This window comes from Myripristis murdjan, chromosome 11 (assembly GCF_902150065.1).
Source record: "Myripristis murdjan chromosome 11, fMyrMur1.1, whole genome shotgun sequence".
Classification (NCBI taxonomy): Eukaryota; Metazoa; Chordata; class Actinopteri; order Holocentriformes; family Holocentridae; genus Myripristis; species Myripristis murdjan.
Window position 1 is genome coordinate 24,190,420 of NC_043990.1, and position 72,089 is coordinate 24,262,508.

The 72,089-nt window shown below is 43.3% G+C and overlaps 2 protein-coding genes and 3 long non-coding RNA genes across 5 annotated transcripts; 4 read left to right on the forward strand and 1 right to left on the reverse strand.

Moving 5' to 3' along the window:
* Positions 1-17,959: 17,959 nt before the first annotated feature.
* LOC115367263 (uncharacterized) lies at positions 17,960-18,587 on the forward strand. The gene is made up of 2 exons (XR_003928899.1): positions 17,960-18,094; positions 18,142-18,587. It is a non-coding gene; the product is annotated as an uncharacterized LOC115367263 (long non-coding RNA).
* Positions 18,588-18,750: 163 nt separating this feature from the next.
* ube2ql1 (ubiquitin conjugating enzyme E2 QL1) lies at positions 18,751-31,950 on the reverse strand. The gene is made up of 3 exons (XM_030062933.1): positions 31,749-31,950; positions 30,042-31,014; positions 18,751-21,861 (listed from the first exon to the last, which is right to left on the reverse strand). Exons 2-3 carry the CDS (start codon positions 30,798-30,800, stop codon positions 21,730-21,732), a joined length of 891 nt encoding a protein of 296 aa, XP_029918793.1. The 5' UTR covers positions 30,801-31,014; positions 31,749-31,950; the 3' UTR covers positions 18,751-21,729.
* Positions 30,318-34,090, forward strand: LOC115367264 (uncharacterized). Its single transcript, XR_003928900.1, has 2 exons — positions 30,318-30,431; positions 32,902-34,090. It is a non-coding gene; the product is annotated as an uncharacterized LOC115367264 (long non-coding RNA).
* A 247-nt stretch (positions 34,091-34,337) lies between these two features.
* Positions 34,338-37,400, forward strand: med10 (mediator complex subunit 10). The gene is made up of 4 exons (XM_030062934.1): positions 34,338-34,614; positions 34,711-34,794; positions 35,928-36,030; positions 36,488-37,400. Exons 1-4 carry the CDS (start codon positions 34,493-34,495, stop codon positions 36,581-36,583), a joined length of 405 nt encoding a protein of 134 aa, XP_029918794.1. The 5' UTR covers positions 34,338-34,492; the 3' UTR covers positions 36,584-37,400.
* Positions 37,401-55,775: 18,375 nt separating this feature from the next.
* Positions 55,776-58,089, forward strand: LOC115368143 (uncharacterized). Its single transcript, XR_003928987.1, has 2 exons — positions 55,776-55,908; positions 57,726-58,089. It is a non-coding gene; the product is annotated as an uncharacterized LOC115368143 (long non-coding RNA).
* Positions 58,090-72,089: the final 14,000 nt, after the last annotated feature.

A 72,089-nucleotide genomic window follows, 5' to 3' on the forward strand; every position in this document is an offset into this window, starting at 1 on the left:
ATTGGTGGCTTGCAGTGCTTTGTGAAAATCAACCTTTTCTGTCACTGCAGAGTTTATATGACAGAAAAAGATGAAACCAAGTGGCTGATTATTGAATGCGTTGGGGTGGGATGAAGAGAGGCAAGATCAGGGAGAAGAAGAGATGAGACTGGAAGATTAAAAAACTGGCGTGAAAGAGATTGCAGACTGGGGAAAAAAAAAAAAAAAAAAAAAAGAAGCCAAGGCAGGCAGGGAGTTACTGCGGAGTCAGTCGAGGACGGACAAGGGGAGAAACATTTTCACGATTTGAGCTGCAAAGGGGAGAGCGCCTGAAAATGGTGGGAGTAGAAAATGCATAAAAGGCTTGGGAGGATGGAGAGAGCGATGAGGGGGAGGAGAGGGTGGGGATGAATAAATTGAATTGGACAGATAGAGAAAGGTTTTGAGATAAGGCAAAACTTGTTACTGAGTCATAGGCCTGTCTCTGCGTGCATGGGTGTGTTTGAGCCGAGCCTGTGTGTGTGTGTGTGTGTGTGTGCGAGTTATATTTCAGCTAAGCTTGCCTGTGTGTGTGTTGCATCATTGTGAGTGATGCCCTCTGCCTTTTAGCCGCAGCGTTTACTGCCAACTCACTAATACTAGTAATAACATCCACTCCAGACACATAGCTCTCTATCTCCTCGCCTTCCTTCCTTTCCTCACTCCTCCTTTAATCTCCTGCATCTTTCCTGTTTTCTCCTGCTGTCTCTCACCTTCTATTTTCATTTCCATCCAGTCCCTTTCTCTTACTTGAGTGTTCCCACTCACTTCCTCTTTCTATTTTGATAATCACTCTCTCTCTCTCTCCCTCTCTCTCTCTCTCTCCCTCTCACTCTCTCGCTGGCAGGGGTTTTGAAAGCACTCACGGCCTCCCAAAGCTCAGATTCCACAATGTTCCCAAACTGTCATCTCAATTTAAGGCTCAGCTCCTAGTTCTTCCTCAACACACCAGCTTTGTGTATTGGACTACTCTTATTCGGCTCCCATTCATGCTTCTATAATACATTACATTTCACCGTTAAAGTGCATGCGTCTGTGCTCGCCGTGCACCACTCGGGCAGCAACACATGCTTAAAAGTCACTGTGGCAAATGTCATAACTGTTCGATAATGCAACAACTTGTGAAAATGTAACAAAACCTCATTGTTAATGAGCCAAAAATGTAATAAGAGCTGATATTTATTTATTTTAAATGGAAAAATTCCTACATTAACTGGCAATTGCAATTTAAAAAAAAAAAAAAAAAAAAAATCAATCTGAAAATGTATTATCTGGCGATTTTTTTCCATCAACAGGTTTTATTTTATTTATTCTCTTCATTTATTCTTTATGTATGTTGTCGGGACAGTTTGTGATTTAACAAGTTATTGCATTAATGTTATTGGAATAGATGATATACCATATGCCACTGTTCACCTGCAGACAAGCTCACATCACCATGAATGGATTTACATGGATAAATGTGTTTGTGTACAAAGCCATTTCACTGGAGCCTTAATCCAGACATGCATCGTCATTGCAGCACTATTCAGATGCATACTGTCCCTCCTTAGCCTCATTCTTCTCCTCTCCTCTTCTTCCTCCTCCTCCTCCTCTTGCTACCATTCGATGCTCTTGCATGCTTCATGCACTCTAGTGCTCAGCCTCGTGGACATGCATATATGTTTGGGATTATATAATCAAGCTGTTACGCAACGCTGAGAGACTGAGGGAGGCAAATTCGGACACACACACTTAAAGAGAGAGTGACAGAGAGGACGGGTGGTTTTGTGTGTGCGTGTGCGTGTGTGTTTGTGTGTTGGGGGGGTTAAAGCTTGTGTTTCATGTTTGGATTAAACCAAATCCCACTCAGCTCTACACACACACACACACAACTGTTCGCCCTTTTAAAATCCGCTGGTAAATCTCTGGTTATAGATGTTGGCTCTGTCTGAGAGTGTTATTGTGCAAAGCCTGTGTGTGCATGTGCGCACGTGCAAAGTATGTAAATTTTAAACTGGCTCCCACTCCCTTTAACATACGCAGACACAAAAAACCATGCTCGATGTGGATCTCTCTCTGACATGTGCACTGCACTGTAGTGTATGACGGTGCAGATTTCACAGGCTCTGATCCTTTTTCTCATCCTCTGTTCCTGACTCAAGCCAAATGTGTGTGTGTGTGTGTGTGTGTGTGTGTGTGTGTGTGTACGTCCACACATGCATGCGTCTCATGTGGCAGCATTAGCACCGACTGTGCTGTCTCCAAGGCTGGATTGGGGGTTTCAAGCTTGAATTCACCTTTTAAAGTGTTGCACAACCGAGTCCCACAGGTGAGCAATCCACCCACTCCTGCACTGGTCCAATTTACAGCCTCGAGAGGCACACTTCAGTCCTATTCACACCACTGCAATCAACAGCTGAGCATCACCCACGTCAGTTAATTTCTACACTCATAGAGCACTAGCAGTGTCCTGAAACTCTCAGTAATAAAGTAAGTTCTAGGGATCTCGGGGTAACATGGATGTATTGGTTGTTATAGATAGATAGATAGATAGATAGATACTTTATTCATCCCACAGGAAATTCGCAGTTTTTCAGCAGTATCCACAGATTACAGATTAAATAAAATTAAAAAAAAAAAAAAAAAGATAAACAAAATAAAGAATAAGATCTAAGTACAACAGAATAAGATCTGAGTACCCAACCCAGTGTGCAAAAAGCAATGTGCATCAAAAAAAAAAAAAAATGTGCATGTTATATGCCATTTATTAAAATAGAATATCTTCCAGGTTGTTTCATCTGCTTCTGAAATGCTATGATGTGTTTGTTTGACTATATAGAGTATGTGACTGTACTCCACTGATTGTGGGGCAGACACTGTACCTATCGTAATTCAGTATTTTGATAGGATTTGACACAAGGTGTGTAAATGTTTCATGATTATCATTAGTTTTAGTGAGTCACGATGGTCAAAATGCTCTGAGGGAGTGATGAAAGCTGAGAGGTCAAATTTCTCCCCAGTTCATACTATGTAGGGGAGAGTGGGGTAATTTGTGCCAAGGGGCAAGTAGGGCCACCCCTGTTATCTAGAAAACCATAGAAGAAGTTGGTCATGTGACCACATATTTTTGAAGAGGCATCCATTTCACTCATCCTGCAAAGAAGGGAGACACATGGCTTGAGAGGTAAGCACATTTCAGTTCAAAAAACATTTTTTTGCCCTCCAAAGTAAAATTTCTATGATCAAGGTTTTTTGATTGCTGTGTTTGAACAATTATAGAAAACTTTGAAAACAGTTCACACAGGTTTTAGTACTTTAGTAAGCTACACCATGAGTCTATACAGTTAGCATGATGTTAGCTCAAAACAGCTGGGGGATGCATTTTTTTCAAAATGGTGGGCTTCGGGTAATTTGTGCCAGTGGCACAACTTGTGATTATATACTATATATTACTTTATTGTATTTTATTGTTATTGTACATTGTCTTCTTACCTTTGATCACTAAAACTATTCAGATTCAGATGAAGATGATTTGCAGGTGCTCATTTTGGAATTTTTATTTTGTTCTGGGTATGTGTTCATGTGGCACTAGGCCTTGTTATAGAAAAGTGGCCTGTGATCTTGTTAAAATAATAAATAAATGTTAAATAAATAATTTTGTATTGAATTTGTTTTGCTTTTATATAGCATTATCATTTGTGAGATTAAAATGATCTGTTTTACTTCAGTTATCAATGGCACAGTTTACCCCAGTGTATTCTCTCTAATGGCACAATTTACCCCGCACCGGGGGCAAGTTGTGCCACAAAACCACTTTTTTTTTCGAAAGCTATATTTCTCAAACACTTTATATAAGATCCAAAGTGATTGTTCCCAGGGATGCGCAACATCCTAAACTATATGTGCATATTTTAGTTGGAGGCATTACTGTAATCCCCTCGCCTTAAAGGCACTTTAAGTAAAAATTGGCACTATTTACCCCACTCTCCCCTACTACTGAGGCTAAGTAAGCTGCAGCGGCCTAGGTTGGGATCTGGCCCAGACCCTTTGCTGCATGTCATCTCCTCTCTCTGCCACATCTTTCCCGCCTCTCTCCACTGTGCCTGTCTAATAAAGCAGAAATACCAACAAAAATAATGTTAATTTTCTTTCTTTTTTTCGAATATCAGCACAAAATACCAGTTTGCGGACGTGTGAGAGCCATCTCAGTCAGACCTGCGGTGACCGCACTGTGAGGTCAGTGCTTACAAACTGTACTTCTTGCTGCTCTGGCAGGTTGACTAATGTCATGCCTGGTCTGAAGATTTATCCTCCTCAGCAGCATGGAGGGGGAGATGGGGTAGTATGTCAGCGTGACAGTTTGGGGTTACCTTTACCTGCTCACGCCCCTAGTCGCTCTGTCTTTCACTTCTGCCTCATCATCTCTGCCTATCTGTCTCTCTCTCTGTCTCTTTGTCCCCCGTCTATTCGGCCCTGCTCTTGTCTCCGATGATAAATCACCAAAAGGGAAACAATATTCTCAAGGTAAATGCGCCACGGGTTCAGGGCAGAATCCAGGTGAGGGCCAGGGCATCTGTTTGCCTATGCATTAACAGTGTGTGTGCTCATGGGAATCCCCAACAGTGACTTTAAATTACCAACTTGGCAGCAGCATCTCCATTTGAATCCATCTTTTTGTGGCAGAGAGAGAGAGAGAGTTCGGGAGCTTGTGCCACTGAGCTGTCTTGCACTTGAAGCTCGACAAGTGTGCCAGGCCAATTCACTTTTAATTTACATGTTCTATACAGTACAAGGAAATGTCCTCTAGGCTTTTACTATTGCAGAAACCTTTCAAAATGCATTAATTGCTCCAACCTATCTGCATTAAAACAGAAGTAATTCAAAGTGAGTGGATGGAAAGCGCTCCTGGGTTTCCGTGTGTGGAGGCATCTGTTGAAGGCGCTCTTTGGTTTAGCGAAGGTGTTCCAAGGCTCTCTTCAACTTGCAAAAAAGAAAAAAAAATTAAAAGCCTCCTTTTCATTACTCCGTCAAAAGAACAAGTTGTTGACCTACATTTCAAATGGGCTCTCTTTTATGCACATTCTTTTATTCATACATTTTGTTTTGCTTCTTCAGGATGAAAGCGACGTGATGCGAAAATGTGTTGGAATAAGTTTTGTTTGTAGTAATTCAAAAAAACTTTTTAATCTTTTGCTTTAAGTGCCTTGAAACCCGTATATTGTAATCTTCCCGGAGGGTGAAGCACCTGCATGTAGCCACCTGATTCAACTAAGACAGAGATGTGCATGTCTGAATCTCCTGTTGTAGTAAACTTTACAGACTTCGGATGGCCTGTAAGTTGCTGCTGTTGCACTGCAAGACTTTTAATTTCACTGGTTGTGGAAATCGACAACTGTGTAGAAGAAGAAAAAGAAGCACCTGTCTTTTGGAAACAGTGCTGCTACAGCCTCATGAGCAGGTTGACTCTACCAGAAACCATAATATGAGAAAGGGCGCCACCACATGATGTCTGCCCAGTAGCTTATTTACAGAAAACGCAATATGTGAAGTTGGAAGTCCTTGCCTAAAAGAACAAAAGGAGAGGAAGAGATTAGGCCAGCCACACAATGGGCCGTCGGACTGAACTCTTCCTCCGAAACGACCGATTCCAAGATTAAACCAAACAGACGTAAACAAAGCCACAAACTCGTGATCGCCAGTAACTTCCGACCCAAAACAAATTATCAGCTTATATTAGGCAAATAACGGTAACTAAAGGTCATGCTGCTCCAAATGTCTGCTGCCCTTGTTCCTTACCGCTGGCCATGAAGCCAAGCTCTCCCAGATTAGATAATCTATGAGCAGGATGGGGCGGACAGAGAGAGCGAGAGGGAGAAATATGGGGGGAGAGAAAATCCCACAAGATGCCGCTTCCAGTGAAAGTTACCAGCCGAAGTTTGGACCAAAATCTCAAAACGCCCCTCTCGGCCAGTCGCTGGGAAAAGTTTATCAGTGCCGCTGTGACACATGACCAACCCACCCGCCGGGATGCTTTAGGGAACTGCAGCCCTCTTTATGATAAGCCCCTCCCACTGCCATGCCTGCTGAGTCTGATTGGCTCATTTATCATTTCTTTGCTGGGCCATAACCAAACTTCCCTTTAATTTTTTTGTACAAAGCTGTCCAGAACTTTTTGAGTTATCCTGCTGGCTGTGTGTGTGTGTGTGTGTGTGTGTGTGTGTGTGTGTGTGTGTGTGTCTGATCACATAACCCCCTGATGGAGCAGGTAATAGACTTTTCAAATCTCTGCAAGCACATTGCAGTAAGTGGCACAAAACACTGACTAAACCAGCTACTGTTACATTTTACTAATTTCTTTGAGCAAGTTTTTTTTTTTTTCATTTCATTTCATTTCATTTCATGTCCGCTCAGAGACAGAGAGGGAAATGAAGAAAGAGAGGGATAGACCGGGTAACATGGAGAGAAAGTAGGAAAATGATGATATTTCAATTTGCTGAATATCCTCTGAGTGGTAAAATCGCCTAGCTGCTTCCTAATTCATTAAAAAAAGGTTTTATCAACAAGTGTTTTTTCTCTTTATTTTCTCCTCACACACCAAACAATATTAAAATGCAAAGTCACTTGTGTGCTGAGTGGCTTATTTACCAAGTACTTTTTTACTTGTACTTGAGTTGGTTTCTCAAATGGTTATTTTTTTTTATTGGAGAAATAACTTTTACTAAAGTATAATTCCCCCCCCCCTACCCACCCCTGCACATTTCTCTCCAGGTCAAATTGCTTGTGCAGGCATTTGGCCTCGTTGCAAGCGCGCTTAATTGTTGTCGGTGATTTGGTTTCGTTTCCCGCTAAGTCGCTCACAGCGGGCATGCGTGTAAGCAACGCTGAGCGAGTTTTCACTTGTTGAGCATTAAAAGAACTTCACGCGCCGCAGTGGGCCCTTTAATCTGATTCACATTTATTTTGTTCCATTTCACAAGCGATTGTGTCCTCGGAGTCATTACGGCTGAATGTGGAACCGGCACCCTATCCAGAGCAGCCTCCTTCATCTGTGTATGGTGGCGACAAGGGAGGACGGATGGAGGAAGGATACAATGTGTGGGGGAAAGTAATTGGTGGTGGGACGATTGAGCGATGGGTAAAGGTCCAGGAGGTTGAAGGAATGAGAGGGTGAATAAGCGAGGGACAGATGGATGAGGTAGAGAGAAAGAGAGCGAGCGAGATGGAAGCAGAGGAGGGAGGGTTGAATGGTGGGTACAAGGCTTTATTTAGTGCATGCCTGCAGGTGTTGCCTAGTAACAGAGAGGAAACAGATCGAGGGAAGAGAGCTGGAGAGCACATCTCCCTTTATCTTTTTCACTCTTTCTTTTCGCTCCTGGCCTTACCCTCTTCCAAAATCCCATTGCACGCATGCTCGCAAACAAACAAATACACACACTTGCTCTCTCTTTCACACACACACACTCACACACACACACATACACAAATCCACATAGCAAAAGCCCTGCTTCTCATTAGCAGTCAGAATGGCTGCTGTCCTCCTGTCAGGAAGAAGAGGAGAAAAGGAGGGCAAGGAGAGGCAGGAGAGGAGAGATGAATTAGGGAGAGGAGCTGCATGGAGGAGGAGGGAAACGCGTTGAAATCCCGTTGTAAAAATATCAGCCAAGGTTGTTGCCATAGCATTTGTTGCTCCCCTTATACTTTCCCGTCGTTGCACTGTGCATAAGACCTGCTGTATGGCTTCGGCGACTCACTGCCTTTGTTTGATCCCCCCCCCTCCCTGGAACGAGAGAAATTCACTCACATCCATCCAACATTATGGCCTTTATCTCATTCTCCCTCCGATTAGCATTTCATCTGCAGTATCACAGTGGACAGCTGTAACTGTATAAGCGAGCCGAGCAGCCCAACAAACCATACATCATGCATTTAATCACGGACATTTATAGCAGTGATGAAGGTTAGACTGAGGGCACTCGTAGGTGTACGTGCATTCGGTGTATGCGCCTGCTTGTGTTGTGCACGTGATCGACCCAGTTACCTGCAGCCTTGTTTAAAAATACAGAAGCTTAACAGATCAGGTGTAACACACACCACATTCCACTCAGGAGCACCTGACAGGGAGACGGAGAGAGGAGGAGGAGAGATGTTCATGTTGTTGTTTTTCCTGCACAAATAACCCCCATATTGACTGCTGATTCAGTGATAGATAGATAGATAGATAGATAGATAGATAGATAGATAGATACTTTATTCATCCCGAAGGAAATTCAGTTTTCAGCAGTATCCACAGATTACAAGATTAAAAAAATAAAAAATAAAGAATAAAAGATGACACTAGAGATCTAAATATCTAAGTACCCAATGTGCAAAAAAAAAAAAAAAAAAAAACATTGTGCAAAAAACCGTGTGCATAGATGTATACAATGTGCATAGATGTGGGCAATGTGCAAATTTACAGTATAAACAGATGATAAATAGCAGCAAGCAATATATACACTATAAACAAGGAATATATAAGATATAGAAATCTAGTGATGGAGGAACTGATCAGGGATCTAATTCCTCCACTGTCCAGGCACAAATACAAACACACATATAAGCACAGCAAGGATACGGGTTTTTATGCTTTTGTATTCTTTTTTTTTTTAATGCCATTAAAGCACAGGAACTGCATTGAGGCAGACGGATCAAATGAAAGGGGATCAAACGGCATCGCTGATGTGGTTGATGTTCAAAACCTGGATTAGTAATGAGCATGTGTGCCAAGTGTATGTGTGTTCTCTGTCTGCTTTTTCATCTGGTCGCATGCAAAAGGTTCTATATCTTGCACTGTCCAAAAAAGAAAAAAAAAATCCAGCCCGCTGTTTACAGCCTTGCCACTGTCAATGTGTGAGCACTGCCTGCCGCCCGTGCTCACACATGCATGTCCTGGTGGCAGAGGGAGGGGGTGTGCTTTGCATTTCAACATCCTGCGCCTCGCCACCAGCGTCTGCAACGGCTGTCGCTCCCCTTTCTGCGCTTTAATTTTCCCTGCACGCTCTCGGTCCACCGTTCCCCTCTCGCCGTCGAGCCCTATCAGCGTCCCAGCCTTTATGAGAGTTCGTCTGTCTCTGCCTCTCTCTTTTGGGACGGGGAGATGGGAGGGATCACCTTGAGGAAGAGCCATAATGCACTTAGGAGACACACATCTTTCTATCTAGTTTAATTTAGCTCGCATACGCTTAGGCTTGCACATGCAGGTCAAGGTTAGGGTCAGTCTGTCGTCATTTCAACCAATTCCTTATTGAACTGAGCTTTTATTCCTTGCAAGGTTTATAGATCCTTCCTTGAATGAAGTAACTGGGAATGAATGTTGTATCAGTTGCTAGTGGGCAGCAGTTTGAATTGATTGAATTAAGTGTATTGACTACAAGCCCCGACACACATGTGTGTACACATGCACATAGACACACATAGTACACACACACACACACAAGACAGGGAGAGAGGCCAATTAATCCACACCTAAAAAGCTGTCTGGCGTCACACAGAGCTGGCTTCTCCTGAAAGCACTGGAAAAGTGTCTAAAAATACATTTTTCCCACATGCACTGTGCCATATAAAATATTTATAGTGAGCCCCAGTCTGTCAAAGACGCTGCTTAGAGAGAGAGAGAGAGGGAGGGAGAGAGAGAGAGAAAGAGAGAGAGAGAGAGAGAGAGAGAGAGAGAGAGAGAGAGAGATGGGCTGCCATAGCCTGCTCCCTCCAGCTCAGCGCCAGAGCTTACATAACAGCACACTGCAGTTTGAAAGAGAACAGGAGCTTCACACTCCCTATCTGTATTTAACACACACACACACGCACACACACACGGACATGAACACATCCACACACTCATATACAGTGAGAGGGACAGATAGGAAGAGAGCCAGCATCGACTGTATGATGCGTTCTTTCTCCAGGAGTCTATATTTATCAGCCCTTTTTACACTTTTACAACTATCAGCGACTACACACGTCCCCGATTTTGCCAAGTTTTTGAATTACTGAGGTGCAGCATAGTAGGCCAAAAGTACCAGTAAAGAGAGATGCATTAAAGAAATGTAATTGAATTTGGACAGCATCAGTACTGTTGATAATTAGGCTGACTAATGGAGGGCTTTTCATGTGACTGGATAGCCTGTTAGAATGAGCTTTTTTCTTTTGCAAAACAGAGAGAAACAGATACAGAGTAACAGGTGGTGATTAAGTAACAACAGCTGGTGAACATGGATAATGCAGAAATCTGTACCAACTGATGTCGGGGGTGTGCATGGTGGTGATGAAGAGATGGATGGGACACTTACAGAGAAACAAATGTACAGTGTAGCTGCCTGGTCGAGAAAGTGAAGTGGGTGTGGTGGATGGGTGCTTTTAGCTGGCTTATGGGAGATATTATCACGTATGTGGCTAATGTTGTAGATGCAGAAGTTAATGCCATTTAAAGCTTGTGTAGGTAACTTTGTATAACGGGCAGAATTGCATGGAAAATTTGAACCCACCCCTCCCACATGAGGCTCCAATCCCTCCTACGATTCTACAATCTTCAATCTTCATGCATGCTTGTGTTTGTGGCTCTGACCGATGGGACTGCCCATTGGTCTGAAGGCCCCATTATTCCAAAAACTCAATGGTCTGAAAAATGTCCACTTCTTAAAGTTGGTTAAGTTTCTGCAGGGGTTTCCTTGGGTTAAGGTTAGGGTAAACAGGGGTGGATGCATTTCTCAGCAGGACAGCAAAACTCGGCATAACACAGACAGTCACTGAGCTCCAACAGCTCCACAGTGTGTATTTTTGTAATAGTAATGGGTGTTTGTTTTCGGGATAACGGCCCGTCACACTAATGGGCTTTCAGTCCAATGGGACATTTTTTGGACTATTGGGGTTTAAGTATAATTGGCCGTCAGACCAATGGCATGGCACCACTCTGATGCTGATGCAATGGGGGAATTGCATTTAGTGAGCTGGCTCCCTTCTCCTCTGTTCTGCGGCAACAGCAAGCGAAGCCAAAGTATCACAGTTATTGTAGGGCATGCACAGCAATAAGGCTAATTTCTGCTCAACATTAAATATGGATACAGATAGACCCTTTATTCAGAGAGCCTTTTGTCCGTACTCTGCATTCATTTCATCTGTACTTGTGCACGGTCTCAGAGAGCCCACGGATGAGGAGAAAATGGAGCAGCACCGCCAGAAATTGTGGGGACACTGTAGCCAATAGTTCAGGCGAGACCAGTTTATGAGCCAGTCATGAAGAAGAAATTAGTCTCATTGGTAATATCACAGATGAGTTCTCCGTCCTCCTGTCGTGGTGTGTTTAATGACCTCACAGGCCACCGCCGTCTACCACGCCGCCTCCGCCTCTGCCTCTCTGTAGCAGCTCCATTATTTCAACCTCCTCCACCGCCACCGTGTTGTCAGAAAATGTTGACTCTGAGCTGCTCTCGTGGATCTACTGCTTAACATCTACGCCAATGTAAAAGACGCATGGATGCATGTGGGCAGTGGTGGTTACGTCGTTGGAAATGGACATATTTTCATATATAAGGGACACATTTTCATATATAAGGGAAGCATAAATGAGCCCTTAGTACACGAAGCATGTTTGCAATGGCACAACTGCACTAAGCCACCTCGTTGGTTAGTGTCTTCATTTGCAACAAATGCATACACAACGACATAGAGCCTTTCATAAATCACCAAGCATGAATTTATTCAACCAAATAACATGATTAACCACTCTTCATTAACTACTATGCATTTCATGGACTCAAATCAAAGTGAAAATTGAAGATATACTGCGGTCTCGGTGCAACATCAGTTTTAACCCAATTTACCATACAATGATATCATTTTTTGGAACTTTGGTGCTTATTTGGTTTATTTATTGTCTTGCTTGAAATTCAATAAAAATAGCTTGATGACCAGTTAGTAGTTGACGGGCTGCTTAGCTAATAAGCAACAGCAGCCATGTGAGCTGAGTCCTGGTTGAGTTAGCTCCTCTTGTAATTACTACAGACACATTCTGGCTGGAGGAGTTTCTGGCTCCATTGTGGCATAAAAATGTTGAGCTGCGGCCACCAGCGACTTGGCAACTATCACCCAGAGTATCTGCCATCCATTTATCAAAACATACTGAGCAAGCCCTGCTTTTGCGACTATTGAGACTCCTTAATGTCAGTTGTGAGTCACATGCACACGCTCTCCGTCCCTCACACGTAAACGCATGCATGCTCATGTGTCCAAATCCCCACACACACGTGCCCGCAGCCCACACTATCCATACATCTGTGTATCAAGAGGGAAAACAAATTCATTATTTAACACCATGTTTCCAAGCCGTAAGGCAGTATGTTGGGCACCGATGCATTATGTATGCGGGCTATAGCCTGAAATCGCATCTCTATTCCACTTTCAAAAATCTGGGATCTTCCAGCGTTCCACTTTCGTGCACAGCAGGCCTCAGGAATCTTCATCTCATTGCTGTAGCGACGCCATCATCTACAATTTCTTTTTCAAATTATTTCTTTTGAAGATAAATGTTTTTTCAGCTCCTACTCAGGCTGAAAGCTCTGCATTACGCTTCTCAAGATAGGATCATTATATATAGTCCCGTGGGAAATGGCATGATCAACAGATAATATATCATCCATAATCCATATCATCAATGCAAAAGCAGCCAGAGCAGTTTACGTGTTATTGAAGAAGGCGATATGCATTGCAGAGTGACTTATGTATGGAGATGGAGGGGGATCAATAATTCAACAGTGGCTTTTTAATGGTTTTCCCCCAGAGATTTCTGGGCCACTGGTTTTTCTTCTGAGACCCTTTTACTGTCTCTTACTGCCTCCAGTGATCCTCTTGACATTAACTCATTCACCTATAGAAGCTTTTCTGAGTGTGTGAGAGGGTGACTTGTGTGCGAGCACGCGCCCGAGAGTGTGTGTGTGTCTGTGTGTGAGCGTCCTTGGCTCAGCTCGGGCCGAGGCTGGGCTCCTATTGAGCATTCTGGGAAATCTCCTCGGCTGTGTGGGTCTGCGAGGATGGAGCCAACAAAACGGGAGACTCACAAATCACATTTTGTCTAATGAAGCTAATACAATTCAGATGGAGAGGAGAAGTGAACTCTCCTCTCTGCGCCGCACGACCTTATCTCGCTATCTGGTTTCCTCGCTCTTGGTCTTCATCAAAATCCTCCTGTGTAGTTGACTGTGCTTTCCTCAGAGAGGGCATTCCTGTATTCCAGTAATGCCTCCAATAATGACATGTAGGACACTTAAACATGTAGAAATCTCCATCTTAGCAAGTCATTTAGTCTCACATTCAATGTTAAAAATCTGTTTTTTTTTTTCTTAAAGGATAAATCAGCCAGTGGGATGAGACAATCCCACTTACTTCTGATGCTAATCCACTTGAATTTTCTTAAATCAAGTGTCATTTTCTTGATCATTCTGTCTTGTTTCAACATATTTGTACTTGTTCCTAGAAGAAAGAAACCCTAAAACAAATGAAACTTCACTGGAAACAAGTGGGGCCATCTCATCCCACTGACCCGTTGTTTTAATTTAAGAAAAGCCAGATTTTATCACTGAATATGAGACTAACTCAGATGGAGATTTTTGTGTAGCTGGGTAATAAAAGCAGGTAAATTGCTCCAATTTATCATTATAAGTCAAACTGCCATTGTAAATAAAATGAATCATAATTAAATAAAAACATTTATTTAAGTGGTCTGATGCTATTGATGATGATAAATATTCTGAATTTCATGTAGTTTTATGTCAGCCCTCAAAAGATGGGAAGATTACTCTGCAAATAAAAAGGGGGATTTGGTTTAGGTGGCTTTACCCTCCACTGTAAACATAATTCCTGAATAAAATACCCCAAATATGACATGGGCCAAATAATACAGCCTATCAGTGCTTTCTCATTCCCATTAAAGTCTCATTTCGAGTAAGCATACCCTCATGGCAACAGGTGACATATGCCGGCATCAGGCGAGTTGCCGTGCCACCGCTTCATCCCAGCAGGCGTGCTTTCACAAATCAGGTAAACCGCTTACTCACAGGGTTCGTCAGCTGGAATAAAAACTATAACCTGAATACATGAGTGCAGTCACGGTCACCGTCTTCCTTGTTTTCTCTCCCTGCCTCCTGTTTTCTCGCTCCCCCCACCCCCCACCCCCGAGCGTCGCCGAGGTTGTTTTGGATGTGTTTGTGTCAAGGTAACCTTCAGGGGATTGAATCGTGTCGTCTCACAATTGAATAATGAATGTATTTTGTCTATGGAGCGGGAGAGAGCACACAAACACGTACGCAAACGCACGCACTCAGGCCCGCACGCGCACACATCGACAAAGAATTTGCTTTGCTGCATGCTCGCCGTGTTGACTAGTCAGGAAATTAAGCTCATTTGCTTACCCCGCGCTGTCCTCAGAGCATGCAGCACGGTGTCATCAATATCTCCCTGACTCTCTCTGATCCATCCAGCGCTCTGTGTCTCTGCCTCCCTAATGAACGGTGGGGAAACGTCAACTAGACAAAAACAAGGGTGCTCGGGGATCAATTAATTGGGATATGCCTGTAATGATGATCGCAAATTGTGAGTGTGTGCGCGTGAGGGTGTGTCTGGGTGCACTTTTTTCTTTCTTTTTTTTTTTTTTTTGTTGCAAATTTGCATAGTTCAGCACACTCATGTGTGGATGGTCATCGAAGCCGCTGTGCTGTCGTTGCTGTCAGCGCCTGCAGAGTAGGTGCTGACTGAGGTTGAACCTTGACCTTAGACTGTGCATCCATCCCACTAAGTTTGAAAAGTACGAAAAGTTTTCAAGGCATATCATGTTTTTTTTTTTTGTTTTTGTTTTTTAAGTATGCACTCAGTGTGTATGAGTTTTTGTTGTTTGGTTTTGTTTTAGTTTTTAATTGAAACAATTGACTTTAAAATTCTTGGCTTCCCCACCTAACATTCAGACCTTGGTTTAGAAATCAAGGACGTTTGAGTTCAGTGCTTCAAACAACGTCTTCTTCAGGGACTATTTCCTGGCAGAGACATGGGCTATATTCTGTTGTGCCGGTTTTCAATTCAAGTGCAACAGGAAGTAATTGTGCATTCATGTGCTGCTGATAGATCGGAAAAACAAATTCCTTACTTAGTTAGCTGGGCTATCATATGATTCTTAAAGCAAGAGCAAGCCAAATCCGTGCCACCCTTCCCACAACGCTCATGTTTGCTTGTCATTTGTCTTCTGGGTTTGATTTTCCAATCAAACAGTGTGCGAATGCAACGCAGGTTTGCCAGCCAGCTTTGAAGTCCTTGATGTCGTCGCTTCCCACCAGCATTGGAATGCATCAGAGGACCTCCAGCCTTTGCGGTGCTTTGCAAGCATCAAAGTGAATTACCTTGCAATGATAAAGTAACTCTGACAAAAACAAAGCTAGGCGGGATGTTCACTGTGATGGATTAGCTATCTCCAATAAGATTCACGTCTCTGCATGTTGATGAATGGCTGCCTGGAGGGTGTGAAAAATGCAGTCACCTAAAACGGTATGATTTGAAAATGGCCAGATGGGCCATAACGTACAAAAACACGAGGATCGTGCTTTGAGCTTTAATAATGTTGGATAATGGCAACTGAAGATTTGAATGGAATGTTTGAATGTTTGAATGTGAGTAACCCTGTGAGCGCCTTTTTTCACAGGTGACTTGTTAAAATATCGATGTTTACCCTATCAATCCATCTTCAAACTTGTTTTCCTTGAAACAACTCTGCAAATACAGAGAAATAATTCTACGTATTCCCAACCACACTGGGTCAGTAGTTATCTTAAATTAAGTGTAATTATCTCCAAATAAGTTGGATCACTCCGGCAAGGCCGTGCCCTGGAATCCTGCAGCCCCATGAAAAGATCCGTGACTAGGCTCCTTAAAACATGCTGTGGTGATTACATTCATATTTTGAGAGATCAAGATGCTTGTTGTTGATGCTGTGCTAACTGAGCGGCTCGGCTTCGCTTCTTATTAAGCAGGAAAAAGGTCTGCACATATTGTCCTGCATTCTTGTTAGAATCCCACTTCAACAGCAAACTGTGGTGGAAACGATGGAAGCAAACTGCTGGGTCGTACAGCTGACCGTCACTAAACTCCATCAGAAGCATCTCTGGGCATTTCCGGATAAAGGCATGTCATGTTTTACTTTCACTCCAAGTTGCAAGTTGGGAGGCCACGTGATTGTGCACTGTATTGTGGGTAATGGTCCCCAGGATTTATGACACGCTCTGTTTATTTACATTAATTTAGCTCTTTAGTTTAGCTTCAGGGATTTTTATCTCTTGTTCTCTGGTGTGTTTTTTTTTTTTCTAACAAAGCCCACAGAGACTTATCTGTGCAAGAGTTACATTTGTTTAATTGTGTTTTTATTGTTTTATCTTGATCTTGAACATTTTGAACTTGAACAGCTGACCTGTGGCTCTGTGGCACGCTTGAGGAGAAAACAGGACCAGAACTGAAATGTCAAAACATTGTTTCGGGGCTTTGTTATGTCATATAAATAAAATGATTCAGAAAACATTATTGCACATAATTTATTATGCAAAATGTGTTCAGAATGTCTAACTCTAGCAACACCTCTCTGTTAGCTCGGCACTGATAAATCACGCTGTCAGCGATCAGCTGCCCGTGTCGGTCGTGACTGCGGTTATGGTCGCTGATAACAGCGAGCTTTGCCATCTCACTGTGGTTTCCAGTTAGATGAATGCTACCACAGCGTCTAGTGCCTACTTGGTTACCTGTTACTTGATCTCCATCACAGCTTAGGTGACACAAAAACCACAATACCTTGCATTTCTAATGTGGGCTCATGATCCTGTTCCCTATTCTTTCTTTCTTTTGGTCAAAATCTACCAAAAAAAAAAGTTTTATCTGCACAGTCCAATCACAAACGAAAGCAATATGACTGATTTGAGAACAGCTAAGGGGCATTGTTAGGCATTACACAGAGCAGAATTGTAATTGAGTGAACTGTAAACACAGTTAGTACTGAGTGTAGCCATCACAGATTCATGAACTATGGTGTTTTGTTTTGTTTTGTTTCAAATGACACACAACACATGGAGACACCTGACTCTCTAGACTTTGTGCGCAGGCTCCAGTGTGACTTCGGGCCCCCTGAATCATTCCCATGTTAAACCACTTTCAGACGGCCTGTAGAATCAAGATGTCCCTTAAGTTCAAACTGACTGCAATAGGTTGATTTGCTGTCAGTGGAGTGGCACAGTTTTCACATTTGTTTGGAGAAAAATAAGATTCACTTGTAGACTAAATGAGCTGGAGGTGGACACTTCCTGCCGTGGAAAACGCATGACATTCTCCAGCTGCCTTTTGAATGGACGATGCGCGGATCAAAGACCATAAATTATCTGATCATGCTATTTCTGGATATTATTCGCAGCGTGCCTCTGTTTAACCTTGAAGACACAACCGCCTCACTGTTCCAGTGCGTTCGGTCCAAGCTCCTCCGCAGTCGCTCACCATGACCCCTGCCTTCTCTTAACACACACACACACACACACACACACACAGCGGATGGCAGCGGCGCCCGTGTCAGATTAGGGAGACTGCTCCGCGCACAACAAGGGAACACGGCGTTCCCATCGAGCTGCAGGAACGTCTGATAAAAGCTCAGGAGCAGGGGAGGGAGGATTACAGACTGTCCTGAGAGCGTTTGAAGCGTTTCGTCGAGCATGACTGCAGGAAACGAAAGTAGGACAATGCAGGGGCCATGGAGAGGACACAGCAGCCTGGAGCGGGTTGTTAACATGTGTAAGTGCAGAGGCGAAGACCGCCGGGAACCAGGAGAGCAGGTGTGCCGCTGACTTCCACAAAAAAAAAAAAAAAAAAAAAAAAAAAAGAGAAACAAATCACAAGTCCAATCGGCAGAGTTTGAATAAGCTGTAACTTTTATTGCACATTCCTGTTTGGTCTTGCAACGACCTTTCACCTTTTGAACTTTACGACCTCGGTCTCGACCAAACACTCAAGTCAGGGGTGGGACGAAGTCACCCGGAGGTGCTGATCGCAGGTCAGATGTGCACATTCCCTCACAACTGTGATCAGAATTATCGGGAGGTCTTACTGACCCTAGATCAGCGCTCGGGCGGCCACTTCAGTCCGGTTCTTTGTGTTGACTGCATTACCCATAAGCCAAATCACTGTCTAGACCAGGACCGATGGGGAAGGGACAGCGGTGACATCACGGAGGGGACTAGGAAGTATTTTCGGGAGCTCGGGGGAATTCACTAAATTCCGCTGCGATGCGCTCCACGGCAGCTCCCAATGAAGGAAATACTCCCTTGATAATCTTGAGGCTTTGCAACACTCGGTCCTTCTTTTGTCCCTGAAATCCCCCCCAAAATAAACACACCTTCCCCCCATCACACAAAGGCTATCATTCTTGGTAAGGATTTTTTTTTTTTTTTTTTCTTCTCGTTTTCTTGTGACAATACCTGCGACATGCTTCAAATCTTCATTTTGGCAAACCACAAATAAATTAAAACACAAACATTCATATAACACAATGTGACATTTTTCTTTTTTTTTTTTTTTAGGACGCTTCGAAAGAAAAAAAAAATATACATACAGAACCCAAAAAAAGAAAAAAAAAAACAAAAAAAAACAAAAAAAAAGAACAAGAGAAGAGAAGCATTTGCTGTTTTGTTTTTCCCCATATTTTTTTTTCTTGCTTTTCTTAAAAAAAAGGTATAGCTAGCTACCAATCACATATCACATGCAGATATAATACAACATAATCAGTTCACCCAGTTAGTGTCTGCAAACTACCGATCTAAACTATATCACAAAATTATTCTCTTGAAACCGGCAAACACTCAAGTTTTGAGATATTTTGTCTTAATAATGAATTCATTTTACAGTTTTCTCCGCGCACAAGCCAAGAGAACACTATACGATCAGACCCTGAAATGACTAGCCAAATTGAAAGAGGACTAACACGCTTTCCACTTCGTACATGATCACATACCAGATGGTGTGTGTTGTTGCTGCTGTTGTTGTTGTTTTTTTTTTCTTTTTTTTAATTTTTTTTCATCTCGGGAGTGTAACGCACATATTTGAACACACTCACGCACACGTGCACTCACACACACACAGACGGGATGTTCGTGATCGTCCGCAAAACGCCGGCCCGGACGCGGCGCACCGGCGGGGCGGCTCGGCCTCGGCCTCGGCTCGGCGGTTCGGCGTCCCGCTCCTGGATTACTGGCACTGAGCTGCCTCTATCCCTACAACCCCACCCCTCCCTCCCACACACACACACACACACACACCCTACTGACGGGGTAGGAAGAGGGGAAATGACAAATGTCAGAGCCGAGCGGGAGGTTTGACATCCTCCATCCCTCTCCCCTCGCTGCTCTTCTGTAATGACGCTCGGCTGAAATGTCAGACCAATTAGCAGCTTTCCCTCTGACATTTAACTGGCAGATAGCAAAACAAACACACGAGGAGCACGCCGGACGGACAGATCGTCTGCAGCTTCTAGGGGCCCCGATCGATCGAGGCTGATGTTTGTGTTCCTACACACACACGCGCCGAGGCCGGCCTTCGACGGAATAATAGATATTTACGGCGTCCTTTTGAGGGCGCGAAGTCGCCGAAGAACGGGTGTGCGTCTGCTTAAACAGCAATCACAGCGGTCGCGGCGAATGCTATCTGTCTTCTGCGAGCCGCCTGACATTTTCGAGGAGCCGTCGGCGGCCGTCAAAGCGCCTAACTCCCCTCTTCCTGCCTCCACCTCTCCTTCTTCTCTCCTCCGTTATCGCCATCCTTCTCCCACTCGGTTACATCAATCGTGAAGGTGCCGAGGCAAAACCCTGCTCTATCCACAGCTCTCGCCTCTGTCCGTCTTCATTTCGGGGCGTTACCGGCACTGTCGAGGCCCGCAGGTGAGCACGCAAGTGTGTGTATGTGTGCGCGTGTGTGTGTGTGTTTGGAGCATCGATAAACGTCCAAAGCATCTCATCTGTTTCTATCATCCATTAGTTCTTAAATGGTTCTGAGACAGAGAGAGAGATGGTCGCTCACCAACACACACATACACACACACACACACACATATATAATAATAATAATAATGATGACATGTACAGTGCAACAATAATCTATCAAAAAACAGCACTCCCTTTAGGCCGTATCCTCATTCACAGTAAATCATGTTTTCCTCTGTTTAAAGGGTCGTCTCCCTCACTCTCGTACACACACACACACACACACGCGCACATAAACGCTCAGTCAACACCACGTGGACACACATACACACTGAGGCCTGGCCATCAGCTGTACCATCTGGTATCTAAATCATGGGTATTACAAGTGTTCTTCCTCTCCTACACACACACCCTAATATGAGAGGAGAGAGAGAGAGAAAGCGAGAGAGGTGACTGCCTGTCATTCTATTTATCATACATAGTCTCTGCATGAAGCCACGTGGGACTCGTTTTTTTCTTCTTCTTCTTTTTTTTTTTTTTTCTCCATTTGAAATCAATATCCATCTACGCAACAGTGAGCTCTAAATTTAGCCACGAGAGAGACGGAGAGAAAAAAAAAATAACAGAGAGAGAGAGAGAGAGAGAGAGAGATAGAGAGAAATAACGTGAGCGAGCGAGCTAGAGAAAGAGTGAGAGATTGAGAGAGAGAGAGAGAGAGAGAGAGAGAGAGCACAGCTCCACGTAAATTACAATCTTTATGTTGCATTGAACTGTGAACAACGGCACAGTCGAAAAAAAAGAAAGGGGGAACGAAAGAGTGAGTGAGCGAGTCGAAACGCCAGAGCGCTGCCCGTCTATTAAACATTAACAGCTTCATTTATATGCAAATGACCCGACAGCCAGGGAGACGATGGGAAGTAATGCCAGTTCAGTGCGGTGTCGTCAGCATATACGGAGAGAGAGAGGGAGGGAAGGAGGGAGGGAGGGGAGGAGACGGGGGGGTGGGAGGAGAGGACGGGATGGAGAGGAAGGACAACGGGGCAATGAGTCTCCTTCATTCAGTAGTCTTCCACATGGGTGGCAACGTCCACGCCGTCCCGTCTTTGTCCCATCGCACGTGCACGGGTGTGCGCCGGAAAAAGAAGAAAAAAAAAAATAAATAAATAAACCCCAATCCACCGCACACACTGCGATGCACGTGCACACACACACGAGCACGCGCACACTCCCCGGCAGATGTCCAAGAGAGTGAGTCACTCCTCCTTTCACACGCACACACACACACACACACACACACACACAGACACACCTCCCTCTCAGGTCTCCCCCGACCGAGAGAGAGCATCTCTTAGCGGCGGGAGAGATGTGAAGCGAGGGAGGAGGAGGAGGAGGGGGCGGGGTGGTGGGGGGGTACGAGAGAGAAAGTGTTGCGTCTTGGAGGACGAGTGACGATGGCGACCGGGTCTCCGCTCTCTTGAGAGTTTCGGTGGAGATGAGAAACAAACGCCCCCCTTCCCCTCCCCCCCCAAAAAATGGGAAAAAAAACAACCAAAAAAAAAGGTCTTGAGTGAAACAAGAAAAAAAAAAAAAAAAAAAAAAAAAGGTGACGTCGAGAGATCGTTGAGTTAGCGTGGTGTGTCGTTTCGCGTGTCGGGGGGGCTAGCGGGGGGTTGCTCCGGCTAGCGCGGGGGACGGCGTGTCGGCGGACGGGCCCTCAGCCGTCGGACACGGGAGGGGACACCCAGCCGTACTTCTCGTGGGTCTTCACCAGGGACTTGAAGGTGGCCTCGGCTTCCTTGCGGCTGAAAGCCTTCTTGGACTTCCCCGCTTTCCTGCAGATGCGGCCCTGAGAGAGACGGAGAGACAGGAGGAGAGGCGGAGGAGTGTAAGGTTACTACCTCTGAGGTTACAGGGAAACACAAAATCAATACAGGCCATAACTTTACAGCACTTGACCGGGGCTTCTGCTCCTTTTAGATACTTTGTTTGCTGTGTGTCCGTCTGCTGCTGTGCTTGAAATTTACTGGACTTCCATGGCCAGGGAACAACTTACTTAGTTGTTCCCTGGCCATGGTGACCTGAAACCTGAGGCGGATCTACGGGTAGGCCCACCCAGATTGACAGCTTGCCCACCCTATCAGATTCAAGACCAAAAAATAACGAACTAAATAAATAAATGTTTTAATGTCCTTTTTCCAACGTGTATTTTATGCTCGTTTACAATCTCTCGGCTCGTTTACCGAGTTTTTTTTTTTCTTTCATCATATCATATTATAGCCTACATGTCTATCTAAAAAAATAAACAAAATGAAATAACAGGCCCATCCAGAATTTTTTAGGCCCACCCATTAGCCATGTTCTGTATCCGCCACTGCCTGAAACAGGTATTTCTACCATTAAATTATCTTTTTTTTTGTTTTTTTTTTTACCCTGACTATGCCCTACCTTAGTGAAAAAAATCATATAAAACATCTTTTTAATTTCTTAGTTGTGATTTAGGGCGATTTTAATTGTGATTTTCAAGTTTTCTCAAGCCTCAGTTTCCAACTTGAAGTCATAACAACATGCTCGCACCATTCATAGTTAAAATAATACATGCTTACACGGTTACACGATAGGCAGGGTTGGATTGTTGGTTAAAAAAGCAATACGTTTGAATTCATTTATCTTTAATATTCACGATTTCCAGATAATTCTATGTTATCAACATCACATACAGACAAACCTTCTACATTCCGAGTTGTAATTACCAGCTTGGATTTCTCTCCCGACTTGTAACTAGTGTTCAAGTCGGAAGATGGTAAATATCATATGACATGTACGTCATGTACCGTAACAGACTCAGAGACTTAATTTCAACTTTGCGTTGTTTGCATCATCACGGAGCCAATTCATCTTTACATTTTCATGATCGATTGAAATTTTTGGGTGTAACAAGTTGGAAAAACCTTTAGTTTTCTATGAGTTGAAACGGAGCCCTGTCATTATCATTATCAATTTTGCTTCCTGCGGCTACCTGAAGGACAAGGTTTATTCTGTGAAAATAACAAAATGGGTGCCATCTGCAGCATTAAATTATTGCTGATACAAAGTTCATTACTGACACAAAGAAACATAATGCTCCGTTTGCAACTCATGGAAGTTGGCGGTGGTCATGTTGAGCTCAGTTGGAGAAAGGCACTGAGTGATTTCTCTATAATTCAAGACTGTTCTGACAACACACTGAAAGGCATAAAGGGAAACACATGCAGATGGATGAAGGGAATGGCGAATGCGCGGCCGCGGGGGGAGATAATGGCCGTGCGAGCGCTCTGAATTCTGGGTGACCAACATGAGATCAATGTTTAAAGACAGGGAGAGGCCTTTTAAGATGTCACGTTCAATCAGATGTGAAAATGTATCTTCCAGCACACTGGGGCAGCAGGGAGACGAGTGGAGACTACAACCAATCGCCTTAGTAAATAATGCCAACACCGTACATATGACAGAAAATAAACACATGAGCATGTGACCCTCTTGTGATCGGTGTGAAAAGCATCTCGTCCGAGGCACTGTGACATCTGAGGGGAAGAGAAGAGATGTCTTCACCCGGCCTGAAAGCCTCTCTTCTTCACACACCGAGGCTAATAATAAACGTGGGATGGCGAGGGGGGGGGGGGGAAAAAAAAAATCGAGGAGAGAGGTGTGAGCACTGCCGGTGATGATAAAGCTGCTCGCCCTGCCATTGGCTGCGGCGCTGAGTCTTCCCTGAAGAAGCCCGTGTGGGAGGATGAATAGAAACAGAAACGACCGTGTTCGCATTGCCATCCGAACGCGGCCGTGACACGGAGCCGTGACAAACGCGTGATTCATGCCGGGGTGTCACTAGATCCCCGATCTGCGTGATTTCACGTTGAAAATCAGCTCGGAAAGCGGCGATCGGAGGCCGGCCGCTCACAAAGAGAAGGTCACGACGGGAAAAGTCACAGGAGCTGACTGTAAACAATCAGTAAATCCCTGTCCAGTGGTCACACTGAAGGGTAACACATGAAATGAAGTGCCTTTCTCATGTCTGCTTCACTGGGTTTGTTCTGTGTCAGACACTGCACCAAACCCCTGCCCCTACCAGGTTTTTCTTTCTTTCTTTTTTTTTTTTTTTTCTTGGCAGGGTAAAATTGCCTCTGAAGCGCGGCTTGGACTGTATGGCATTATGTCTCTCCACTGAAACCAATACTAATGAAATTCTTTCTTTGGGGGGAAAAGCTCCTCTAAACGCTGCAGTGAGTGCACTCCAGATAAATGCGCTCATATTGTTACACCGCAATAGTCAACACCTTAATCCTGCATTTGGCCCTTGGTTTCTGGTGATCAGGCGAAACAAGACTGAAAAAAAAAACAAAAAAACCCTGCAGGTTATCTTATTATAGAGGACCCAGGGGTGAGCCTGTGTTGTGCATTGCTGCTCTGTCCAATGCACAGAGCAGCAATGCCCATTTTCTTAGGTAATTTAATTTTGCACCGAGTCCTGTGAGGTCCTATTTTGTTCTTACGAGAAATGAAAAAGAAAAGTCTGATAATGGGGATGAGACCATTAGAATCACGCTGATTTGTTCTGGAAACAGAGTGATCTCACCCTCACTTGCTCGATTTAATGGCTTGCTCAACCGGGTATTTTTTAGACAGTAAATTGGACATTGTGTTACTATGCAGCACACACAAAAAAAATACCTCCATCTTAACAAGTCCTTTAGACTCATATTCAGTCCTACTTTTCTTAAAAGACGTGAAAAAACCTGCCAGTGTGAAAAACAAGATTTTAACACTGAATATGACACTATATGACTTGTTATGATGGATTTTTTTTTATTTTTTTGCCGACTTACTCCTGATTTGTCTATCATGAGGTAACAGCTCAGTTTATTCAGCGGTTTGGCCTCAAAGCAGGACAGAGGTGCAGTCTATGGCAAAAAAACAAACAAAACAAACAAACAAAAAAAAAAAAAAACAATATGATGTTATTTTTTGTAGTGCACTGCAGCATTTAGAGGAGCATCAACCCACCTGAAACAATCTCATTAGTACTGGTTTTAGTGGAGAGTCTTGGTGCCATCGTGTGTAAAGGCTGCTTCAGTGGCGATTTTTCATTTGAGAAAAAACAAAACAAAACTGGATTTTAGGATTCAGAGCAGATTGGATTTTTTTTTTCTTCTTTTTTTTTGCAGTGCATGCCTCTCAACTCAGCCAAGATTTTTTTTTTTTTTTTTAAACTCTAATTCTCTGCTCCCATGCCATCGTGCTATTTTGTGTCAAAAGTGATACTGGGGATAAAAGGAGATGAGGTGATAACATTGAATGATCTGGAGATTAGGGTTACAGTTTCCATTCCTGTAACAACATTGGCCTCATTTCACCGATACGGCTTAGCAGCACTCAGTTGGTCTCACTCTCCCTCTCTCTCGCTCTCTCTCTCTCTCACGCAGACACACATACACACACACTGAAGAACTTGTCCTGTTATCCCTTCATTTATATTCATCTTAAAGTCATTTGCTGCATCAAATGTCCATCTTAAGAGGTAATATCGTCCCATATTCAGTTTGGCAGACTTGTTTTTCTTAAAACAAGCGGAATATTGCTCCAATTTGAGTGAGATTATCCCATTTTTTTCCAGTGCAGTTTTTTATCTGTTTGAATAATTATTGAAATAGCAGTCTCAATATCATAAAAAAGGCAGAATAAGGCAGATAATTCCACTTATAAAACAAAAATGACTTGATTCTGTAGTTGATTTGCACTGAAAACAAGTCAAACTGTCCTCATAAGGTTTAAAGACTCACTGGCTGATTGAATGGCTCGTATGGCAGGGTTTCTTAGCACTGTTTTACGCTCCACATTGCATTCAGGTGCTCTCTTTCGTGTGTGCAAATGAACAGACCGTCACCCCTTTCCTCCACCAAACCCTGACCTCAAATGGAAACTGAACAGATAGTCTGACACCTAAGCCACTGAACCCTGCCCTGCTCCAGCCTGCGGTTAGAAGCCTGCTAAACAGATCTCACACGCACACACACACACACACACACGGCCGTCTTTGACAACAAACACCGACGATGTCCTGGCCTGCCTGACTGTCACACAGCGCTGGTGAGAAGATTGAATACGCTGTTCTTTTTAATCACTTGCAGCCTCCTTATCTATGCATATCTTCACATCCCGCCATATGGTTGCTGTCACCACCTCAAAATGGCTGCCGCTGCCTTGGATGGGCCTTGTTATGGCAATCAGCCATTGTTAAAGAGGTGCGATTACCACAGTGATCGATGGCAGGGAGGTACGTGGCCCTCAGTCGAACCTTGTACTGTGTTTAAAGGGATCACTGTACTTGTTTATACGCATTATAATGGCAATTTCTCACTGGTTTGTTCACTATGAGGTTGAACGTTGCACAGAAGACTGTGTGTGTGTGAAATGAAGTGGATTTGTGCACTCCAGCAGTGAAAACAGTGTTTGTGACAGTGATAGAGACGTGCTCAATAGGCAGAGATGGAGACAGGGAGAGAGACACACTCATGGATGGACAAAATGATGCACAAGCCCGGACAAAAGCCTGTGACTTCAGCATTAAAACGTTGAAACTGAGCATTAATTAACACCATTGTGCTCGCATCCGCGTACGAGAGCGGCTCGGTATCACACACCCAAGGAGGGATGGAGCGAGCGAGGGAGACGGATGGCGAAAATATGTGCCTGTGTGTTTGTGTGTAAGAGAGAGAAAGAGGGTGAGCAAACAAAAGAGGGTATGCGTGAGTGTGTGAGTGCGTGTGTGTGTGTGTGTGTGTGTGTTTGTGTGCTGTGGTGGAGCTAAGCGAGCGCCTGGGGCCTATACAGTGCCATGTCAGTGTTTATCTATTTCAGCTAAGCGTTCGCTTGTTGAGAGGGACACTCTCGTGTAAAGTAGCTGCTGGGTAATCGTGTGAATGGAGATCAGTCAATGGGCAGGGAAGGCCCCAGTGCATGTTGGGAAGCAGCTTTGGGGCCGGGGATTGCGTAAGGCAGACATGTGCTAAAGGGGTCAGGATAAACAAACAAGGATCGATGGCGCCGTCGTCATCAACCTCATCGTATCACACAGGAGAGCCTCATGGAAGTGAAGGCCACTAACACCAATGTCTTTTTTCTTTTGGTTTAACTTAATGCCAGTGTTTTAAATTACTCCTGGTTTAACACGGTAAAGTTTATCATTTGAACCTAATAAAAAAGTGAATGCTATGTAGTAGTATGTAATTACAGACAGGGAGTGTTGCAAAATGATTCAGGAAAATGTAAACAAGATGTGGCTGTATTAAATGAGCTATAACTCTAAATGACAGCGGTAGTGTCCTTTAATGGGATGTGAGTCTAACACTGCTGTGCAGACAACTGCACAGCAAATAGAGATCAATTAACCAACTGGGTCCATGCCACAGGGAACTTGAGCCAAAATCAAAAGTGAGAGGATGCTGAGTTTGTCCACAATGTGTAACTACGCCGTGTCTAAAATATCGGGCGGTGACATCTGTTCCTGCGACTCCCACTGCACCGTGAGGCCGAATTCACTGGGGGATGACACTCGAAAACTTTTTTAATGTCCCTCTGAAATGACTGTGCAAAGAGCAGAAGTTAAAAGTGTGTGGTGAGCTCCGGATGCTCCTGTTTAATGAGCCATCAGAACTTCTGCCGCTTAGAATCTGTGATAACACACAGACAAAGAGTGTCATCACGTCTAATGTAACTGTACTCTCATCCCAGCCCTTGTGATTGTAAGTGTCAGTGTGTGTGTGTGTGTGTGTGTGTGTGTGTGTGTGTGTGTGTGCGTATGTGCGAGCTCCCTCACATTATGCAGGCGAAGACACAGGTCTGTTGACTTTCAGCTCACCACTTTGTCACCGCATGTATCCTCTCCTTCTAAAAATAGTGGGAGCTTCGAAACAAGCCACATCAGTCCTGTCACAGGGAACCGGCGCCCAAGGACAAATAAATATATTCTGTATATATATAAATATATATATAGACCTGTGTGCTCCGTCATTTCATGATGCATGACAGATGAGTAAATCACCCAGGAAACCAGGACCACTTGCAAGCGCCTAAGTCTACACACACACACACACACACACACACACACACACACACACACACACACACACACACAGGCATAATTAATCAATATTGTTTCCATTAGCAAACTGGAGAAGGAAGACACTGCACCATAATTAGGCAGCACTGCAGAGCTGCTAGCTCATCTCCTCAAGCTGCAAATCAAGATGTACACACACACACACACACACACACACACACACACACACACACATGCACATTTTATGGCTGATTTGAGTGGGTGGCATCAAACTGTAAGCACATATTTATATATTTATATGTACCCTCTCCCTTAAAAAAAAAAAAAAAAAAAAAGGAAAACATGCTGAATTAGAGAACATGTGGGAACGAAGGACCTACTGGCCATGCTTGTTATTAGTTCAGAAAAAATAGTCCACCCCCTACCCCCTCCCACCAACACACATACACACACACACACACATGCTAAAAGACATGAATCCAGGGCCACTGTTTTTGCATGACCTATCTTAGTAACAGATGCATAATGACCCCAAATGACAGAGGAATAATGTTCAGTTATATCATCAATGATAAGATTAAAAAAAAAAAAAAAAAAAAAAAAAAAGCATGGCGGGGGAGCGGATGGGTTCAGTGACAGTTTACATAAGGTTTCCTGCCATTACACTGTCAAAGCACTGACGTCAAAGGACACGGGCTCAGCGCAAAGAACAGGAGCAGATGCTACTGATGAAACGCAATGAAACAGGAAACAAAACTGACTAAACACAACGACACTATTCTGAAAAACAGATCCTGGAAACAGAGAGAGAGAGAGAGAGAGAGAAAAAGATCTATCCAGAGTTAGAAACGATCACAGCCTGGAGTGAGTCTGGAAATTCAGCCTAAACCATCGGAATGGAGGGCTGCTGCTGCTGCTGCTGCAGTGCACGGTGAATGTGAAAAACAGATTTGACAGGATTACATAATGTAGTCAGCCCCAGTCACTGAGGACTGGCTGGTAGGTAGGCAACCTGCTGACTTCATCTATCCATCTGTCTGTGCAGCCCATCAGCAGGCTGTACACATGTTGAGCGACTGTTTTCTCTCCATTGTTCAAAACATGTCACCCGAGTTGAACGTGAAGCTGCATGATAGTCTACAGCGGGGACTTTGTCATGTACTGGTAGCCTTTGTTATCGGGCGATGCTGATTTATGGAGGCGATAAAAGGGGGATGCAAACGGGGACTGCGGAGGAGAGTTGGCATCAAGGAGATACCGAGCGTTGCATTGCATGAAATGGCCGCCGTAATGTCACATTAAGATTAATAATATCCAAGATCACGGTTGCCTAGCAGAGAGGATGAGGAAACCACGGGCCTCTTGTGCTACTGCACAACACAGATCTGGACAAACGATGTCTACATTGTTCTTCTTCAGTAGTGTAACAACTAGTTATTTTTCTTATAAAACGTGAAACATTCTCTTGGTGAGGGTAAGATAAACCCTCTCGCCTCCTACGCAGTTTTTCAGTAGATCTGTTCTTCTGAAATCAGAGAAAAAAAGACCGTATAAACTAAACTCTGTCAGTACTGAAAATAATGGATCAAGTCCATTTGCATTGGAAACAAGTGCAACCATCTCTACTCCACTGCCATTTGTTTCGATTTATGCCTGCATAGGCTATTAACCCAGAAGCCCTGTTAAGATGGGCTATATATATTTTTGCAGTGTATGCGTAAAAGCGGCTCGCGTTAATTACGCATGACGCACGGATGCTTAACGCTGTTGCTCACATCACAGCGCGTGTCATGGTTCAATATATAATTCACTAGAGGTGATTAACATGCTGTATGATTCATGCAGATGATACTCAATGTCAGGACACCTCCCTCCCACACACACACACACACAGATTCTCTCTCTCTCTTTCGCTCTGTTCCTCCCCTCACCTGTCCTTTTACTAGGCTTGCTGCAAACTGCCTCATGACCGCCTCCACCGTGTAGGCGCTTGACCATCCGCGGGGGGTCAACAGCTCCATGCAGATGGCCCCGCCGTCCAGCACGTAGCCGTTCTCCAACCGGGGCGTCAGGACGCGCATGAACGGCGGCGAGAAGGGGAAATTATCGGGGAAGGAGACGTTGAGCAGTATGAACTCGGTGCTCGTCTCCTTCATGTCCTGCCACAGCGCCGAGTCCTTGTCCACCTGGTGCAGCTTGACGTTCCAGTCGTACAGGTTGTCCTCGACCAGCTCCACCGTGATGAAGTTGTCCCCTAACCTCCGGATCTCCTGTAGCTCCTTCATCAGCCTCCGCGTCCGCACCTGGGTGCAGTGTTGCCGGTGAGGCGCCAGCGGTGTTATCGAGGAGGCACTGGTGGCTTTACCGCCGATCACGCCTCCTCCTCCGCCGCCCCCTGTCTGTTGCTGTTGCTGCTGCTGCTGCTGCTGCTGCTGCTGCTGCTTCTCCTTCGCATCCTTGCCCTGCTTATCCTTGCCGGACGGCTTGTCCTTGCCGTGCTGGTCCAGTTTTCTCGCTTTGATCTCCGGGGTGCTCAGGATGTTGGTTTCGTTGGTAGTCTGACAATGCTTGTTGGCGTTGTTTTTCTGGTTCCCTTTGGTTCCCTTTAACGAGCCCTGGTGGTGCTTGGGGTCCTCGGTGTCTCGGTCGTGCAGACGGATCAGACCGATCTTCCGCAGTAGGGTGGCCATAATTTTATAGATCTATATCTTTCCGCCGATCCCCCCACACAGGGGTGAGATTCACCCTTTCGAGCCGGTTCCAGAAAACGGAGACGACCTTTACTGATGTTAATTATTAACCTTGTTGTACCGCAATCCCCCTCCGTTCACTGCAGCCTCAGATGAACACAACCGGGGAGCCTGTGCTGTTTTTGCCTCAGTGCATCATCTCGACACGGTTCGACTGGAAAACAGAGAAAGAAAAAACAAGAACAACGATGAAACAACACATAGATACGTTGTGGAGATGAATATTCAGGGTGCCATTCCCAAACAACAGCCACATAAAATCATTTCGACGAAAACAGATCGATGGAATCCAGCCATTTTTCCCATAGATGACTGTGACTGCAGTTGTTCAATGGCATGACCGACTATTACGCAAAATCTTATAAAATATTTTAAACGGATCATATAACCTACATAATATGTATCACAGTAAAAACCGGTCAGTCCTAATGGAATGCAGAACAGCCTGTCATAGAGCTAGGGTATCATAGGAGGTAAAGAAAAATGTCATGAAGCATCATAACGCTGCTATAATCTCACTGCTGAGTATAATGTTCCAGAGACTCTGGAAGTCCCTATAGAAATATGATATGAATAACCTAATATAGAGGTACTAATAGATTGTAATGCCATACAGCATTGTAGGGAAATAAACTGACGACTCAGGACCACACATACATTATATAAATCTTTACATGAATATTAGAGGAATATATGGTAATGTCATTCGAAAAAACAAATACCACGAAACACGATAAGGTGACTATAAACTCATAACGCAGCCACAAAGACAATATAAATCCATATGTCTGTATTATAGGAATACCACAGACTATTTCTGTTGGAGGGAGCGCAAATCCATCCAGACATAAACCGCCAGCCCTGTTTCAGCCCACAGCCTGTGCCTACCGTAGACGGGTGGAACTCAGGGTGTCTCCGTTATCCGTCCCGTTCCGCAGAGCGGACACCGATCCCGCTGTGTGAGAGGGCAGGAGCGGCTCCAGCATCCAAACGAGCCGCTGTCCGTCCGTCTGCGCTGCACGGAGCACGGAGAGCAGAGCAGAGCCTTTGATGTGTGTGCAGCTGCGGCAGCTCCGGCTTTAATGTCGCCGAGGACGAACCAGCCCCCGGTAATCCTGTTCACCGGTGGAGCGCGCGGGCACCGCCGCGCCCTTCAAAATAAAAGCACCACGTCTATTTTACACAGAAATGCGGCAGCAAAGTGAAATAACACAACAATAAAATGAAATAAAACCAAAATAAATGAACTAAAAACAAATAAAATTAAGACTAGATTTTAAATGTGTCTAGAATATAAATGTAACGGATATAACGTATTGAGGTAGCCTATGAATATAAATAAATATAAACATAAATGAATATAATAAAATAAAATAGTAAACTAACAATAAAAACAATAAATTAAATAAAAATGACAAAAGAAAATAAATAAAAATAAAACTAGAATTTAAATATAACTAGACTATAAATGTAGCAAATTTAAATATATAGGCTAAATGAAATAATTAAATCAAATTAAATAAAAAACTTACAAATAAAAATGAAATAAAAAAGCAAAAATAAAACAAAACAATAACAAATAAAAATAAGAACCAAAATATAAATTCAACCAGAAATAAATTTATAAATATAAATGCAAAAAATACATTAAAATTTAAATTAAAATTAACCAATAACTATACGAATAAACAGGCCTAAAAGAAATTCGAATATGAACATAGCAAACTGGCTAAAAAGTGTAAGACAATCCCACTTATCCTCCTCCTCCTCCTCCTCCTCATCATCATTATTGTTGTTGATGTTTTGTTGTTGTTATTATTGTTATTATTAACGTGTCAAAAAGCTGAAGTGAAAATTAACCCAAAATTATCACAGCATCATAGCGACAGTTTAAATATAAAAAAGACTGGGTTACTTATGTCCCACAGATAAAGAGTATGGGTGGGTTATCCACTGAATGTAGGTGGGGTGACGCTCTGCTATTCCTATATGAACGTAAAGCCTCTGCTAAACACAGCTATTTTACACTTCTATTTTGAAGGCGCTCTCGGCGGAGTTCCGGTGTCCTTGTCTCCCTGTGTGCGGCTTGACGCTCCGGTGCCCACCTGAGCTGGCAGAGCAGAGGGCTGGTCCCAGGCCAGGACACAGGCTGGGAAATGCCAAGAGGAAGTCGGCTGGACTCGAAGGGCCGTTACGTGGCTTCATCACCTTCTTTTTTTAATCAGCCATACAGCCCAAGTCTATTATTACACTTAATAAGCCCTGCAGACAGTTACTTAAAAGCTTGTACTAAACAAAGTCCTCAGCCTTAATTTAGAAGTTAATAGGAAATTACAGGTGTTTTGCCCCCCCTTCCTTACTTCCTGTGAGGTAGTGGAAAATAAAAACGTGGTCCAAAATCTCCAGTTGGTTACAATTATAACAGTAGGCTACAACTAACATAATAAACTGACCCAATTAAAATGCTATGATCTGATTTTCAGGGTTGATTTCTGGGTGACCTTCATACAATAACCCTGTGATGGAAAATGAGAATGTATAGCTGCATTAATGATATGTTTTAGCTAAAAAGGTGAAGGTAAGGGTAAGGCATCTGCTATTTGATTTTATTCACATGCCATATACCTTTGCATGGTTTTCGTGAAGATCAGATATTAAAATTGAATTGAACTGAACACTAATCTATTCACTTTCTGGTTATAAATGTTTTATATGCATATTATAAAAGAGCTCTGCTTATTTCACATTGAGAGATTTTTGACTAAGTCTTCTAGCAGGGGTGCAGGGAAGGGGATCATGTAGGCTGCAGAAATCAGGCACCAAACAGTGGAGAAAACAAACAAATAAATGAATGAATATATGAAAATAAATAAATAAAGGCATACGTGTTTCTCTCAATGTATCCTGGAACTTAAATTAAAGTTCCATGTTAGTTCCATGTAAATTCATCAGCTGTAAACATTGTGCTAGTTCAGTTTTAACACATCAAGTAACGCTGCAGAAATTCCTTTTAGCTCTTGAATAATTTGTATAAGCAATTTTGTGAATGCTCTGTAATTATTTATTAATGCCTTAGTGCAGGTGTTTAGTAGACTACATGTCTTGAAATCCTGATTTCATCTTTATTTTGTAGGCTACACTATATTTTGTATAACACTTTGGCAACATTATTTCTGATTCTCAGTCATGCCAATAAAGTTTCTGTATTAAACTGAGATGAATGAAACTAAGCTGAACTGATTCGATAATATACATTTACAAAGTATACAGTACACATTATAAGATCATTTCACAATGCAGTGTTATTGTATACGGGTTATATGACAATAAAACAAAGGTTACAAGATACTCCTACGACTGTGACAAAGAAGCTGCCTCGCCAACCAGCAGCACGACATTTTACTGCCGTAAGAACCGGAAAACGACACGATCTCATTGGCCGTTACCACGGTAGCCGAACGTTAGCCACAGCTATTGGCTACCATACTGCCGCAAAGCAGTTCGGTGTTGTGGCTTTGGTGTAGGAGCGGAGCCGATGGTAAACAGTGATGATTTGACAAAAGGAATCTGTTAAAATCGAGTAATTTGTGTTTCGTTGACGCGGTTTGGTAAAAAGTAAAGTGTTTTAAAAAATGGCGGAGAAATTCGACAACCTCGAGGAGCATCTGGAGAAATTTGTCGAGAACATTCGGCAGTTGGGAATCATCGTCAGCGACTTCCAGCCGAGCAGCCAAACAGGACTCAACCAAAAACTGTGAGTACCGACGTGCCAAGCCGCTTAAATATCATTATTCAGTCGTTAAACAGCGGACTAAACAGCTCGGTGTTAACTTGGTACACTGAATTTCAGAAACTTCATGATCTCCGGCCTGCAGGACATCGAGAAGTGCCGCCAGCAGCTCCATGAGATCAACGTGCCTCTGGAGGCCTTTGAGTGAGTCTCAGGCTGTATCAATGACAGTGTCCTTTTGTCAGAGAGACACTGTCAGTCCTCCTCTCATCTCTGCTGTGTCCCATCACTGTTGTCTTACTGCTGGACAAATGACCGAGCATCACGCTGCAGGCCGGCTGTGCCAATCCGCTTCCTATGGAGAGGCTCAGGCCATACTCCGTTCAAAAAACCTGACGATTTAATGCGGCATCGCTTGACACCAAAATTTACATACTTCATGGTACATGACTCAGGCCTTCTCTTATGTTAGGAGCCACTCTTAAATTCGGCTAATGTATAATCAATCAAGGAACACATTTTAATAAAAATTTATATTAAAAGAAGGGTCACACTGTGCTCATCGCTGCCTGCCACTGTATTTTGAAACAACTGAAAGTATGGGGGAAACCAGTCGCCTAAGTGCTTTACAACGCAATACCCAGGGCCCTTACAGAGATGCAGAATTACACACAGAACGTATTTATGTAATGTAATCACCCCTCCTGTTACCATCAAATTTACTAACATTTTTTATCAGTTGGGGTCAATTTGACCCCAGTAATGTAAGCCCTAAAGCTTTTTGAAGATTATAACTGGCATGTTGTAGTTCCTCAGCGTCATCGACAACAGCCAAAAATAATGTGTGTAAAATGTTGATAATTCGTGTATGATTTATATTGCTAAAACAACATGGGGGTCAGATTGGCCCCGAAGAAACACTGATGTGTAGCCAAATGTGTCCAGGAGCTTGAAAACCTCATCATGTTAATTTTAACGTTTACCTACTTGTCCCCATTAAATTAAGTCATGAAATATGAAGCAAAAAAACAAAAAAAAAAAACAGTGTTAATTATGTAGGCATCATAGGCTTTAAACACTGACTTGGTCAAATTGACCCTAGGGATAGTGCTGCTTGATGGATTATATGTTTGCCATCTTGAAAATGGCTCTTAATAATTCAGAGGGGGAAAGTGTTGTCACATATTGTGGGGAATGGGCTTTTCTCCAAAACACATTGACAGGTTTTCGAATGGGATTTGGCATGACCTCATCTCCAAGCAAGAGAGAACGACATTTATCCTGGTTGGTATTTTCACCAGGGCTTCCTCAGCTGATGTTATGTCTTGTGTTCTCAGATATATTGACCAAGGTCGAAACCCTCAGCTGTACACCAAGGAGTGTTTGGAGAGAGCCTTGGCAAAAAACGAGCAAGTCAAAGGGAAGATTGATACCATGACGGTAAGAGAGAGAGAGTGCCGGTGTCAATGAGGCTCTCCACTGCTGTTACTGCAGTAGCGACAAGAGTACACACACTATTTCAGATAGAAAATGTTTCCCAAGCACATTTATGGCGTCTCCAAGTAACATGATGTTTTCATTGCTAGACATAAACATATTTCACAAGCATAACACCGTGAGGTTTTCAGCCGTGACGTTAGTTACCACGGTTGAAATACGTTTTGTTATTTGATAATAAATTATATATTCTTAGGAGCACTTTCCTTCAACAAACAGTGTGGGGGCTTTGTGTACTTCATTAGTCTCAGTCTGTTCTTCATAGCTTGGTGCATTTTTATTTTTTGGGTTGCAAGGTCCCAATGGCAGACATACACATTACTGTTTTCTTTTTTTTTCTATGTAAAACTCCTGTAAATGTAGTCATAAACCAACCTAATCTCCCTTGTTTGGGTTTCAGAAATTCAAGAGTCTTCTAATCTCCGAGCTGAGCAAAGTATTTCCAGAGGAGATGGCCAAGTACAAGGCTATACATGGAGATGACCCCCCCTCCTAGTGCCTGCTGTACCACGACCCCAAACCTTCAACCTCTGACCCCTGACATGAAAGCCTGAATGGAGTTTTACCAAGCAGGATCCACTGTGGCTGCCAGCAGAAAACGATGATAAACCAACATTATTTCTTGTACGTTTTGTTAAGTTGTGGCTGCTGCTGAATAATGTCCCAAGGGAGAGGCTTGTGTTTCAGCTCAGCAGCCTGACTCAGCTAATCCTCTTTTGCCCTCTTTTTTTAGTTCACTTATTAATTATAAGTTGCTCAGGTGGTTCAGATGGAAGTGTATTCAGTTTGGTTTTGGAGCGGAAGCTCTTACACACCCTTTGGCTCTCCATTATCACAGGTAGTTAGCAACATTATAAGGGGGAGGATTGAATATTTTCTGCAGTGGGATATGAAAATGTCAGGAGTGACACTCATGTTTAATTGCCGTGTTGATGTCATTTCTGAAAATACTTAGCAGCAGAATGTTTCTTCAACTCACAGCCGTACGGTGTGAAAAGAGTTGCAAGACGCCTTGCTGCTTCTGCATTGAAAAGCCGACTCCACCACTTGTTTGTACATATATTTATACTCTTACACCATACCTTTTATAATGCCTCATAATCATCGTGCAACTTAGCGGGTTTGCACTGCAATTCATAACATTTTGTATCAAGCTCAGGTTTCTAATGGCCATGATAAGTGAATGCAAATGCTATTTCGTGGAAATTTTGTGCCTGACCACCCCACATGGTCAGAAACTAGTCCAGTTCTTGTTTGTTACTTGTTTGTATTATAATTTTTTGTTAATAAACAATCCCCTTGTTGGACTGATATTGTGCTTTGATTGATTCATTACAAAGACATGCTCATGGCTTTATTTGTAAGACACTGAATTAAATAAGTTTCACTCATAATGGTAATATGAGTCTCATTTAGCGTATCAGCTTTCATTAAAAATAATAAATGAAAGCTGTACTAATGAGCACAATAAGGTATACTTTAGTGTTAGTTACTCTAATTCTGGAAAAATAAAGATCATGTCACTCAGCTTAATCAGTGTATGAAGCCTTCGAGAAGTGTTTAATATGTTCTGTTACATATTTTCTTACAGTGATCAGTGTCTTTGCATATCAAAACTGTTTGTTGGTGCTAGAAAAAATTATTGCTAGTGCTCAGTGGTTCCCCCAAATTTCTTGTCAGGGTGGAACAGCCCCTGAAATACCATTTAGACCATGATGGCACACCGAAAATCCCCTGAAAGCCACTTCTGCTGTCATTATTAGCATTACTACTTTTACTGCTGTTACTACACTAACAGTGACAAATACTGATGCATACTTGTGTTGCAACAGTTCAAAGTGTCACACACTCTGATCAAGGATTGCAACATGAGTAAAGCTGTTGGTGGAACACATGCAGTATGCAGTCAGGACTGGACTTGATGACGTTGTTGGTGACGTGTGTGGGCCATTCAGCTCGAGTGTCGCCAGTGTCAAGTGTTTTTGCCTTGTAACCATACTCTGCTTGTACACGCGTCTGTCTGCCTGTCTGTGTGAGAAGGACAGATGCTCTGGAAGCAGGGCCCCATCATCGGGGCAGGTCACGGCCCAACACGCCTCCTCCTGCTGGGGCTTAACCACGGGGACACACCCCTCTGACCCTGGAGGCCAATCCTCTGGGACAGAAGGAGGGAAATGAGCCCTGTTATTGCTTTGTGATCTATCTTCTGTGCTGATGCAGCACAATCATACAGAAAAGCCTTTTTTCTTCGATGACTACTTTCCCTGAGGATTTCAGAGCAATGTCTGGTTTAGTCAGCTGTGGTATAGCAAGGACCCGATATCCAGTGGCTATGCTGGCACAACGTGGAGAACTCTGCACTTTGAGTAGCCTGGTTTTGGGGCGGTGCATGTGCATGTGTCACTTAAATTAATCTTGGCTAAGCTCATATTCTGATTTTTAGAAAACTGGTTGACATGTCTGTCTTACTCCCATGTTAAATGAGTTACTGTGGCAGAGAAACACCTCACAGCTCTCACTTTTTGTTCTCACCACCTGCACAAACACTGTCTTACACAACACAAAACATCCAATCACTAATTTCTGTTATTATAACAACTGGGATAATAATTTCTTTCTCTTGTATTAGAGGTAAGCTGTTTTGCACAGTCAAAGGAGGGATAGTGAGATCTTTTCATATGATTTTTTGCAGGCACACTATTTTTATCTGTTGACAGGAATATGAAATATTGTCAAGTATTGATTTTTTGACATTAGTATAATCATGGTAAAAAAAAAAAAGGGGGGGGGGGGGTCACTGAAAAGAAGGTAGAGCAGGGAGAGGGAAGGCATTTCTAACAGGAAGCAACTGGGTTTATGGGAAATGTACCACACTGATGTCTAACATGTCAAAATATATGCCATTATACAACAGAAATGTTATGTATTCATATATGAGCCAAACAGATATGATATTAAAGCCTTGATGGGCATTAAAAGTGCTTTAAATGAACCAAAGAAAATTCTTCAGTATTTTTCAGTTTTCATATTCAGTTCATCTTATAAAACAGTCATCACAAATTGTAATCATAAAACAGATATTCACAATAACAGCAGCAGCAAAGACAATAAATGCTCCAAAGTACACAGATCAGTACAATCACAGCAAATGCAGGAAAGAAAATTTCAGAATTTGTTTAGGGCATTGCCCAAAAAAGCCCAGTGCCACTGCCATATGCTGCGTGTTCATGTTATTTTTCTTAAGTCTTGCAACAAATGAGTCAGATATTGATGGAAACTAAGTTATGAAGACGTTCAAACACAGTTTGCATACATGTATAACTTATATCTGTGCATAGCCTCCATGACAACAACATATTGCACTCACTGTACTGGGAGGACGCATGTATTGGTAACATATGTTCGACATGCAGCGTATGTCCATAAATGAAATGTGCCAACTTTTAATACAGTTCATTTTTGGGGACATAATACGGACTAATATGCCATATATGAAAGTCCCCTACATATGCATATATTTGCATAAGGGATGGTTTAATTATGAGAAACACCAGCTCTACCAAGACTGGTTGTGTGATTGAGGCTTCTTTAATCTCCACTATAGTCTCTTTTGTTTACAGTAATAATAGCATGCTCATTGTATTAGTTGTATATTCATTAAAATGCTACATATGCCAGGTTTTTTAGTCTTCTAATGCAGGTGGGAGACAGCACCGCCGTGATGCTGTAAGCAGAGGACAACTGCAGGTGGTTGAGGTCACAATCATGAACTAGAACCAATCTCCGCATTGTCTTTCAGTATCAAAACAAGCGCTCCCGTCCCCTTCTTCAGCATCAAGTCCACAGCCTCAACCACTTTTGTCTATCCATCCTTCATTGCTGCTCTCCCTTTACCCCTTGACCTCACTCCTCCGTCTCCAGACGAGGCATTGAGAAAAATCTACATCTCGCTGAGACCCTGCAGCAAGCGATCAAGGACAGCCCTTCAGTGCAACAATGGGCCGGCTCTGAGAAATGAGAAATAAAATAAAATTTCATGTAATTTTAAGTTTGTATTCAGCTCGTTTTTGTGTCTGCGTGGCATTGCATTTCTTTAACAGGGCACGGACACTGACTGTGTCTGTATCTGTGTGTGGGTGGGTGGGTGTGTGCCCTTGACTAACTAGAGAGATAGAGAGAGAGATAGGGAGAGAGAGAGGGAAGGAGAGAGAGAGAGAGAGAGACAGCATTGTACTGTAAGTGTTTGTCTCTGTGAGGTGCTGAGGTGCGTTGTATGACTCATCCAAGGTGACTGGGTCTCTCTCGCTCTCCCTTTTTCTTCTCCTCCCTCCATTCACCTCCTTTTCTTGTGCGCTCAGGCTTGACGCCCCCGAACAAACATCCCTCACCGTTACCTAGGCTACCTTCCTCCCCTCCTTTTCGCGGGCCAAACTCTTATTCTTCCTCTTTGGCGTGCTTCTCTGCTTTCCCCTGAGGAGCGGTGGTATGTCTGAAGAATGCAAGTCCTGTTGATAGAAATAGTTCATGTGGAGGTGGATCCTTTGTTACTGGCTGTTCTCATAGGCTTGAAGGGCATTTTAACACAGGAGGACAGACAAGAGTTTAAATAACACGCTGGGTGGAGTAAATAATTGCTTGATCCTGTGGTATTTTATTTTATCTGGTGGAAGAGACACCCATTTTCCGATTTTATGGTAAACGGGGCGCTCAACAAATTGCTTTCAAACGACCACGACACAAATGCACTGCACCGTTGACTTTATCCTGCAGGCATCGCATTGTGATGGAGTGTTTAGTGTGGTATGCGTTGATCTATTGCCTTTCCAGTCTCTTAATAGTTAACTCTGTCCATGTCTGACAACATGAGTCCAACACTGGTGAGATAATTGCACATAAAAGTAGAAAGATGAACCTCCTCAACTCTGCCAGTGATGTTGGTGTGTTTCATTACAAAGGCACACTGCTTTGTTCAAACCCACAGAATATTATTTCCCAAGATCCCAAGGTTTCCAAAACACCAATATATGTCCTGCTGAATTAGAGGAATAAATCTGTATAAAGTGATGCACAAGACATGTAGGTGTTTTCTGCTTGGTGTGTTGCTGCAGCCATAAAACAATGGCATGTTGGGTTTGAATATTTCACTCAATATGAGTGTGATGGAGCGTCAATGAAGCTGAAACCAGCAGAAAAAAAATATTCTAAATTTAAAGCTTAAGAGCTAAGAGTTAAGAACTTAAAAGCTAAATCTCCTAAAGAGGAATTTTAGGAGAAAATGAGACTTTAAGGGTTAAACGATTGCTCCTACTTCTCTTAAGGCAAAGCGCCATTGATAGAAGCAGGTAATTTACATTTTCCAAGATTCTTTGCAAAACCTCATTTTCATATAAATGCCCTTAGTTTGACACTGCTTATGCACAAATGTTTACCTCAGATTTTAATCAAATTCTATTCTGCCAGCGAGACCTGAGTTTAAAAGCTTCACCCTCCGCTACATCTCTGTCCGACACGGCCGAGGCTTTCCTCTCACAGCCTGTGGTCGTCCGTGAGATGCATCACTTTAAAAAAAAAAAAAAAAAAAAAAGAAAAAAAACATTTTGTAATCTTCATGCAAATGCTTTTGGAGTTTAGGGGCAGGAGCGGCGGCTGAAATGTAAAATCCTCCCGTGCCTTTGGGTTGGCGCAGGAAACACAAAGGCGGGGACTGCTTCCTTTGATGCTATTAGCATAATGTCTTTCTGATGCTAATACTAAGTGCCTCAGACTGACCGCCGAGGCTTAGAGGGCCCACGGTCATGATGGGCTTACATGGCTGCTCTCTCTCTCTCTCTCTCTCTCTCTCTCTCTCCCTCTCTCTCTCTCTCTCTGCTGGCATTGTGTGTGTGGCGTGCCTTGCCTCAGCTTAGTGACAGTCAGTCACCTCCTCAATGAGGGTCAGGAGGCAGACCCCCTTTTCCTTCTGTCGCCCTGGTCACCATGACAACACCCCTCCCAGTCACCATCCACACACCCCACTCCCCTTTTCCCTTTCCTATCTGGACAATGGCCTAGGCTGTATGTGTCTGTGTGTGTGTCGTATGGCGCATGCTAAAAAGTGTATGTGTGTGTGTGTGTGTGTGTTTGTTGAAGTAATAGCCTCAGTCTCATCACGGCTGATTTGTGTTTGGCGATTCTACGGTACTCCAGGTCTCAGATATGAATAGTAAAACACACCACAGTGGGAGCAACACTCCTACATGCTGTTCTGTGAACATCTATTAGCACCACACACACACACACACACACAAACACACACACACTGCAAGTCAAGTCAAGTAGCGCTACTGTGGAGGTGAGGAGGGGCTGATTGCTCTGCAAACAGTAATGAGAACACATTTACACACACACACACACACACACACACACACACACACACACATACAGGCAAACCTGGTAAGAACCAAAGCTATTGTACCTTCTGTACCCACCCAGGGGTGACATTTTCTCTCTCTCTCTCTCTCTCTCTCTCTCTCTCTCTCTCTCTCTCTCTCTCTCTCTCTCTCTCTCTGTGTGTGTGTGTGTGTGTGTGTTGGCCAGTAATGGGATGATAAAGACACTAAATGAAAACTATAAATTAGCCCAATGATGTCTCCTGGCACTTCCTAAATGCATGATGCTCCGCGCACCTGCCACAGCGAAAGCACCGTCTACGGCAGCGATTGAATTATTGCAGCGATAATGCCACAGATGGAAGTTAATAGATGGGAAATATTATTTTCATCTCGGCTTTGCAGCCCAACTGTCTGGATTCGAAACCCAATTTTGGTTTCCCCTGTACACTGCTCCTCTGCTCTCCTCTCTTCTCTCTCCATTCTCTCTCCTCTCTACTCTCTCCAGGTTGGATTGCCATTTTAATCTGCAATCAGGCTGATCTGCTGACAAGCAGTAAGTATGGGAGTGAACGAGACACACACACACACACACACACACGGAGAAAAAGAGAGAGAGAGAGAGAGAGAGAGAGAGAGAGAGAGATAGGGTTGTTATAATTTCCCTCTGGTTTAATTATCTGAGTTTGTAGACAGCCCTACTCCTTCTCACTCGTCATTAAATGTTAGAGGTGAAAATGTGAGTGGTATTTGTGTGCATGAGTGTGTGTGTGTGTGTGTGTGTGTGTATTGTGTTCGAGATGTTCTTTTCTCTGTGTGTTAAAGCACAAGGCACCGGGGCGATGATGAGCAGGGAGCAGCCTCGTTCCGCTGCACTGTTTAAACGCTGCTCATTATGTGAAGCGAGGAAACAGATCAATTTCATCACTGCCGCCGCTGTTTACTCGTCAAAGAGCCGTCACACTCCCGGTGCTGTTACACACTCCTGTAGTGTAACTGTAGGTCACCCTATCCTTCCAGTGCATCGCACTCACACTCGTTTAATTGGAGTTTCTCATGATTCTTCCCGTTTTGAGAGCGAATGGGAAGCCGGTCGCTGGAGATTCTCACACTCTTCCATTCTTTACAATCATCCTGAGGTGTGATATCAGTGATAGCCAGAGGCTGTTTTGGCCCGAGGCACACAGGGTGTTTGTGGGATATCAATACCGGACAAATTATATGAGGATTCCACCTCATTAGGTATGTGGGCTAGTTGGTCTGTTTGATTCAGGGGGTCAATTAATACCAAAATATATCATATAGGCCTATGTCTGATACCATGGCCGTGAGATCCCAAGTCCTTGTTGGCATCTTTGGTGTTGAACGCTCATTGCTGTGGTGTTTCTGCACTGCACTTCCCACAACTAACCTGTAAGTCACTCAGGGATTGAGTTACTTAAGTTTAAATTAAGTTTTATAACTAGAGTTGGGAACAAAGACAAAGTTTTCACATCCTTCCACTAAGAATCCCTTTTCCCTTCTCTCTCCATTGCTTGAATACAGTGGGCTTAATCTAATCAGGTTGCATGTAGAAATGGCAACCTTCACCCAGTCTCCACTCTCCTAGTTCCCCCCTGTCCTTCTGCCACCAGCTGACATCGGTCCATCATCGCACTCCTCCATCCATCCGTCCTTGACCCTGATTTTTCCCCTCATCCCTTCATCTCTCCCTCGAAACCCTCAAGCCATTCCGCCCACAACATCTTGGCTCCCCTCCATCCATATTATTCATGAATCTATTCCAAATCCATATTTTTTGACATGGTCTTGGTTAGTGAGACCCAGTTATGTGTCCCTTCACTGTCTGAAAATGTTGAAAATGTCATCCTACCCGCAGTAACCCGCCTTAAGGGGAAGGATTTCATGGACCAAGCCTGGTGGATGCATCACAGTCGCGTGGAGGAGCAAATATGACCCATTAGGTAAGAACCGGACGTGTCACTGTAATCGTAGCAGATTCCGGTGAGGCAGCGTGAACACTGACAGGAGCCTCTGTCGGAACACAACCTTACACAACACCTGCTCACCCTGCTATTTCCTGTCAAAATGGCTGCTGTGAAAAAGGCTCTGTTCACCGGCACATCAGCGGGATGATGAAACTCTGTTTTTCCTTCTCCAAATTCTGTGGCTCGATTGCCATGGAAACATTGCGCTGTGCAAATCTCATACTTGCCAACCCTCTTGCCAACCCACAATTTGCTCATACAATACTACACTATATATTATCAAAAACTCTCTCTCTCTCAAAAATGTCACACCTGTACCATCACTGTTGTTGCTGAATAAAATAGAATGCACTGCCTCAAAAAATATCGTCTTCATGGTTACCTTGCTGTCGTCTTCTTCTCTGGGCCAACTGCTTCTGTTTTGCTTGTGGTTCTATATATTATTTGACTGAGACAAATCTCAAGGTTGACAAGTATGACACTAGTAGTGATGGGTCGTTCGTGAACGAGTCGATTCTTTTGAACGGCTCTTTGAAGTGAACGAGCCAGTTCCCAATTTCTTTGTTTTTTGCTTTAATTCACTCTATAGAAGAAGTCATAAAGCATGGGACTGCAGTATTATTTCAGAGCTGCCCCTTTTTTTTTTTTTTTTTTTTTACACTTTATTGTTTACAGAAAGTAAGCTAAGTCAAGGAGCTGATCTCCTGTTTTGGTCAAAGCAGCTCAGGTGTACAACATTAGTATTATTATTGTGAGTTTTCAATCCAAAATGTTCTTAAAATTTGCACTGATATTGTTCTATTCTAATATTTGAAGTTGAAATCTTGTTTAGTTTTGTAAAAGTATTGGATAGTGTTACATATTTTTATAAGCTCCTTGTTTTCTCATTTGATACGTGTTATCATGAATTTTAAAGAAAGACTAAAATGTGCACTACATATTGCAAGGTTTGTTCTTGTTCTATTTTGCACTAAAAGTAAAAGCTGTTTTACATGGGAATTCATTGTACCCTGCTTAGCTTTTTTAGGTAAGGGTAAATCCAAAATAGTGATCTTATTGTCAAGGCAGAGGGATGCTGTGGAATGTTTACAAATGTCCACACAGACCATTGCCAAATGAAATTATCATGATTTCAGGATGATTCAAACTCAGATATCCCACCAATAGAATATATATGGGATGTCTAAGTTTGACTGATTCTGATCGAAATATTAACCCACACCTTCTTAGCATCCAGTACAGTCTGATACCACCCTGTTAATCTCATGTGTAATGTTTAGGTCTTTAGGCCAGTCTTTTGAACGGCTCTTTGAAAGGAATGGATCCTCAAGATCCGGCTCCCTTCAAAGAGCCATAAATCCCATCTCTAGACACGAGTACACTGGTGATGTGACTTCACTGGGTTATCAAATTCATGAAACCTTTCAGACCAAATAGGTTAAGGGACATTGCTAGCTATAGTTTCCTTGGAAATGAGACAGACCCCGAGTGTTTAGAGCAGCAAATGTAAAAGCTTTCACGAGCTGAGTGTAGGTTGAATTACCGTTGTGTGATATCAGCCAGGAGTAGCAGTGGGAGTAGGAGTAGTAGTTTTCAAACGCCACCGGTCTGTTGTAAACCCCCACATGGCGATGCTGGGTTAATAGGTAAAGAGTCCCAAATGGTAGAATGAAATGTTAATTTGTTTCTTGAATAATTCCCCCTGTAGTCAGCTGCTACACCTGCCCTCCATTGTCCTCAGGGTGTCTCCTTTACCCCTAGATCCCTGTACACACACACACACACACACACACACACACACACACACACACACACATCAGGCTCCATAAAACTCACAGCCACGCCCTGCCTTTGTTTCGCCATTTGGCCTCAACTTCTGTCGTCTGACGTGACCCCCACAGAGGTCATCACATAAACGCCAAGCTGGCCGTCGCCCCCACCCACCGAACACACAGCACACACAAGGTGACCTGGCCACATGCACATCACACACACTTCCGCCCACACACATCTGACCTCCAGCCAGCTCTGCCTCAAGGGGGGCCGCGGGGAAAACGAGAGAGAGAAAGCGGGGTGGAAAGAGAAAGAACAGGAAGAGGCGTATGCAGATTAACACAGAGACACATACAGTGAGAGTGACACATGGCATGGGAGATTGTGCGGTAAATCCAGGAGAATCCAGGAGAAAAAGAGGGGAGGGTGGGTCTAATCTGTACGCGGGTCATCAGCTCCAGAGTTTCCGAGTTGATTTGAAGGCTTTACTCTTAATGGAGGGGCTGACATTGAGCGGTATCACAGACCTGTAAAGCCCAAATGAGCCAGATCATAACCTGATCAGGAGCACCCAGTCGGTCTTTTCAGAAACAGGATTAAAACAAAAGGCTCCTGTTTGCTGGTTTTAGGCCCAGATTAAAATCATGGAATCAGAAATCAATAGGGTCTTTGCTGTCAGGGCTCCTCCTTGACGTTTGGATTGACTTGCCTTTAAAATTGAGAACACTAACTGTCTTGTTCACTTCTTATAACGCACTTTTTCACTTGTGCTTGAATCATGTTTTTATGGTATTTATGTTGCTTTAATTGCTCTCCTTTTCTCCTCCTGGGGTTCACAGTGCGGTCGGGCTGGGTGGAGGACGCTGCGGTCAGAGGGGAGTCTTTGTGAAAACCTGAATGAAGCACTATGGGAGGTTTTTTTGGGGGGGTGCAGGTTGTGCTAGTCTTGAGGGGTGAGGGATACAAAATGTATAATGGGTATACATATGTGTGTGTGTGTGTCTGCAGGGGTCGTGTGTGTGTGTGCCTCTGGGGTGGAGGTGGGGGTAAAATGAGGTTGCAACTAGCATAATGAGAGCAGGAGTGTGTGTGTGTGTGTGTGTGTGTGTGTGTGTGTGTGTGTGTGTGTGTGTGTGTGTGTGTGTGTGTGTGTGTGTGCGCGCACCAGGGTTTAGACGCGGTCGGCCTCTGTATAATAGGCCAAGGAGGCCATATTGTTTCCGGCTCGTGCTGAGGTCCCTATGGCAGCAGATGTGGTGTTACACACCAACAACAAATCCTCATTAATCACTGTCTGAGGCGTGTGTGTGTGTGTGTGTGTGTGTGTGTGTGTGTGTGTGTGTGTGTGTGTGTGTGTGTGTTTCTGTTCTGAGGGACTGTTTTGCATGTATGCATCTTTTTCTGTGTTTCTGCCTTTTCAGTGTGTGTGTGTGTGTGTGTGTGTGCAGCTACTTGTGTATGTAGTATGACCTCTTACTTGGCTGAATCAGTTAAGTGTGCAGCAGAGTGCGAGCTGGCCTCCTCCCAGGGGACTCGAGAAGTGTGTGTGTGTGTGTGTGTGTGTGTTGTGTTCACAGCAGTCTAATTCAAAGCCTAGCTGGGGGGCTATTATGTGACCCCACCATCATAAAACACCAAGAGCAGCCACTGCTACCCTGATTCTCTGTTCTCACACACACACACACACACACACACACACACACACACACACACACACACACACACACACACTCATTATCCCCTCTTCAGCCATCATTCAGCTCAAGGTTGTCAGCACCACTCCTACAGAACTGATTTACAATATGACGGTAAACTACAGCGTGCGACACCTATGAACACACACACGCACACACACACACACACACACGCTTACACATCACATCATTTGCCGCTATTAACAGGAGCAAGAAGCAGCATTCCCCTCATTCCCATGTCTCTCTGTCCTTGCTAACAGTTCTGTGGGAAATGTGAGCGGGTCAGAGGCTGAGGGCAGCAGTCGATGCCGTTTTGCCCACACACACCTCTGCACGCATGACTCAAGCCCACACTGCCTGAACCCACGTGCTGCCTACACTTGACTTATTATGAGCTGTGGACAGAGGAAGCGCAATCAACCTTCATCTCTCTCTCTCATTCTCTGTCTCTGCCTCGTTCTCCTTCTCTCTTCATTCAGTCTGCACATCTTTCCGCTCTCCATCCTCGTTGGGGACGCAGGATTATAATGACATTCGCCCAGGCCTCGCTAATGACGTTTGATGAGGCTGTTCAAACAGATTTAATCAAAACCGTAATGATTCTGGATCATGTCCAGATGTTGACGTATGGGCACATCACCAAACCTGCACGGTGACATTTCCGAGCTCCATTTCTGCATCAGATTTACTTAGAGTGCTGATGTTGCTTTCGCGTGACATGCAAAAGCCAGTAGGTGCTATTTATTTATTATTCACACATTTATTCAACCTTCATTCTCCCAATTGACATTAATTCTCTTTTACAAGGGAGACATGGGCCAAGATGGCATCAGAAATAAAGGAACAGTCACAAAACAAAGGAATCAAATCCAAAATGTGTTGCTAAGATTAAGCACAATGCAATAAGCCCAAGAGAAAGTGAACAATCAGGCACTGAAACACAGACAAGAAGTAGATGGACCAACTAAAACCCAGCTTTTAACATCACTGAGTGGGTGGAGGGAGAGAAGTTTAGTTTACTCTGAACATCATTCCAGGACCACAGGCCATAATAAGACTAGCTCTTCTTTCCTGCTTCAGCTGGAGCAAAAAGCACCAAACGTAGTCCAGAGTTAGACCTTAAATTATTCGCGATCCCCTACCAGAAAATGTTCGGCTTCCTCGGCTTCCAGGGGGTGAATGGTACCGTGGAGCTTGGGATTTGGCGATTAGCCCCGGTTTCTCATGAGGTTGTGAATTGTCACACGCTGGGAAAAAGCCGTATTCAAAGTGAAGGTAATGACATTCGTTTCAATAAAGTGAACGGTTTTCCACATTCTGTGTTCACAGCTCCTGGAATACTGGGGCAAACTAGTCGCTTGATTTTTCTGTGGTTGATTTTGAATTTGCTGTAAAAACCTGAGCTCAGATGTATCGCTGACTAAGTGCATGTGTGTTAAGTGTGAAAAAGCTGATCACCCAAATCAGAGTCAACAGAAAAAAAAAAAAACAGTAATGGCATTGGATGGTTTTCAAGAAAGCATGAGTCTTTCCAAGTCGTAGCTTTTAGCCCTTAAGTCGCTCCGGCTGTTATTCCCATATGGCGCGAAGCATCGACTGTTATTCAGCTACTGGTCAGAGGTGGGTTGGTAATGGCTGCTGCTCGTGTTGACCGAAGATTGATGTGGAAATAGCCTCTTGGGAGGTGTCTGCCTCCTCTTGGTAGGACCCAGGCTAACTGAGGAGAGCTTAGACTGGAAACACACCGAGACAGACAGAAATGTAGCAGCTTAGGGAGGAAACGCTGCTTGTGTCAGCATGTCACATAACAGTTTCGCTGGCGGTGTCCAGCACAACTCGATGCCAGACCCCTAAATCCTGCTGTGTGCTACCTTCAAGGTCGCTGCACATTGCCCCGACACCTGCTGTTCACCACACACACACACACGCACACAAACACACAAATACACACAAAGCGCGATCAAGGCCAGAGTGAGCTTATGCCCAGAGTAAAACACAGTGTTCCTGGTCATCCCTCAAGCTGCACTTTCAGTCAGTCAGTGTATCACCGCCCGGCCAAGCCTAAGCTGTCGAATTTAGACCCAGTTAACTGCTGTTCACAGGGCGAGCAGCTTAATGGCTTGCTGTCCTGACTGGCAGACGATCAGCAGCTCGGTTCGCTGAGCGTTACATAACACCATGTCATGGAGTTGGATGTGGCGCTTCTGTCTGACTCACCGCTGGGAGAACACTGTTCTTGGAACCGCAGCGTTTTGGGACATAATTCTAATGTTATGCCCGTGTTTAGCCTTCGGACAAGTTAATCTGCTATTAAGACTCGTTGTAGTGGCCTCAAGGAACCTCCATGAGCGGGGATGGTGAATCACTGCCAGACCCCTTTTGGTCTCGCCTGAGAAAAACCTGCAAAGACAAGTTCATCAAATATTTAACATTGTTTATATAAGCTGGACTGTTTTCACCTCTCGAGTCTCCAACCTAACACTTTTCACGGAGAGCGGACTCAAGTGGGCTTTATAAACAAGTTATGCTCCTGCGAAGCCTCGGAGATTGGATACACTAAAGAAAAAAGATAGGACGTAAATTTCTCGCAGCTCTAGAGATGCATGGCTGTGGCTGTGGCTGTGATTGTGAAAGTGTCTCCTCGAGGCCTAGGGAAAGTGATGACTGTGAATTAGCGAGGCAGCAGAGAGGAGCAACAACACCTGCTCACGGTAATGATGCATGCCCCAAACAATCCTTCTAGACAAGGCTGAATGTAGGCCTTGGCACTGCCCTACGTGCCTGCTGCACACTGGGCTCCGTGATACATTAAAAACAACGTATATATTAGAGAGGAGAATGAGTGCGAGCGCCTTTGCATGAACTGTTTGTACACACTTGCATCTGTGGAGAGGTTTGTTCAATTGCCAACCTTACCTGTGTGACATTTAGAAATTACAAGGGGAGAAATTTATAATTGCCTTGTTGCTTGGGCTCCTGGTCTCTGGAGAAAGTGGTCAGTGTGTGCATGCGTGCGTGTGTGTGTGTGTGTGTGTGTGGGTCGGTGGGGAGGTGGCAGGGTTGTTTTAAAGTGCGCGATCCTGAGCCGGCCAAATTTAGATTGGCGGTAAACTGCTGACTTTCCTCCAGCATCAGCACTTTGTCTGTTCAGGGCAGAAACGTGCAGAGAAATTAAGAGGAACAAGGTGAAAGAAGGGAAACCCGCGCGGCACGGCCGATCCCCGAAGACCAAAACTGACCTCCTCCATCAGGGCGGATACTGCGCTGTCACTGTATCTCTCCATCACTTCTTGTGTGTGGCTCAGAGAAGGTGACAGTCTGCTGGAGGGCCAACGAGGCAGGCCCCCGCCGCAGTAAGAACACATCCATTACAAAGACAAAAACTTTAAATTGCTCTGGCAAGTAAAGGTTTGGCTCTAGTTTTATTGTGAAGTTTTAAGTCTCTGAGTTAGACTCAGAAGGGGGGGTTGTGTGTGTGTGTTTCAAATCCAAGGAGGGCTCGTTTTTATCACTATAAAGGTTCCCTATCACATTAGTGAGCTGATGAGGCCAAAGTTGGACACGCAAATCAGCTATCTATTCCCTTGACCAGAGTCACCGGCAAAGGATTTATTTGAGACCTTTATACACTAATGTATTCATCCCTATAATAATTCTCATGTGACGGCTTGAACTGAAACTGTGTCTCAGATCATTTGTGAATATGCAGGGAGTATGGACTAATCCCTTTCCAAAGACTTAACAGCTTTGCATTTCATTTCTTTTCTTTTCTTTTTTTTGCTTCTTCTGCCTTCATCTTTCTTTCCCCTTAACCCATTTTCTCCTTCTGTATGCTTTCACTCAATGGGAAGCATGAGCGATGCCATGGTAAGAATGTCCCGGGCTTTTATCCATGTTCATAAGCTCATTTAAGACAATTAATCTGTCTCAATTGACCCCCTTGCCTCACCCCGGTGCAATCTGGAAGGCAGACTACGTATCAAATACAGGTGATTTTCTATTTTCCAGCGACATTTCATTCACTGTAGTCCTCTTCCACAGCTGGTTCTTTGCCTGCTTTAAAGTCAGGACTCCTGTAATCCTCCTTCCCATCAATGGACACACATACACACTCACATACACTTTGACATCCCTTACACATATGCACACACCCATGTTGTCTGTGCACACACTCCCTCTTTCTGGGTATAACACTCAAAAACATATTCGTTTCTCAACAAAAAAAAAAAAAAACACTCATTTTTATTCAACGGCAAACTCAAGTCCTTTTCCCAGAGCCGGTCTTTCATCTGAAACCGTCGCAGCTGTTACATCATCGATTTGTTGACCTCCGTTTCACATGAAAGTCTCCTCACAGAATATGCCACCAAATGACATCCACGCCGGTGACGACACGGCTGGGAAGCAGTGGTCCATCGCAAGCGCCAACCACGGATTCAACGTCCTTATTTAGGAGCAGAGGTCACCCCTCACTCCTTCCCTCCTAACAGAAATAGGATGAGGGCGGATTAGGCGGTGATGCTGTGAATCGGCGCTTCAGGAGAACATCTTCCCCTGTTGGACAAACTCCACTGGGATTCTCGGTAAAATGCCGCTGAAATGAAGCCATCCCAGCCCTCTGGATGGTGGTGGCGTGTCTTGGCCTTGGCTCTGGTCTGCGTTATGCAGAGTTGCTTAATCTTTGCCAAGTACACCAAATCCTCTTTATCTCGTTTTAGCATTAGGTTCACTAGTATTGTTGGCACCTGTATTGTTTATGTGGTTGTAGTGTGGGGCAGAGTTGTGCTTACGCGTGGTTGTTGTGGATGCAGGATCGCTAAGGCTAAAGCAGAGGACTCTCTAGTATGTGTTTCTTGTAAAGCTTTATTTACATTCACAGTGAGACCCATTTAAAGGTGGAAGATGCCCAGTAGAGCCAGTGTTTTCTACTGTGGGCAACTAAGCAGCTCGTAAAGTTGCACTAATTGCCAGGGTTTGATTGAAGAGAGGACCCTCCTATGCTCAACTGAGAAAAATGTGGAATAGGCACGTACATTTCAGTGACTCCAATGAGGAGAAGCGCCGTCATCAAATTACATGCTTATTCCATGTGTTTTGTCAGCTGAGTCAAAAGGGTTCCTGCTTCAATTGACCTTCTGCAATTTTTGCACCTTAGCACAAGATCTCTTTTGCAACCTCAGAGCTACTACAGATCTGGACTTGCCTTCATGCCAGCTAGGCTTTTGAATTGTAATAGGAGTAAAGCAAAAATGCATTAAATTCATGTGTCCATTTCATGTGTCCACAAAGGAGATGGTTCATTTCCTGTATCTGTGTCATGCAGATTTTGCAGTTTCCTCAGCCTTTCAGGAGACTAGCAGCCATCCTGAGTCCATTCGCCCCCAATGGGAGAAGTGAACGTGTGCACAAATCACGGCCGACTCTTTCGCCCCATAGTCACCGAGGTAAATATTGGACCCATTTTTCACAAGCCGCATGTCGTTCAAACAGTCCGACAATAAAACAGCATTTTTCGGTTGAGCAAATCAGGAGAAAATGAACTTTGTTCGAGATCTGTCTCTGTCTCAGTAAAGCCCTCTCGTGAGATCTGGCAACGCAGACATCTCCTCTCTCTGTTGGTGCTGAATCGCCTCTGGTTTCACTGCAGTGCTGCTGTCGCTTTCCAGCCGGATTAACAGAAATTTAAAAGGACTTGCACATGAAACCACAAATTATTAGCTAAAACTGAAATAGAGGTTGTGTTTCTTAATAATACTACTATTATTTTCATTTAACTATTTTTGGAGGGGAACAGAGAGAATATTATCACTGTTATGAACTTGCACCGGGTTGATATCAGATATTAAGGTAGTGGATAAAAGCATGCCCACCTCGGAGACAGGAAATGTATACCATTTCATGCCACTGGCACAGCTTGTAATGCGCCATCTTTTGCATAGAGCTTTGATGAAGGACACTGAAATCCTCTCTGGATGTGGTCAGAGATGCATTTGCCCACACTGACAACAAAATGAAAATGAAAAGCGCCCCATTTCCATATAAATAGATGAAACACAAACATGCAACATGGAAATACACAAATTAAACAGTTAGGCACGTTGGACAATAACATCAAAACAGATTGTGATGATAGTTGTGGAGGAGTGAGGTGTTTACTGTCAGTTTGAAAGGTTGGAAGTATACCAAGAAAAATAGAGAGCAATTTGTGTTTTGTTGAGATGAAGATAAATGTGATTTCGTTGTGTGTACCGTGCACTAAATGTCAGCTGTCAGCGCTATCTGGCTAAATCATATCTATAGACAAATCAGATGCAAGACACATGTTAAGGCGGAATGAAAAGAGGCAGAGACGGCCAGCCTGCCGGTGAAACAGATAGAAATGCAGAGCAAACAAACAGCATACAGACAGCTGGCTGCATCTGATGTGGTAACATTAAAGTGATACATGTGAGGGTCCGCAGCACTACGCCAGTCTCTGTTGTGAGCCTCACAGTCCCCCAGCGCTTTGAACTCAGCCAGCCACAAAATAATGGACCACCTGCTGTCCTTCACTTTGGAAGCCAGCGACTGGACACATCGAGTTTGTGGACCATTTCATTGTGTGTGTGTGTGTGTGTGTGTGCTTGAGCGTGTGTGTGCTGCAAATCACATTTCCAATGAGACTTTTTAGAGAAAACACCACTGGGATTTTGCTCTGTAACAGAGGTTAATAGTGTTAGGCCATACAGATACCACTGTGGTAGGGAAGAAAAATACTACAACACATCAATCACACACACTCTCTCTCTGTCTCTCTCTCTTTCTCTCTTTCTCTCTCTCTCTCTCTCTTTTCATCACAATGGCACTGATGGAGAGACTCCCACTTGACTATAATTTCCACATGATTAAATTTTTTGTGTATGTGTGCGCCCGTGTGTGTGTGTGTGTGTGTGTGTGCGCGTGTGTGCATGTAGAGGGCTGAATATGGGTGCCGTGTCTCCCTTGCCACTGTGTTCTTGAGATCATTTGCATGCTGATTGATGGACTTGTGTGCAAACGCCTGCTATATGTGTTAATTAATCTGTGTTCACCAGTCACACTCCATCTGCAGAGCGGCTCTATATATATGTACACACCCTACTCTATAATTTCCACACAGCGAGCGGATGAGTATTTGTGTAATTATGTGTGTGTATGGTGTGTGTGTGTGTGTGTGTGTGAGAGAGAGAGAGAGAGAGAGAACAGATTGAGAGTAACGGAGTCAGTGCGTGGATGACGCAGAACAGCTCATGAAGTGAGTGTCATCCAGCCTTCTGCTCTCTTTGAATGTCACTGTGTGAGGTCAGTCTCTCTATCTCTCTCTGTCTCTCTCTCTCTCTCTCTCACACACACACACACTGCTGTTGCCACTCTGTACAGATCCTTAAGCTTATGTAAGCACCTGTGTCCTACAGTCGGGCAGACAGGAATAACTCTAATAAGGGGCTTATGGACACACACACACTGACACACACTCTGTTCCAGATCTCTGAATGGGGCTAGGATTTATTCTCTTTGGAAACTCATTAATGGAGGGTTTTTTTTTTCTTCTTTATTATTATTAGGTTTTTTTTTTTGTTTTTTTTTTACTTTAGGCTTGTGTCTCTTGATGGATGCACAAATCATCTCCTGTGCCCCAAGAGATCCGAAAACAGAGCATAATTATATTACCCTGAGCCTTTCTTTGACAGTGGGTCAGTTCAAGTAACTTTTAAACACACAAAATTCAATACAAGTTCAATTCCATAGACCAGCTGGCTGTGGCGAGCTGGCTAAATGTTGGAGTGACCTGCCTCTGCTCTGTGGTGCAGTCATGCTCAGGGCAGCTCTTATGTAATGGACTTTATTGCAGCCTCATGAATCTCTGGTGATTCTCCCCTTATTTGGCAAGAGGCTGAGGATGACACAGCAGAAACGCCACCACCATGTCATCACTGCACGGCTATTTCTGGCTAATGTCTTTACTTGGCTCCTCATAAGGTGTGTGCGTATGTGTGTGTGTGTGTGTGTGTGTCTGTCTGCCTTCCTGTCTGTTTATAGCTCTGCCGTTTCACTACATGGCCTCAGTGCTACACACAGGCCCGAGCCAAAGTTGATACTTACAAGGAGGGCGAAAATGTGTGCATGCTTGCCTTGGCTTTGTGTCTGTTGTTGACTCCACGGAACTGGGGACACATTAAGATTAAACAGATGGATATGTATTTGACTGCCTCAGTGGGCGAGCCGGCTCCAAGCCCCCAAAACGCCAGTGTCTACATCTTACATCATCCTGCGATGTGGTTGCAGTGTTGTGGCCGACCATGATCTAATGGTGCAGCAAGGCCAGTTCCCCCTCGGAGGGGTATTGTAAAATTAAACACTGAGGAATTAATTCACATGGGTGTTCGCTACAATTATGGACTCTAAAAATGGCATGTGGCATGGATTTGGATACAATGAGCACACTAGCTTGCCTCACAGTTTCCTGAGGTAAGTGTAGCCCTGCCATGCCGTCCGGCTCTGGGATGAAATTCCTCCAGGGAAGTGCTAATCAGTGGAGTGAGTGCGCTATTAAATAATTATCAAAGGCAACAACTTTATACACTCACTGATCAGGGCTTTTTAATGAAACTTTAAAGGAGCAGTTGAACAAAAACTAAAAATTTTGTCTTTGTCTGCTCACCCGACAGTTCAAACACAGGTGATATACCCAGCCAGTGGCTTTACCTACAATATCCATGTCCGTCTGTCATAATTAGAGTCAATGGTAGAGACGTACTGATATACATAGATTTTAGAAATGAAAGGGAATATTTACGTGAACACTGTTAGTGACTATGTGTGTTTATATCGAGCCGAAGATATCAGTTGTCCTCTTCGTTTAAAGATGATGACGTTGTTAACACCGGCAGTGATTCAGTGGTCTTCCAAGCCCATGCTGTTGCAATTTATTTGCAAATTGATTTTATTTATATGGCTTATTGACAGGAAAAGAGAGAAATTACATAGATACACTGAGAAGAGTTGTGAGGTGAAAGTATAAGACATTAAAACAGCAAAATATCGAAAGAAAAGTGAAAATAACATAGATAAAATTAGAAAATTAGAAAAATAGACAGTTACAAAATGTAGGCATGTGTACATTTTTTTTTTTTTTTTTTTTTTTTTGTTGTTGTTCTGAATTAACCAGGACTTGGTAGCTTTCCTAAAAATTTCAAGTGATGAGGTGGTGAGTTTCAGGGCTTTCACAGAGAAATCTGTCTGAGCAAAAGATGTTTTGCGGAATGAAACTTTACAGTGACCCTTTGAGGCTGCTCTGGTGGATCTGCTCCAGTGATACAAGGCCTCTCGCATCTGCGGGTTAATATGACTATGATGCAGCACTTATTAATATGATATGATGCATAAAATGATGCAGCACTTATTAACTTGACGATGTGACATCTTAGTTGATGATATTACCGATCAAGAGCTAATCAGGAGTCAGTGTTGCATAACTATATTTGAGACTTGTAATTAAGCAGCTGCTTCACTCAGCCATGAACAACAAAGGTTACACTGATGTGTTATTCTCCTGCTTTTGATGTTAAGTCAGCTGGATCCTGAGTGATTTAAGTCTCTCATCATGGTGGAAAGTGACAGCAGTGGAATACAGATTCTCTTTCAGTGTAAGTCTTATGCAAACTGATACCACACACAGACAGGCAAAACATGATTTTCACAGACGGCTGATTGGTCCAGGATTTGCTAATCACGACTCCTCTTCATTTATATTCACAAAAACAGCTCGCTAATCCGCAGTGTAATTATTTTGTCAGGGACCTCGTGCACTACAGATGCCTTTCAACCGCAGACAGGGGAGGAGAAAGACGATGGCAGCAGCAATAAAAGAGAATGACGATGGTCCCGCCCCTCTTTCATTGTGTGGAGGAAGCATCATATCACATCCCATCATGGTTTCAGCCGACTGACCGAGATGCTGCTTGAGTTACACCGCCCCATTCACAAGGCCCGATTCATCACCCAGTGTGCATTTCTGTCACCTTATCCACTTTTATATAACTACTGTATATCAGCAGACAATGAGAAAACTTGTTTATAGTGAACAAAAATAACAAAAACAGTACCAATATTTACATCACTGTACAGCATGTCTTATGAAATTAAAGGGAATGGCGATTGCTTCATGCAAATGTGATATTTTGTTAGCATTCATATAAGGGGAAGGCACATGCTTTCAAGACTATAATTAAAAAAAAAAAAAAAAAAAAAAAAAACATTACACATCTTATTTATGCCATAGCAAATCAATACAATTGAAAACATTACTTATAATTAACAACTATAAAATGCATATTGTAAAATGATGAAGGTTTGGGTTAGGGTTGGCTCAGTGGCGTCGAATTTTTATTACTTTTTGATTAAATAGTTACTGTTGTCTAGCTAGCTGTGCTATCATCAAAACAATGTGACACTGTAAACAGGAATACCACAGCACATAAAAATGATTTGCCTCCTCACATCTTTGTTTCTGCTGACCACTACATAGATGGAGTTGGGGGCCTCTTGCACCTTCATCATCTCAAGCAGCAACACAACAACCAAATCATTCAGTGTGAATGTGGGTTTGGACCCGCAAGCAACATGAGCAGCGAATGAAGTCTGCATTTGCTTTTATAATTTGCAAAAATACATTTTCATTTCCCATTCCTTTCCGAATATGAGGCATAATTGCCTTTGTTTATATGTGCAGCCCTCTGTGTGCGCAATAGTCTTGACATTTTGACAGTGCTGAGCTATGCAGATAGGAGAGGTTGAGACGTCGCGGCTGGGGTTGGCTTTGGGGTTGGGGGGTGGAGGAAAGCCCCCCGAATATGAAATGCTATCAAATTACCATGCTTCACATGTATTGAATTAGCATACATCAGATCAAACGGCCCGAGACTCTTCAGTGATTATGCATCGAGGCACATGTTCAGTTTCAACCCCATTTTACTCCCAATTATCATATCATTACCATAGATCTCCTCGCCTGGTATGTAGTCAATTTAGTCTGCACAGCACTCAGGGGAGTATTATACATGGTGTTTCCAGACAGCCTGTCTGTCTATCTGCCCATCTATCTATCTATCTATCTATCTATCTATCTATCTATCTATCTATCTATCTATCTATCTACCTATCTATCTATCTACCTATCTATCTATCTACCTATCTATCTATCTTCTCTGTACATATACGGTGTTAAGAAATTCTTTCACAGTTGGATTTTACAACAACCACCAAGTGCGTGAGTTACATTACGTGGGCATGTTGGTGTGTGAAAGCTTTTTTTCACCCATTTCTGTTACTCATGCCATTTATAGGGGCTTTGACTTCAATCATATTACACCAACTACTGTGTTGAGGTGGAGGAGAGAGAGATAGAGAAACAGAGAGAAAGAGAGAGAGGAAGAGGAAGAGAGACTAAAGAAAGAAGGCAGCACACTGTGAGTCATGCTTTCCTACGCTCCACCTTGACTTCTGGGATCCACAAAAGTTGCTGTGATGCAACACGGAGCTAAAGCACACAGGTAAACGTGGAGTAGGCGAGATAAAATATCTTAAAGTTATAATATGTGATTTTTTTCATAAAAAATAAATGATTTGCTATTTTCTATCACTGATGGGTATAAAAACATTGAGATTCAACCTGTTCTAGAAAGCTTGGGGTCTGTTAGCTCTTTCCTTGGAACAATCCTCGTGGGTAAAGGAAGTGATGCATTTTAAGTTTCTGGTTTGTTTAAAATAAACAGAAAAAGTGTAGCATGAGCAGTGATAGTCACTGTGGCTAAACAGATGAAAAAAAAAAAAAACAAGACCGCCGCCTACAAAAACTTAAACCGAAAATGCAAGGAAGACAACATCTCGAGATCGCCCACTTCTCGATTTACAGGTGATCTCTGGGAAGACGCCCAGAGAGGATTGTCTAAAGAGGATTTTTCAGATTCCCATTTTAATAAAGTGAGGGTCTGGTGATTGTTACCACCTTAATAGTGCGCTCAAAACTACATGTTAGAATAAAATTACCACCATTTTGGTGGTGAAATGGACAAAAAATCCTCAGGAGGAAGAAAGGAAGTGGCAAATTATTTTTTAATTTTTGGCAGGACAGTATGCAGGCTCCATCTTTGGCTGTCAAAAACCACTCAACCTGTCAGAGGAGGGCTGCGGCGTACATACCCACGGTGATGCACAGCATTAATATAGCTGAACAAAGGGAGGCTGAAAGCGCTCCACAGGAGGAAAAGAAAAGAATGGTTTAATAAAAGACTGAGAAAAGGAGGGAACGGCAGGGACGAGGAGGGTGGCGTTCCTCCGAGACAGTGATTAACATTTGATTGGCTGTCATACGCTTTAACTCCTCACGTGCCATCAGGGTCCTTGAGCGAATTTAGTGTTTTCAATTGTTTAGGAATGAACAAGGGACTAAGTGGAAAAAAAGGGGAAGGCGGAGAAACAAAGAAGACGGGAAGGAGGAGGGGGGGAGAGGAATGTGAGGAAAGAGCGATGAGAAGCACGTTAATTAGAAGAGAGAACATTCTGGTGAATACCTGTCATGCGTTTTAACTGTTAGTATGCCATACGGCGCAATCCCCAGCAGGGATTTATTGCAGTAAATGATGCAAGATATGTTGTCTTGTTGAGGTGCAGGGAGGGAGGGAGAGACTGCATGGGACAAGAACAGGTATATAATCTGGCTCTGGGATGAAAGTGTGAAGGAGAGCCAAAATTTCATCTTACATATATATATTTTTTACTTTTAAAATGAAGCCTACACTAGCAGAAAGTGCTACAAAAAGCAATATCTAAATAAATAAATATAAATACACCAGATGTACCCTCAGCATGAACATTAACATATGCTCAAATAATAATATCTAGTCAGTCAAGAGTAATTGCTCCACTTTGTCTGCAGACATTTAGTCAATAGGGGACCAAAGTGTTTGTGGCAAATCATATTAGACACTGGGCCTTTGCCATAGCTTCAGGCTCAGTGCATTGACTCCTGTAATCCATAAAGTTCTAGGGTAAGCAATTGTAAATTGTGTTCATTATAAAGCAAATAGTTGAATTTTGCTCTTTGCTGAGTTCTGTATGCCTGAGCCGCTGTAAAGTACAGACTAAACACAAACCTCTGATTGCGAAATACTTCTTTTAATTATTAATTTGCTGGCCTTAAAAATCACCACTCATGCTGCTACTTGTGTGTTTCTGAGCACTGACGTTGTTCAGCTACTCTTGAGAAACTGCATTTCTAGGCAGAAAATGTGTACTTTTAAAAAAAAAAAAAAAAAAAAAAAAGATACCATGAACACCTGCCTTCTGTTTCTATTACAACACTGTGTTACCACTCAAATCACAAGATATATACGCTGGGAACTTTGGACGCCAAGGCTTTAATGAAGAGGTTGATATTAGACCATTCTTGTGGTTTAATATCCTGTCATGTACACATACACTTCTGCCTTGTATGATATGTTTCATGTCTCTTTTTTACATATGCTTTCATTTACACTCACTTGCATGCTTACATTCTTCCCATGTCTTAATATTAGATTAATAGACAGAGACACCTCTAATAGATATACATATGACAGCTATTTAGCCTGAGTTTCCTTTTGGGGTATATTCTGTTAGGGTAACTTGTTTTTTGTTGTAATGTGATCTTCATGTACCTTTTGTGATTTTGTAAGTATGAGTTTTATACATCAGTGCTTTATTTATGTAAATTATGAAAAGCATTGTTTACAACAATTGGACAAAGTGTGACATGTTATGTCACATTCATTATTGGTGTTGAGGAAGAACTGAGGAAGAGCCTTGTGGCTCAAAGTGTTACTCAGCAAACAATTAAAGTCCTGTGTGGGAGCTATTTGGTGTGTGGATCAATCTGTTCGAAATTTGCAAGTTACTTTCTGGATCCAGCGCCCATCCAGCTTGTTTTGGGAAGTGTGTGTGTGTGTGTGTGTGTGTGTGTGTGTGTGTGTGGGGGGGGTGAATTAGTTGGGGGGGTGAATTAGTTGGAATTAGTTAACATTAGGGTTAAGTTAAGGTTAGGCTTAAGTTGGTTATGACTAATACTAGGGAAAGGCTCTAGAATTAATACAAGTCAATTAAAAAAAATTGAATACGGGTGTTTTTATTTGTCCTCTAGAAGGTAAGTAGCATGAAACAATAAAAAATAATGTTTTTTTTTTTTTAAAGATAAACTGCTTTGTTCTCGTTACCACCTCTCCCTCTCTCCATTCACTCTGTAGCTTGCTTGACCACCGCTGCTCTATACCTCTGTCGTGCTAGTGTGCTCAGCCCGCTGGCTTGCTGTGCGTGGAGCAGAAATCCATTTTGAGCTGACATCAGCTCACGGCCAAAGTTAAAAAGTCCAAAAAAAAAAAAAAAAAAAACACAACAAACATTGGAAACCAGTATTTTAGAGCTGTGTAACGCTTGAGCTTGTCATGGTCTAGACCAGTGGTCCCCAACCCAGTCCTCAGGATCCCCCTGTCCTGCAGGTTTCAGCTCTACTCTTGCACACATGACCCAATTAAGGCATGAAGCCCTTAAATGCATCAGGCGAGCAGACGAGGCACACCTGGGTTAAATCTATGGCAATCACCACAGCCTACACAAACCTGGGGCGTTTCTCAATACCAAGTTTGCCAAGTTCAGACTTGTGAACTTTGAAGTTGGGACTTGGCGAGGTCGACTCGGGAGTACAGACTTGGAGGATGTCCGGCCATTCTGTAATTGGAACAGCAGTGTACTTGATAACTTCCCCATCTCAACTGTCTTGGCAATATTTAATATAACCAGATGTTCTGTAGTGTTTATAATAAACAGATATAAACACTACTCTGCCTCCTCTGTTTTCAGAAATAAATTCCATTTAATTTAGCTAATTTAATATCAATAAATTCCAGCCTACAGCTCAGAGAGGTACTATTGATATTATAATAATTACAACTACTACACTCGTTCTTGTTTTCATGGGCTCATTTATCAATTTTACAGTTATGAGTTCTCTCCTCCGGTGTTGCCGCCATCACCGCTGGTTGGTGCGGAATGCATGCTGGGATACCTGGCTGTTCCAAATCCACATACGTCACCAACCGATGCATCCTCGCTAAAAGGGGCGGAGCAACAACACATCCGGGAATCTGGATCGAACTTGGTTAGATGCGAACTTTGAATTGGAACATGCCTTGGGTCGGGACTGATGATGTTTCACAAGTCTGCAAGAACACAAGCACAGACAAGAGAAACGCCCCTGGTCTCTCCTCATCTCCAGTGTCAGATAATTCTGTTTTATTCAGTGGTATACTCATTGCAGTTGAGTTTTTTAGTATTTGTTTGTGCTCAGTTTGACCGCCTGTTTTCCCTTCAACCCTCCAGAGTGTGCCTTTCTGCCTCGCCTGTTTCACCGTGTCCACCAGTGTCTGCTCCCAGCGCTCTCAGTCCAACTCTGCCCTCCACCAGTGACACTCAGAGGCCCGCCGCCTGTTGCAGCCGCCACCTGTGCCCCCTCTCTTCCTCTTCACCCTGAAAATCTTGTTGGACAATAAAACACCTTCAGCTTTCACCTGCCTCCGTCTCTGCTTAAGTTGGTCCAGAAGTCTCTTTCATAACAGAGTTTTTTCACACAGGAATTAGCACAAACACTGATCTTACTGGGTTATTTTAATGTAAATATGTGCTGTATTGTCCATTTGGCTAATCCACAATGTCTACAGTGCCAGGACTCAAGTAAATCAACTGGTTGCATCTATGTTGTCTGGCAGTCTGACTATTGTATGGGTGGATAACTTATTTTCCAAGCATATCGCTCTCAATTAATATTCTGCATTTTTTCTTATTGTTGGCAAGTGGCCATACTATAGGTGTGTGTTACAGGATTTTATACTCTGCAGAGGCAACAGCGACTGCTTCTTGTCAGGTGGTTCCTTGCCTCCATGTCATGCATTATACCCTTTAATGCACACCTTAATGTAAACCAAGGCCTTTTGCAACATTTATTTTATAAACCTCTAGAAGTGATACAGCCCAGTACCGGCTGATCACTGCTGCTGACTCTGTCAAGCTTCGCCAGAGTCTGTTGCGTGAGTCTCCCACCACCGCTCTCCCTGATCGATGGTCCCTGTATAGATTCTACTGTGTTTTGGTCAAGGAGGAAGGATGAAAGAGTGGAGCGGCAAGGGAGGAAAGAGGCTGTTCTTTCTTGTGACTGACAGATGAGAGGGGGAGATGTAAGAGGGAATGAGAGTGGAAAGGAGCAAGGAGGTAAAGGCAGAGGGAAGAAGAGGTGCGGGGGTTGTGCAATTGCACAGCGTTTCTCAGGTCATCCATCAAGTGTCAATTACCTCCATACTGGACCTGCTACAGCACTCTGTCTGCATGGGAGAAGTGGTTTTGTGCATTAACAGCATGACTGATTGACTTGAAAATCACCAGGCGCTTTTCTGACACTGCTGGTGAGAAATTTAGTGGTAGATAACGCTGGGACTAGATAGGGGGAACCCTTTAAAAACCAAACCCTTTTTGTGGAAACTGAATATGGAGTTCTCTTCCATAATGAGATCTCTTCCTTTTTCCACAGCTTTAATAAAACAGTAAAGAACATCATAAGTTAGGCTAGTGACGCAGTTTTTTTTTTTTTTTTTTTTTTTTTTTTTTTTAATGAAATAGTTAAAGTGGCAAACTGTTTGTTCCCAGGATTTTTTTTTTCCCTTTGGTGTTTTGTGCTGTGGTGTCTTGGGATTGCACTTCCCAGAGATTGTCAGTCAGAGTGTCGCCAGCAATGTTTGCAAATGTTGCAGAATTATTTCCTAATGTGTTTGAATTTTTACAAAATGTTGAGAGATGATTTTAACAAAGCAAAATGTTCAGTCGTTGGAATCTCTGTATAGCAAAAGCCCTCAGAGCAGATGCAAAAGGATGAAATCTAACCTAGATACAAAAAAGAACCTCAGTGCAAACATTGCTAAGCCATGCGCTGCGGATATGTAGCATTTTTTAATTAAATGCCCACATCGATTAAACTAGAATTTATGTACTTTTTCGAAGTTTCCATACATACCCCTTAAAGTGTGTGTGTTCATTCATTCCTATAGGCTGTCTGTACCTTGGCATGAGAGTTATTGAGATGCTTTGGTTAGAAAGAGTAAGCTTTCTTCTAAAACATGTCTGGAATACATGCAGCCATAAAGGAATATGTTACATCCCATCCTTCATGATAGACAGCACTATTCATAAAAACATTGCCATCCATCCCAGAATAGCATATTGATTATATAACTCAACTTTCTATATTATTAGATGCATTAGAATATTAGATGCATTTCAGTGCTCTGTCCTGACGTGACAATAGGCTGAGTGGGAGACAAAGCATCGGAGCAGTGTTTGAGTAAAAGTGAGTAATACTAGATATATTATTTATCGAAATGAAGTCAATATTTCATGCCCTGTGAGTGGAAACTGCCCCAAGATTATTGCAGAGTCTGGATCAAAACCCAGCAGAAATCATTAAAGTCTCAAACACAGGCCTCAACAAATCATGTCTTGTGTGTTCGCTGCTTTAAATCCCATCTAGACAATAGTCCTGGGGTATGGCAGTGCACTCCACTCTCAGCTCTGCAACACAAATTCCTGCCTCAGTGATTTGTTAGATCCACATCACCGCTGAATGAGATATACTGCGTGTTGGTGATTTATCATGTTGTGGTTACTGTGGTTATTGTAACATGTGTGTTCCTTCATTTATTTCTTTCACTCAGGCCTTGACAATAAATGCTCAACCTCGACGTGCTGCTTCAGAGATACGGCACAAACAGCACCACAGAAAGATGCAATGCACCAATTTGTTGCACTCACTTGAACAGCATAATTCATGATCTCTGTTCGCCCACTCACTGGGTCAGTCCTATGGAACAGGGTGTACTGCTTTTAAATGGCACAATAATGCTGAGAATTATTTTTTTTTTCTGTAGTGCTCAAATGGCAATACAGCTGAGACTACGTCATGCTGTTCCAGAGCATTATGCACCCTTATTTGTTCCCATTTCCTCTCTCCCCACCAGGACAAATTGAAGAAAAACGTTTTACATTCTGTTGAATATTCTTGGGAGATGCATTGAAATGAAAAGGTAATGAAAGATTTCTATCTTCTATGACTATTGACAGAGCTGATGACCTTCGGGAGAGGCACTTAGTGATTTGCCAAGCCTGGAATGAGAAGTCCAAAGTGAGAATTTTCAATTTTGCAGTAAAGTGCAATAGACGTAGATGCCAGTGTGGCACTGGCACTGGCACTGGCTCTCTCTCTCACACTGGCACACTGGTGCACTGGCACTGGCACAGTGGTGCACTGGCACTGGCACAGTGGTGCACTGGCACTGGCAAACCCCAGGAACTGCTGTACCTTTTTCCTGCTGTCCGGAGTTGGCCAATTGGCCACCACACTGACCTTAGCCAGGTCCATTTATACCTTTTTAGCAGTGACAATGTATCCCAGGAAACTGACAGTATGTGGCACTCACGTCTAGTTTGATGAGACTAGACATGAGTGACTAAACATAAAAGTACTCAAGACAACAAAGAACTAAATATGAAACTAACAAAGGCATGACATAAAACATGAACATGACTAAAATTAACACACTTGACTAGACACAACATAAATGGATTTTTCCATAGAAACAAAACATGCCTCTGTTTAGAAAATGGTAAGAAAAAAAAAAAAAAAAAAGCATTGCTCACTCTTTTGCATGCTGCTGCTGGATGCAGTTTACCACTGTGCCTTGTGTTTTATTAGAAGAGATAAATTTCAGACTCATCATTATGATTTATATCAGAAAGTTGGCTGGTCTGGAGTGGAAACACACTGCATGTGATTTATCTACCAGGCTGAACCTTTGAAGCTACCCCTGTATCTCACATATTGTGCATGCACTTGCTTTAAATGCATAAATTATGGTATGAGATCACAGACCTGGTCACTTTTAAATACAAATAAATTCTGCACATGGCAAGGCTGCTTTAAGAGACCAGGCGCCTTATGAAGAGACTAGGAAGCACTTTAAAATCATAATGTCTTGCCCCCTGGTGATTCTAAAACAATGTGTCCCATGTTCTGACGTGTGAAGTTGTTTTTCATAATGTACATCCCGGTCTTTTACGTACTGTTTGACAATGGGCTGAATCATAGAAATGATTTTTATGAGCATTTTTGTACTCTGGTCCCTCATGACAAACCCAGTCAGAAAAAGCCTACCAGGTAATATAATGGAAAAATGAAATACAAAAGATAGAGAGTGGGTGGAGGAAGAGAACCAGGGAGAGGGTCAAGGGGAAAGAGAAGGAGTGACTCAATCAGTTTCCTCGCGTCAGCTGGCTTTCAGCGTGTCTTTCTTGATGGCTGTTGTTTAATAGAGGCCTGACCGGTAGCCTACGCTGGAGTTTGACGGACAGGTTATTGGTGTTATCGCCTCATCGCATTCAGAGGCCAAACTATTTCTGGGGGGTGGGTCTTATCTCAACAGCGGGAAGGCAGCATGCAGTCGATAACCCATACAGGAAGCTATCCTTTGTCGGTGACTCAGGTCCAAATTTACGTCAGACTTTGTGTGTGTGGTCTGTTTGCGTGTGTGTGACGGGTGTTTACCGACTTGTAAATGAGCATTGATTCTCTAAACTATCTGTCTACCCCAACAATCAGTTACCTGCTCCTGCAGTAGCAACACGAGGACTGTCAGAGAGAGAGGCAGACAGAGCGATAGAGAGGATTGATGCTCCAAAAGTCTCCTCCTCTTTGCTTTGCTTCCTTCCCCCTTATCTATGATTAACCATCTAACTGTGTGCCTGTGTGTTTGTGTGTGTGCGTGCGTGTGTCTATAAAGCGAACAACTGCTCACCACTAAAGTAAAATAGAGAGGGCATAAAGCAGTGCATGGTACACCCATGCATATCTGTTAAGAAATTTGCTGTTTGCTTTGCAAAAGCTAATGGGGATCTTAATAAACTCAACTCAATTCAAAGCTCTGTTACAAATTCTACATATAACTATTCACAGACTGGGGATAGATGAATTACATGTGATGAGATTACAGTCACTGCAATGTCAACAAGTCAACAGTAACCATGACAATCTCTACTTGCCACTAGTACCCTGGGTGTTATTATTATCATTATTATTATTATTATTATTATTGTTGTTGTTGTTGTTGTTATTTTACTTTCTTTTATGTGTGTTGTCTGAGCCATTGCTGCTTGAAGTTTGTGGACTTTATTTTGTCCTGCTTTTGTCCTGAAGACTGGCGCTGTGGTTGGCCAATCACTTTCATTTTGTAGATGCTGGATATTAAATTTAAAAATGTATTGTTCCCCAAAGGTTCATCGTTTTTGACTCGGCAGCGTCTGACTATTGTGCATGAAGCTTAGAAGCCCTCTTGGCCTGGTAGTGATGCTATGGTGGGCCACTCCAGTTTATAATAAAAATGTCCAGTGTCATAATCTATAATTCTGCCAAGTTTCATGCAAAACAGAAAGCAGATGCTGAGAAATTGCATGCCAAGCACGCACTGCAGGACTATGGATTGGATGGAGCCCAATCTGTAATCTCTTTCCCGATCTTCAGTCCTGGTGGACAAAAATCTTTACCTATGAATCTTTCCATTACAGCACAGTTATCAGTTGCCTTTTGATTAAAGAGTTATTTACATGGTGGGTTAAAAGTATTTTCATTATAAGATGATGGACACAACCTGAAGCACTGGTTAAAGATGCGCAAGGTAACTTTGCACTTTGATGGCTTCAAAACTAAAACTAACTATTTGAATTTTTTCGAAGGACTTTATTATAAAACATGTAGCACCCGTAAACTGTCTGCAAACTACACTGCACTCCTCTGACATTAATGTCTTCTTCTCATTGAGAGGTGGAGTGGAGGTGGTGAACATGTTCAGCTCTGGGGGAATGGCACGCCTCTCTCTATTTTAGCTTTAATTTTTTAACAATATGCTGATAATACAGTTCTATTTTTTCCATAAAGAAAATCTTCTCTAGTAAGGTAGTATGAAGCTCCATTGCAAAGCTGGAGAAATTTGATGGCTCCCAATGCTGATTTCAGTCGTGTAATGAGCATCATAACAGATGACCCCTTCACCCCCAACCCCCTCCCTCCATTACCCATTATTTGGGAAACCTCCATCACTGTGGGGGTGTATGAACATTACACAGCATGAGAGGAACTCTCCCCTCATCCCTGCCCGCTCTCCCCATGCAGCGGACACCATATGTCACACACGCACACACGCGCACACACACACACACACACACGCACACACACACACGCACATGCATGCAAATGCACAAGCTGTGTCCTGGGGCTCGGTGCTTAGGTGCAATTTTCTTACCATCAAGATAAGCTTCTGTCTTGCTGTTGCCATGCCAACCCAACACTGTGGCAGGCAGCAAGGGAAGAGTAATGAGGTGTCATGGTATCGCCATGGGTTACCGGTGACCCCTGACCCCCAGGGCCAGTGAGAACATTGCGACCAAGAACAACAAGGGCAACGAGTCGCAGTCCCTCTGAACCCAATCTCACGCCTGGCTGTTTAAACCCCACTAACTGTATTTGGAAACATCGCAGGAGCCGTCAGGGTGGAAGACAGACACAGCAAAGAAGGCAGAAGTGGATAGAGGTTGGGGTTTTTTTGGGGGGGAGAGAAGGTCATCCCTTGCCTCTGTCTCTTGTCATCTCTTGCTGTTTGAAGAAATGGGTTCTCCAATGGGCCTGGAGTGCTGATGACTGCAAGCAGGGGAGGAATGTATTTTACAGAATTGCACCTGAGTGAATATATTCAATTCTGTTCCTTCCTGCTGCTGAAATTGGCATGTCCTCCAGGAAGCGAGAGGTCCCTACTGGTTGGTGTCTTACTAGAAAATCCATGCAGGTTTGGTATCAAATAGTAAAGAGCTTAACCATGCGTTCACTCTGCAGTGAAACATCTACTGCTGACACTGTGGTCGTTACGCAGTGCCTTCGGTAAGAGAGAGGTGATGCATCCGGTGATGAAATTAAGTTCACACAACCTTATTATGTACATAACCCTGAGTGATTTTTGTTCTTTATGTGCGGATGCAGGCTCCCCTACCCCCACCGCTCCCTTCTTTAGCTACTGTAACTGGGTCAGGGTGACAGACAGAGGAGGAGCAGGGCTACTCACAAGTGTATTTGGTGTGTGAACGCGGTGTGTGTGTGCTGTGTCTGTACATGTGTGTCTAGTCTACAGCGAGTGTCCTCTGCTGGTTTGAGAGTGGCCAGGCTAGTCAGAGCCACAGTGCTTTGGTGTTACATTTTCTTAGTTATTGCCAGCTAAGGGTTTGTGACACGCTTGCTGAAAACCACGAGGATTTTAGATGGAAACTGCGGGCCTGTACATAATTTGCCTGTTTGTTTTTGTGTGTATAGATGTGTGATTTATTTGACTTTGGCTTCTTGATGAGCACAGAATGTTAGCCAAGATAGTGGTGCCGCATTGGCAAGCATCCTCCTCTCTGAAACCACACTTTTGATTTTGTGAATATTGCTGCAATCAGTGTAATTTGTGTCAGTTCTATAAATGGTCGACAAAATGGTGATTGATTGACTTGGCATTACCAGAAGCATATTTACCAATGTGTATCTTGACGTGTAGGTTCTCTAATATACACTTATCTTGCAGCTGTGCTCTATCAGCACCATGATTGCTGTTGCAACCTACCCCAGCAAACGTTTTCATCTTGTAAAGATGCTGATATGATGCCCACTCCAGTGGTAAAAACCCTCTTAAACATCCATAGGTGTCAATGTCCTCTCCATGAGCCATTTTGTGAAACCGGGAACCAACATCTCCGTGATATCACTTCAAAATAGCTTCTAAAGTTGTTTTAATGTAGATTGCTATCAAGCCATAACTGCATACTGTGAAAATTTTGTGCTCATTGGCTTTGACTTTGAACTTGGCTGCTTTCTGCACACTGCCATCTGTCAAATGCTTGCTGAGATTCTTTCTCAAGTGCTGTAAACCAACAATAAATCAACATTTTGTGACTCAAAACAAATGTCTCTCAGTTTTCTGGTTGCCAGATCATTTCATACCTTGTGTCTTGTAAACTAAATCGCTGGAAAAAAAAAAAAAAAAAAAAAAAGATCCAACTTGGGAATAGAGCAACATTCTGGTAGGAATAAAGGTTGCATTCATAGCCTATATTTTAAAAAAGGATGACTGCTATTATCCATGAAATTCATATATCTGCCTCTGCCAATTCCATAAAGCAGCTGTCCACATGAATTGTGTATATGTGTGTGAGTGTTTGCATTCTTCAAATTAAAAACATCAGTGTAAATTGAGGTCTTACGAAAGCTGAGTATTTACCAGTTAGCAGAATGTGGGTCAGGAGAGAGTTAAAGAGTTCATACAGTGATAATAGAGTAATTAATATTCAGCTGTTGAAATGCACTAATTGAATCCATATTATGCTGACGCTATCTCTCCCTCTCCTTTGCGTGGGATGTTTCAGTGATCACTGAGAAACACTTTGTCACACCATAGCTTGTCTACTTCCTCTCCTCTCCGCTGTCCATCGCCTTCTCTATTATCTACCCTGTTTCCTTGCCCTCGCCCTCTTCTCTGTCTTTTGTTCAAATATATCCGTGAGTCATCTTTTAAATCAGAGTTGGTTTTCTTTCTCGTGCTCCCTCTTCCCCTTTGCATTATTGATCAGAGCAATCTCAGCAGGCTGACTCAACCTCCTCGTGACGGTGGCACATGGAGTGGTTTGAATCACCACTCAACCCTCCCATCTTGATTTGTGTTAGGTAAGACCATTAACTGAGCCAAGAAAGGGAAAAGTGTAAAGGGTTCTTGGTGTACCTTAACACCTTCCTAGTGCACGTGGTGTATCAATGTGTGTGTGTGTGTGTGTGTGTGTGTGAGAGAGAGAGAGAGAGACAGAGAGAGACAGAGAGTGCGTACAGCCTTTAGTGAAGACTACACCTGGCTGATGTCTATAATTCAACACTAGATTATGGCCGTGTCAGCTTTGAAGAGTTTCTGGAGGGGAGAAAATCGATGCTATTGTCCTCGGCTGTGAAATGAAATGACAAA

Bases quoted from the DNA above. Each gene is read 5' to 3' on its own strand.
- ube2ql1 (XM_030062933.1), bottom strand. From the start codon at position 30,800: ATGGCCACCCTACTGCGGAAGATCGGTCTGATCCGTCTGCACGACCGA. The intron at 21,862-30,041 runs GTGAGGGGAGGA...CGTCTCTCTCAG, and splicing joins CAAGCCTAGTAAAAGGACAG to GGCCGCATCTGCAGGAAAGC.
- med10 (XM_030062934.1), top strand. From the start codon at position 34,493: ATGGCGGAGAAATTCGACAACCTCGAGGAGCATCTGGAGAAATTTGTC. The intron at 34,615-34,710 runs GTGAGTACCGAC...ACTGAATTTCAG, and splicing joins ACAGGACTCAACCAAAAACT to AAACTTCATGATCTCCGGCC. The intron at 36,031-36,487 runs GTAAGAGAGAGA...TTTGGGTTTCAG, and splicing joins GGAAGATTGATACCATGACG to AAATTCAAGAGTCTTCTAAT.